The following is a 56,758-nucleotide window of genomic DNA, read 5'->3' as shown; positions in this document are numbered from 1 at the left end:
TCATCATGACTTGCTTTAAACACAATTTCTTGCAGAACAGATCAGAATGGGTCAGCATTATTTTAGCTGTAAGACAGGGAAGCATGAGGTAAACACACGGGCGAGGTCTAAGGTCCGTATTGGTACTTTTTAGAATGAAAAGACAATTTCGCAGAACCAACAATAAAACCCTTAAGTGCAAGATGAATTATTATTATTAGCAGAATCTGAAGTAATACAATGTAAAGTGTACAAGACATGTAGCTAAAACAATTATTATTATTTATTATTATTATAATCAAGTATTAGTGTGAGTTAGATATCTTAATTAGCTTTGAGTACATCTGTACCTTTTAACTTAACAGTAATTCATATAAAAAAAACAAAACAAATATGTTGAAATAGTTCCAAATGTTGAAATATTAAAAAGAGGAAGGAAAACACTTAGTTAGGCTCTCAGCTAATGCAACTGTCTGAAAATGCATTAAGTGGGGAAACATTTTACACTTCTCTTCTGGACTTCTTGACGACAAGGTATGGATGCATTATTTAACTCCACAATGATTTTTCTCATTCTATTTGAAATATAATTTACTGTTGGATGTGCCTGTCAAGTATATTAAGCAAATTTGTGCAATTATCAGTTTCATAAAACAAAACAGTAATGACAACTTGAAATTTAAACATTTTTAGTACTTTCTTAGTTCATTGCACAGAGTGCACAAGCTAGGAGCCCGTCCCCTGTGTAAAGATGACCATGAAGATCACTATCATACTGGCACTTCTGTGGGGATCACTAACCAAGGTTATTCTTTTTATTCACCATTTCACCATATTCAACATTTTTTTAACCATTTATTTATAACCATTATAAATATGGAGCTAAAAATGTGACTTGGTAGGTGATTAATGCTGCAAAAATGGTTACAGGACAAATGCATGGCAAAAGACGATGTCCTCGAAGACATCGAACACCTGGCAGACACCTTGATAAATGTGATTGAAGTGTTAAACTCTACTAGATCAGAGTTGAAAAGTGTCAAGGTAGAAAATACAGGTAAAACATAGTTTCCTGACCATGGGTTATATATTCAATATTCATACCCCTTGAACTTTTCCACATTCATTCATGACGCCCACTATTGTAAATGTATTTTATTTGGATTTTATGTAATTTTGAAGTGAAAAGAAAATACATTTTGATTTTTTACAAATCAAAATCTGGAAAGTGTGTTGTGCATTTGTGTTCAGACCCTTGAGTGAATACTTTAGTATGACCACCTTTCACTGCAGGTCTTTTGGGGTGTGTCTCTACCAGCTTCGAACATCTGGAGGCTGAAATATTCACCCATTTTGCTTTGCAAAGCTCGGTTAGATTGGATGGAGTGTTGGTGAACACTAATTTTCAAGGCTTGCCACAGATTCTCAATGGGATTTAGGTCTTTGTCTTGGCTATTCTAACACATGAATATGCTTTGATTTAAACCATTCCATTGTAGCTCTGGTTGCACATTTAGGGTTGTTGTCCTGCTGTAAGGTGAACCTCCCCAGTCTCTCGTGTTTAGGGTTGTCAGGTAAAAACGTGTAGGCAGTTCTGTATTGACTAGACACATCTGCCCACACTGCAACACCACCACCACCAAAAGTTCGTCTGGTGACAACAGTGGCTGATTAGTGATCTCCTTGACGTCTCCAACATCATAGTCGGCCACCAATTTTGACTATCATGAGTGAACAGGTCCCTCGTTCAGTGTAAATGAGGAGGACTATTGAAATATCAGTTGTAGTTTAACCAATAATTGGTCAATTCATGGATCAAACACTTGTTGTGAATTTTGCTGTTTGCTGTTATAGGGGAAGAGCAAGTTCTGCAAAAAGTACTGAAACATTGATCAGTTGAACAGCTGCATTCAAAAGTTTAGAGTCACATTAAGATCACCTGTAAAGGTTAGAGGGCATTTAGGTTCATCCTGAAATTTCACCTGAATGCCTGAAGATTTTGGTAATAGAAGAAAAAATGTTCTGGATGACATGTCTTTTCTAGTCTAATATGTTTATGCTTATATTGGAGTCTAAAAAGATCTGTGGGATGAGGCTGTCAGTGAACTTTTCTATCTTGTTCCTCACCACTAAGCCTTGAAGAATGCCCTACAGTTTGTTGCCCAAAAGGTACGCACCATCCATATACCGGTACATACAGAAGGTAGGTAGATGTGTAGAAACAGTATAATATACATATTACTCTTCTATATTTAGCAGCAGAATACAATACAATACATTGTTTTTAATTGTTGGTTATATGGAATCATTTATTTCATTTATTATTTAGATAAAATGTTTTGTTTGAAATATAATAAGTTATATTATGAGATCAGTGGTGTTTTTTGTGGATTTATTCATGTTAGATTTCCTAAATCAGGGGTGCTCATTACGTCGATCGCGATCGACCGGTCGATCGCGAAGGAAGTGGTCGGTCGATCGCGAAGGAATGTGCGTAGATCGCGTCACATAAAATAGTAGTAGATGAATCGCACATCTGCACTGACGGTTGTATTTTGATTGACATTCACGGTAGCCAATCTGCAATCCACTCAACAAATTACGTTCGCCCACCCCCCCCCCCCCCCCCCCCCCCCCCCCCCCGCTCAACATATTACGTTCGCCACCCCCCCCAACCCCCCCCCCCCCCCCCCCCGCTTATCATATTACGTTCGCCACCCCCCCCCCCCGCTCAACAAATTACGTTCGCCGCCACCCCCGGTAGATCTTTCTGACTGGGTCATCTTATAAGTAGCTCGCAAGCTGAAAACTGTGGGCACCCCTGTCCTAAATAGTTCATTCTTAACTGTTATCATTATGGTTTTATTTAACTATTTGCAATACCTGTCACTTCATATATATGACCAGTATACAAGTCATATACTGTATTAATCAGTTTTTGTTTTCTCCTAGACTTGACATTAAAATATCTCATCATAGCATTTTCTGTTTTTTTCCTAGAAGTCACAAAAGTTGCATTCTCTGCAACATTATCTACACTAACTACTGATTTTAGATTCATGGGACCATATTACGCTCCAAAAATTTTGGCATACCAGAATGCTTTCACAAACATTGGCAATGCATATAATCCTAATACAGGTACTATAACCATGTCCCATTACATCTGTAAAAACACCTGTTTGTTTGAGCTTACCAGAATGTCTCAGGCCTGTGCCTTTTTTCTGTTTGTTTGAAATATCTTTGAATGATGTCTTCATATACCAACAAAATATGAAATGTGTTTTCTGCAGGCATTTTCACTGCACCTGTGAAAGGTGTCTATCACTTTAGCTTTATGGTCTTCAACCTAATTTCGAGTTTGGCAAAACAGTTTGGAACTGGTGTGACCCTGCTGAAAAACGGCCAGCCTGTGGTGAGTGCGACTGATAATGCCCCGGGAGTAGATACAGATGACACTTCAGGTAATTCAGCAGCCATCCTTCTGAACAAGGGAGACAAGGTGTGCTTGCAACTCTTGGAAAAGCGGATCATCTATACCGATGGATACAAAACGCAATACCTTCACTGGTCATCTGCTTTTTGAAATGTGAACTTCCCTCTAACTTTCTTTTTGATGTTGGCATTGACAATTCCTTATCTAATGTCCAATATCTAATGTCCAATATCTAATGCCATCTGCTGTTATTATTTTTTTGTTCTCATACTCTGTTGCAACAGTTGATGTGACTTGTACAGAGAATTTAACCTATAATAAAATGCTGTCTTGACAAAACTTTAATTCTGTAACAGATGAGGGGAGGGGATGTGGCAGGGAAGGGGTGGGGCAGGGGTGGGGCAGTTGGGAGGGGGGTGGGGCAGGAGTGGGGCAGTTGGGAGGGGGGGTGGGGCAGGAGTGGGGCAGTTGGGGAGGGGGAGTGGGGCAGGGGTGGGGCAGTTGGGAGGGGGGTGGGGCAGGAGTGGGGCAGTTGGGAGGGGAGTGGGGCAGGGGTGGGGCAGTTGGGAGGGGAGTGGGGCAGTTTGGAGGGGAGTGGGGCAGGGGTGGGACAGTTGGGAGGGGAGTGGGGCAGTTGGGGAGGGGGGGTGGGGCAGTTGGGAGGGGGGTGGGGCAGGAGTGGGGCAGTTGGGAGGGGAGTGGGGCAGTTGGGAGGGGAGTGGGGCAGGGGTGGGGCAGTTGGGAGGGGAGTGGGGCAGTTGGGAGGGGAGTGGGGCAGGGGTGGGGCAGTTGGGAGGGGGAGTGGGGACGGGAGGGGGGCAATCGGGAGGGTGGAGGGGAGTGGGGGTGGGTGTGAGTGGTGGGGAGGGTGGAGAGAAGACTGAACACCAAAAAGGTAAAAGTTTTACAATTACCTCAGTCCCTTTGAGAATCCGTGACACTGTCCAACAAACCTGAACAACCTGGAGAAAATCTGCTAAAACGTACAGGCTGAAATCTTTAGCAAAGAGTGTGTAAAGCTTGTAGCACGTTTCCTCAACAGACCTCCCAAAAGACCTCTCCACACTCCGCTCTCTTTGGTGTCAATAGCAGACTAAAAGCGGTCTTTATCTTAGCAATAATAGCTTAGCTGTAAAAAGGCTAGATGCTTTTAAATTACTAGATGACTATAGCAACAACTGAAACTGATATGCATATATTGCGTATATAAGCATATATTGATTCCCAGACCTGAGGTCATGACTGAGGTGACCTTGAGCAAGACACCTAACCCCAACTGTTCCCTGGGCGCCAGGCTAGGGCTGCCCACCGCTCTGGGCACGTGTGATCCACAGCCCCCTAGTAATCACTGGTGTGTGTGTGTGTGTGTGTGTGTGTGTGTGTGTGTGTGTGTGTGTGTGTGTGTGTGTGTGTGTGTGTGTGTGTGCGTGCGTGCGTGCGTGCGTGTGTGTGTGTGTGTGTGTTCTAACTGCACATATGGGTTAAAAGTGGAGAACAAATTACGATTGCAGTGAAAAAATCACAACTGACATGGAAAACAAACAACAAACAAACAAACAAAAATCATATTGTTTTCTTAATAAAGTCTCAAAACAATGTTGACATGCCCGTTATTTAGATCACAGTCAGATGGCTGATACTGCAATACAGTCCTTGCATTATGGACAGTAATAGTCTTTCTGATTTATAGTGACAGCTAACTGGATAGTTGTTATTTATTATACATCAGTGAACAGACTTGTTTAATTTAACGCAACGTTAGATTATTTATTTATTTGATGATCTGTAACCACTCGTACACGCATTGCAGGCACCGATATGATACTCTGCATTTTCATTTAGGTTACGTGTGGTGAGGTCACGTCTCGTATTTCATGTTGATGATGACGTATCACCCAAGGGCGTCCACGCGTCTGTTTGACACGTGCGCTAAGTCCCATAAACAAAAACTAGTACATATGGGTTGCCAGATGTGACAAAAAACAAAACCTATCTTTATTAATGTATCTATGAACGTTTTGCTTATTTTTGTACCTCACAAGATGCACAACTCCTTATTTTCCTATCACTATTATTTGCATAACCTCTCAAGTTGATAGGTTACTGTACTCTCTGTTACAACTAGACTAGACCTACATGATCAACAGTATGAATACAATCTACGTGAGTACTAGAAATACGCAGCCATAAAAGATTAATAATTAGTCCGGAGGTGGTGACATGCGCCGTCACACTGAACTGGCAACGCCGACTACGTGCAGCACCTGCCCCCCCTCAGCCGCGCGAGACGGGCTGATCACGTGACAACGTCTGGAACAGTGGGCGGTACAATCTCCGCCCCAACAGCCGAGTTGGCCAACCGCATGCCGAATCTTTCCCAAAGTAGGCTCTGGAGACGGCTGATTGGATATGCTGCATCAGATGGGCGGGGTTTGGGGAGAGATGTTATATATTGTACGAGGCTGCAGCAGCGACAACAACAGTAACGTTGGTTTAGTAACGCGGTGGATGAGACCACTGACCCGCTACAGCCGCACCTGCACGGCCCGGTAACGGGGTAAGACTTCACCGTTCTCAGGTGTTCAGCAAATTGGCAGTTGTTGCAACTTTTTAATAACTGGAAATCTCATATAGCTTGGAAATGTTAGCTAGGTGGATGATCTTAGGGTCGTGCAGTTAACGTGGAGTCCAGCCGCTCTGCTGTAGTTGGGACTAACGCATTTATTAAAAAACCATTTTGCCTATCGTTCACGAGATATTGTAACGTCGCAGAAATGGTTGGTAATGTTGCAAAACATCACGTGGGAGTGTTACAGCTTGAAATAATGTTTACATTTTTTTGTAAGGTTTTAAACTGCTTTGCACGGTAAAATTGCAATTTCACCAGAATTCACAATGAATAGCATTTTTGTCCTCCCATAAACAAGCTGGGGACACACTCTCGTCGGCTAAAAATGTACAATTATCTATGCAATTGTCTTTCTGTGGTTAGAGCATTATATAAATGGCATTCGTCGTATATTACAGGATTTGTGAGGGATTAGCTGGAGTCTGAACTCGAGTGTGAACTTCTCTGAATCTTTGTGCAGGACTTTTATTTTGACGGGGCACCTTGGTGACTCACCGCTGAATCTGAGCTACTGGTCAAGCAGCCGAGCAGCAACACTAATTTAATATGGTGCAAAACAAAATAACAGAACTCATGCGATTCCACAACGCCCTTAAGGTTGGTTATTTTAGTTTTAATTTTACATTTCTCAGCAGAATTTACAGAATCAAAATATCTATTTGGCAAGTACCAGATGTATAAAATATAGGAATATAGGAAATATCATGTTGTGTTCACCTCTTTCAGAGTGAAGACCGGTGTGAGATGGATAAATTCAAAAGGGAGTCCTATCAGCAGATATCATCATTTGATTTAAATTGCCCACCCAAGACCTGGTGAGATTGTGTTGTTATTGCTGGAGTTGTGTGTCAAACATTAGCCTGTACTTTTATGACTCCTGTTGTGCCAGTCTCCACCAGACACCCTAAAGTAGCCTTTCCCTTATCGTTGTGTTGGGGGCAAAGTTCAGAGTTCATCAGCCCAGTAGACTTGGCACTCTCTACTTTGTGACTGTGGATGTTTTTGCATCTTCTGCTTGTGTGGCTCAGACCCCTTTCTCTCCTGCTGTGTTAAGACGTGCCTTCCAGTCAGCCCATAGACATCCCGAACGCCAAGAGGAGGAACAAGAAGAAGAAAAGGTGCCGAGGCACGGACAGCTTCACCGGACGCTTCGAAGGCACGACGTCTCCCTTTTAATTTGCTTGTGGTTGTGCTCGCAGGATTGGGGTTAGGGTCACGAGACGACCAGTCTGGTCAGGGAGTTTCAACATGTACTGGGAAAAGATTGATTATGTTGTTAATGAGTTTGAAAGTTTATCTAAACAAAATGCACTTGAATTATTGGAGTAATTTGAGTGATGCTGTTCTATCTGTTGGCTGTTGGGGAGATCTGTGTGCCTGATGTAAACCAAACATCCTAAAAAAACCTTCTGATGTTTTCAGATGTTTACAGGATACACGATGAGATTCTTGGAGAAGGAGCGTACGCAGTTGTGCAAGCATGCACCAATCTGCTCACTGGCAGGGAATATGCAGTTAAGGTGAGCTCCATCTGTTCACGTGTGTGCTGTAGCTTTTCCAGCTCCCGCTGTGGAGCGTTTTCCCTTAGCTTCTTGGAGAAGGGCCTGGTCATGTTGGTGCATTTCATAACTCCTCATTGGCAATTGTACAGTCATGTTACTCTGAACTTGGATTATAACATTAATCCAGAGGCCTCCTGTTGCACTCCTGTGACCATTTCCTCAAAAGTCAAGTGAGTTTAGTAGGTTAGGACCCTTGCTGCATTAATTTCTGTTAGCGTTGGATAGGGAGTTGAGTTTCTTTGGCTACTCTTGGCTACTCTACTCTTGTTGATTGCATAATTCTGGGTGGGCTCTGATGAAGGAATGTGCGACTGTTATAATTACACACATTACAGCATTTGCTGGTTGGTTTAATTAAGATGGCTTGATTGTGTTTTCTGTTCTGTTGTAGTCGGTTTTGTTATCCCCACTCTTCAATAGTCTACTCTGCCGAGCTTCATCTTCATCTGGTGTCTGGGAGCAAATGTTTAATAACTCCTTCCCAAAAGGGGCATAGAGTTGAAAACTGCTGCTCAATGTTCTTGAAGCTGAAGTGGTGGTGGGGGGCCCGGGGGGGGTAGTAGAGTGTTTGGTTAAGGATTGAGGGTGGTGGGGGGCCGGGGGGGGGTAGTAGAGTGTTTGGTTAAGGATTGAGGGTGGTGGGGGCCGGGGGGGGTAGTAGAGTGTTTGGTTAAGGATTGAGGGTGGTGGGGGGCCGGGGGGTAGTAGAGTGTTTGGTTAAGGATTGAGGGTGGTGGGGGCCGGGGGGTAGTAGTGTTTGGTTAAGCATTGAGGGTGGTGGGGGCCGGGGGGGTAGTAGAGTGTTTGGTTAAGGATTGAGGGTGGTGGGGGCCGGGGGGTAGTAGAGTGTTTGGTTAAGGATTGAGGGTGGTGGGGGCCCGGGGGGGTAGTAGAGTGTTTGGTTAAGCATTGAGGGTGGTGGGGGGCCGGGGGGTAGTAGAGTGTTTGGTTAAGCATTGAGGGTGGTGGGGGCCGGGGGGTAGTAGAGTGTTTGGTTAAGGATTGAGGGGTGGTGGGGGCCGGGGGGTAGTAGAGTGTTTGGTTAAGGATTGAGGGTGGTGGGGGCCCGGGGGGTAGTAGAGTGTTTGGTTAAGGATTGAGGGTGGTGGGGGCCCGGGGGGTAGTAGAGTGTTTGGTTAAGGATTGAGGGTGGTGGGGGGCCGGGGGGTAGTAGAGTGTTTGGTTAAGGATTGAGGGTGGTGGGGGCCGGGGGGTAGTAGAGTGTTTGGTTAAGCATTGAGGGTGGTGGGGGCCCGGGGGGTAGTAGAGTGTTTGGTTAAGCATTGAGGGTGGTGGGGGCCGGGGGGTAGTAGAGTGTTTGGTTAAGCATTGAGGGTGGTGGGGGCCGGGGGGGTAGTAGAGTGTTTGGTTAAGGATTGAGCTCTTTGTGTTTAATGGCCCTTAACAGCCTTAAAAACTGCAATGTTTCATTTTTGAATGATTTGAGCGAAGTGCTGACCCTGTAATGGGATATGCAAATGCCTGTTTTATAACGGCTCATTTGTGCTCTAGGTACCTCCTGTCCTTCAGGTTCTCCTTCTGTATCTCACCCATGTTCTAGCTGGCCTCCACTGCCATTAGCCAGGAGAAACGTATCTTGTCTAAGTGGATAAGGCAGGTTCGTAGGAAGCTGTGCACCTCTGGGCTCCCCCACCGGGTGAATAGACAGGAAGCCCGTGACATGATTCGTATGACCAGGATGAGCTCCGTGAGACTGGATCTGCGCGTGGTCCCCGCTGCGTTAATTGTGCAGTACACAGTGTTTGACGTGCTGGCTGACACAGACTTTGTGTTTATGTGGGTGTGTGGTGACTTGCTGACTCTGTGGTCTGTCCACTTGGGTTATGGGTGACTGGGTACTGTCTGAGTGCCTGAACCTCCACGCTCGTGTTGTGTGGGCAGGCCACAATGAGAGGGTGGCTGTACATTTGTCTCTTACTGTCTGTGTCTCCCTCACGCACAGAACTATGGGCAATGTAGTTCTACTGTGTTGGGCTAGTCTGAGAACCATGGCCCTGGTGGTGGAGTTCAATATAACTCAAATTATAATTATAAAAAGTATAGAAGGAAACCTGGAGCTTAATGGCCCTTTCAAATGAGAAAATGTGCTTGTTTTTACTATGAAGCTGTTTTTGAAACCCTTTCTGACCATGATAATGGAAGCAGTATGTTCTGACCTTGAACGGAGGAACGTGGCGATTTAAATTTTCCCGTTTGTTTGTGGTCTGTTTTCCAGATCATAGAGAAGAGGCCGGGACACAGCCGTAGCCGCGTGTTTAGAGAAGTGGAGATGCTCTATCAGTGTCAAGGCCATAGGTACGGCAGCCCTGCATGGCCAAATGAGGCAGTGGTCACCTGACAGGATTACTGGCTTAATTTAATCTCCGCAACCGGCTATAAAGTATGACAGACCAACTTCTCCTTTCACGTAGAAATATCCTGGAGCTGGTAGAGTTCTTCGAAGAAGACGAGAAATTCTACTTGGTCTTTGAGAAATTGAGAGGAGGTTAGTCTGTCTTCATTTCATTTTAGCCGACAGCTGAAAGTTCTTCTGTAATAGTTCTCGTTTCAGGTCTCATAAAAATTTACCACAAATATTGCTGGAGTAGATTTTTGTTTACCCTTCAGTTTAACCTGAACTGCACACTGTTTCGACTGAACATGTGCAATCATGGCGTGACATTCTTGAGTCAGAATCATCAAACTGGTTTGCGTTGTCTTAAAATACAGCCCGTTCTGTAAATGAATTGTGTTGCATCAGCTCATCCTTTTATACTTTAATTTTCATGCGCTATATGTTCTCTGTGGCAGGTTCTGTGTTGACACACATTCACAGGAGACAGCACTTCAGCGAACAGGAAGCCAGCATTGTGGTACAGGACATCGCAAGTGCTCTGGACTTCCTACACAGCAAAGGTTGACCACCCCTGTCCTGTTTCACACCAGAGGCCTCGTCCCAATTCACCCCCTCCCACTTGAACAACCTGAGATCACTTACAGGAATGGTGTACAATCTACTCATTCAAATCATACACATGTTGAAAGAATCAAGTAAATAATGAAATGGACATATTTAAGACTTCTACACATGGTTCTTTGAAAGAGAATATGACTCATCTGTATGAAAGGATGTTTGAAGTGGAGGTGGCATGTTGAAGGGCGGAGGATGAATTGGGACGGGACCCGTGTGAACAGGTTCTTCTAGCCTGTAACAATGTGGGATTTGTTGCCTATTGTAATGGAGACCCATCTCGTTGCAATCTAGGAATGGCGCATCGCGACCTTAAGCCTGAAAACATTCTCTGTGAGCACAGTGACCGGGTGAGTGTGTGGGTGTGGTGCCCACCGAGGCATAGATGCTGTCTACATTACCCACCACGCTCAAATTGGCTCAAATAACATTTTCATCAGTCAGTGAAATATGTGCACTGACCTTTTTCTGAAATTAAAGCAGATTGATTTATTGACGCTGAAGGTTCTCTTGTGTGTCTGTCCAGATTTCTCCAGTGAAGATCTGCGACTTTGACCTGGGCAGCGGGATCAAACTGAACGATGATAGCTCTCCCATCTCCACTCCTGGTCTCCTGACTCCGGTGAGGGCTGCGTGGAGAGACCCATGGTCTGCGTGCTCCTTCTGGGTGTTGCTGTTCGCTTGAGGTGCCACTGAAGCAAAGCCAGTCAATCCTCATGGTCATTCCTTATTAATATACACTCGTGAATAAAGAAATCTAGTTTCTCCAGAACACAGTGCTACATTTGATGTGAGATAACGGCAACAATACAGATACAGCAAATTTACGCCGTACAAGCTATGCCACTATATACTTCAACAATCATTAGATCCAGGACTTAGACTAGACCCTGGGCTCTAAGTAAAAGTTGATGGAATGTAGACAGAAGCAGCTGCTCCTCAAGGAACCTCCCAGAGTGTCCCGTCTCGGTCCTATCTGTGGTGAGATCAGGGAGACATTAGTGTCTGTCAGGGTTTATGGTTGATTTACAGCTCTGTTGCTGTGAAATGCTGCAGACACACGGATGAGGGTTGAACCCTCACTAATGAGTAGCCAGCGTGTTTTTGTGCAGCCTTTTTTGGTGGGGAAGGATCTTTGTTGTTGATTATCTTGTTGACCTGTTAGTAAATGTTTAAAGTGGATTGAGTTGGATAATGGAGTCTGCAAACGTTCATGCCATAAACCCTTCTGTCCTGTGATTGAAGTGCTCCTGGATCTGCAGTTATATCCCTTTCATTAGAACGTTAGTCATTGAGACTCCGCTAGGAACCACCACCCGCACCGACCACATCTTGGCTTTTAATTTCTCCTCTGTGCTCCAAGTACATGGGCGATCTTCACATTCGTTACGTAACGTAGACGCTAGGAAAGTCCCTGCTCTGCCAGCCATCCAGGAGGCAGCCGCAGGGCGAGACACCCATTTCAGCCGGTAGTAGCCGTGACCTTTTACAGGATGCAAGGATTCAAGATGTGTTTCATATGCACCATTAGCGCCTTCGTACAAGGTACAACACTTGCAGATGAGCTACAGGTGACGTTGGTCTGCAGGTCAGGTCTGGGCTCTTGGTGTCGTGGCTCTTGGCGCGTGTTTCATGGTGCGGTCCACTTGTTCTGCTTACTGCAGCATTTTGCATTTAAAATACCAAAATACTTGCTGAACACTAATGATTGACTAGTTGGGACTGGAAAAAGCTAAATGCTAGCCGTGTTGGATTTAGCCAGATCTGTTTAGCTTGTCTGTTCAGATCCATTCAGAGTCCCTTGTTCAGTTGTCCACCTAAAGGAACGGTTTGGCTTTTGGGTTTCCATCCAGAACGTGCGTGCCGGTCATTGTTTGTGTCTGCTGGTCAGGGGTGGTGTGATCCAGTTTCCATAATTAGCAGCTGCTTTCTTTAGCAGTGCATTCCTAGTGCTGACATCTGTCTCTGTCACCCTCTGACCCTGTCACCCTCTGACCCTGGGGGGGGGGGGGGGGGGGGGGCTTGCACTTTAGCGGTCACCACACCTTCTTGGCGCCGCTCACATCTTTGAACCCAATCTGGAGGAACGCTCTGGATACTCTGCCAGTTCAGTGCGTGTTCTCCTGGGCTACTTGGTGGAGGCTGCTTGTGTTGAGAAGCTCTGCACCTGTTGGCCCAATCTGTGCGGCACCGAGCAGCCCCAAGGCCAGCTGGAGGTGCGCTGGTGTCTCATGGAGAACTCATTCCACCCAGCCCACTGCTGGATTGGACTGGGTGGGTACTGGGAGGGTACTGGGTGGGTACTGGGAGGGTACTGGTTGTTTGTGCGCTCACTGGCCTGCTGAACTGAACGGCCTCCTGCCCCTCTGCCCCCATTGCCTAGTTTGTCCATTTAAGCATTAACACTCTCATCCAAAAAGGACGAATACGTGCGTGTTCGTGTTACGCAACCCGCTGTGTCAGGACCGTGGCTTGTTTATCTCCTCGGTGAGGCTCAAGTTCCCCCCCCACCCCTCCCCAGTCCGGCCGTCTTTTGGCCCAATCTCCTCATGACTCGCGTAGGGGTCGGACCAGCCTGGACGGGAACAGATCTTTTGGCTGTTGGAGAGTGAACCGGATCCGAGCACCCAGCGTAGTTGGCAGTAAAGGTGCTAGTGCTGTTGGACGGGGTGTGTGGGGCGTAGTGGGGCACAGAGGTGCTGATTGGCTGAATAATAAATATTCAGAAAACCTGCAGAGTAGGTTAGATCTTTGCCAAGTACTACAGCTTCTGGGTTTTTTTTGGCTTCCGAGCAGGTTCAGAGCACGAGTGTCCCGCTTAAAACACGCTGTGCCGAAACGCGAGCGCCGTCATCACGATACCCTGCCACCTGGCCCGAGTGGCGGATCGGATCTCGAGTGCGTGTTTATCTTGGATGTAAACAAATGTGCCACGTTCTACAGGCACGTTTTATCTAGACAGAACAGATAACCAAAGTTCTACGCAGGATCAGTGAACACTGCTCTGTTGGACTTCTTTGTCTTGTGAGAACTTGCAAAGGGTTGGATATCCATAATGGTACATTTTTAATAGACATAACGAGACTATAAATCCTAAACTCTGTTATTCAGGTGTACCCCCCCCCCCCCCCCCCCCCCCCCCCCCCAAAAAAAAATATATATATATATATATATATATATATTTTATATATAAAAATAACCTGAACATAATCTGTGATCAGTTTGATAGTTGTTTTCAAGTGTTTAATTTAGGTCAATTAGTCACTCTGGGGTGAGGTAGCGTGCAGGTTTAACCTCTAGTGTGGTTTTCCGTTCGCACTGGAATTCTGGTAGGAAACCTCCAACAATGGCGAACCTGATGACATGTCGAGTTCTGGGGTGAACGCTGCACGGCCCAGGCCCGTGGAGATCCACACGGTGCCCTGAGGGTTCTGATGTTCAGCACCATCACCCGTCCAGCACTGCGCTACTGTGGCACCACGGGCCGTCGGGGAGTGTTTTAACACGCTGCCCGCCTTGTGCGTCCGCAGTGCGGCTCGGCCGAGTACATGGCCCCTGAGGTGGTGGGGGCCTTCAGTGAGGAGGCCAGCATCTACGACAAGCGCTGCGACCTCTGGAGCCTGGGGGTCATCCTCTACATCCTGCTGAGCGGGTACCCGCCCTTCGTGGGCCGCTGTGGGACCGACTGCGGCTGGGACTGGGGCGAGCCGTGCTGCGCCTGTCAGGTGTGTGAACACACACACACACGTACACACACACACGTCTGTTTTTCACACACTTTAGATTAGGGCTGCACATCTCTGGTCAGTGCACAACACTCCCTGCTCTGCTCCAACATGTACAGCATCTTTTAACTTGGAAGTCGTCGGTTCATGCTGAAGTCTGGTGCCCTTGTCCTTATCCGTTTGAGTTCATGTTTATTTTGCACTTCTGGGTATCCGCATTGGTTGCTATATTTCAGCGATATTCTAGTTCAACAGTATCTTGAAATTTAACCTACTGTACTGGCTAGAATACATCCTATGAGTAGATGACGAAGCACTTTTGTAAGTCGCTCTGGATGAGGGCTTCCGCGAAATGCTGAAAGAGGAAATGTCCTGACCAGTAGCTATAGATCCTACATGTAGAACTACTCTCAGGAATTCTCAGCTCCGTGTAGCTTGTGGTATTTCCCTCAACAAGCTTCATTCAGCTTATTTAAGGGCTTAATTCCAACAACATGTTCCGTTCCTCCTCTAAGAATGGACCAGCGAACCCAACCGCACAGTCTGCCTGCAGCTCCTGGCTTCTGAACACTTGAACAGCACCTGATACTTTAAAGAAGCATCTTATTTCAGAGCAGCGACTTGAGCTTGTGCCGTTGTTTAGACACCTCCTTTAACCCCGAGAGATACTGGAGATTATAATTACCAGATTATCTACTAGCTCCACAATTAATACAGAAACCAAGTATCCAAAGAGCCTAATCGCTTTCTTTTTTGTTTGTTTTATCTTCATCCACACAGAACATGTTGTTTGATAGCATTCAGGAAGGAAAATACGAGTTCCCGGAAAAAGACTGGGCACACATCTCCCCTGCGGCCAAAGATCTGATCTCCAAGCTGTTGGTGCGAGATGCCAAGAGCCGACTGAGTGCCGCGCAGGTGCTGGAGCACCCGTGGGTGCAGGGGGTACGTGTCCGTCTGCACAGCCGTCTGCGTGTCCGTCTGCACCGCCCCGAGCTGGCTGCTCTCGCCTGGCCGCGTGTTCCAGCTCGAGGACAGGATGTTCTTCGATGGCACCATTGTTTATTTATTAGATTAACGTTGAATTAGATTGTTTGTTATTTAATAGATTAACGTTGAATTAGATTCTTTGTTATTTATTAGATTAACGTTGAATTGCTATAGTAACAAACTGCCGATCGATGGTTTTGTTCCCCAGCAGCCCGCCTCGAGTGCGGTGACGACGTCCATCCTGCACCAACGGTGAGAACGGTTGCGTATTACCAACAGCTTCTATGCTTTTTAATAGCAGAGCCTTGCAGTAGGACTTCACCTACTAATGGTAGTTTTAGTTAGCAATGGGGCACGAAGACGTGTTCACTAACCTTCACTCTGTCTGCCCCCCCCCCCCCCCCCCCTCCGATAGCTATTTCTGGTTGGCGTTTGTGCGACCTTGTGTGCGGTGCTATTACCTTGTTTCTGTCTGCCCTTCTGACTGCCCCCCCCCCCCCCCCCCCTCTCTCAGGGGCGGTACTGCCCAGGACCTGACGTTCTTCGCCGGTCAGGCGGTGGCCATGAGCCGGCAGCTGGCCGCGCAGGACGAGAGCGCCGAGCAGGAAGAGCGCGCCGGCCTGTCCCCTTCGTCGTCGTCCTCCTCCTCCTCCTCCCCACCCCTCCTCCCCGGGAGCCTGGGCTCCGTCCCTCTGCTGGTGCTCTCCGGGTCCCGTCTAGCCCAGCGGCGCCGGACAACCAGCTCGCCCCGGGGTCGCGTGTGCGCCGCCGAACTCAGGCAGCTCCTCGCCCCGCTGGTCGTCGTGGGAGACTGTGCGTGACCTCCGCACCCCGCAAACGCGCGCGCACACACACGGCCAGAGGGACCCAGATAGTTTAACTCGTACCCAGAAGACGTGAATCTCGGACTGCCTTGATGGGTCCAGTCTGGAAATGGGACAGGGAAACACACCTGCTGGGTGACCGAGTCCAGGATCTTGGAGTCTGTTAAAGACGAAAAGCTTTAGAAAAATGCTGAGAAACCAAAGGACCACGTGTGGTATTGCTTCCTCTGACTCCACCCCACGGTGAAGATTCTTTACCAGTATGTTCAGAGCAGCAGGGAGGACACGCCTTATGCATTTCTGTTGTCTTTCTGTACTCGTAGGCGTCTGCCCAGGAGCCTCTGAAACGCGTGTTTGTTCGTCCCTAGACTGGGATGCAGGCGGACCACGTTGGTCAAGTTAGCCGCTTCTGTGTGTCCTCCCCTGAAGCTGAAAGCCGTTAGCGTAGTGAATGTTTATCCACGGAAGATAAAGCAACAAACTGTACCCTGATCATTTCAGCATCTAGGTGTCTGTTTATGTGGCACAGGATGGCAGCAGATGCCCGTTTATATGTGGCACAGGATGGCAGCAGATGCCCGTTTATATGTGGCACAGGATGGCAGCAGATGCCCGTTTATATGTGGCACAGGATGGCAGCAGATGCCCTCGTCTTCGCTTGCTGCCTCTGAGAGGATCCAAACGAAAGGCGCAGGGCCACGACATTTGGAGCACAACGACCCGATTACGTCCGTGCGGCTTCTTTGGATTTCAAAGTCCAGTCTGCTGTCCAAAAGGCGGGGCTAAAAAGGTCCAGACTTCTGGTGACTAGACGCCACACCCCCGTGGACACCGGCTGGATCTTTACCGTCCTCGCCGTCTCCTGCCTGACTGAAGTCACACTCGGAATGACGTAAATGCATTTAAACACTCCATAGTGAACTACAGGTCTCGACCAGTTTAAGTCCTCATCAGCCATTTTACATGGACCTTCTCTTCTGTATCTGATGTCACCGAAGTCATTAAGCGTTCAGTGATTCAGACGCACATGCATGAATGAGCCGAGTGCTCCAGCAATAATGCACATTGACTCCCTTTTAAAATGGGCTGCAGCTTGTGCCAAGCAACGCCGTTGGCACTCTAGCAGTACGTGTGCATGTCACTGACGTTTAACTGAGGTGAACGCTGCATTAATTCAGACCTGCATGGGAGTTCACTCTGGACACCAGCACCAGGTTGCATTTGAGCGCTTTGATTACCGTTTTGAGAAAGTTGGTTTTAAAGCCAAAGCTCTTAACGTTTTATGCAGTGGACACCCATTTTGTGCCATAGTGTGTTGATTTTGTTTTTTTTTGTTTTTTTTTCCCTCCTGTCTGCACCATCTAATCTTTTATTTATTATCATGCTTAATTGATTAATCTTTTATTTGTTTTTAAATGGTTCCATTTAGTGGATGTGGGGACATGTAAGTTAAAAGGTATGTTTTTGATATTTTGCCATTGTCATCAGAGTGCAAGTACTTTTGAGCTTTTTGTTTTTTGTTTATTCATTTGCACAGTTGAGATGTCTGCATGTATCTTAACGTTTTAAACTGCTTTTACACTTCATGTTTGATGATTCTGATCCCATACACACTGAGCATCAGTAACGTGACCCAGCAGGATGCTGGCTGACTGCCCTGATGAAAATGCCACCAGCACTTGATCTTGGGGGCCCTGTAGAGCCCAAGGCACCCTGCCTATAGGGGGCGACGTCGTCACTGCACTTACTGCTGCCACACACGTTCCCTTTGTCAGACATTTGTCTTATAATAAGACTCTCTTGATTATGCATTAAATGGTGGTCCTCAGCTTTTTTGAGGAACTGCCCCGGGGGGAGTCCAAACCACAGACATGGATTTGGGGATATGGGGTGTTTGTTTATTTGGGGGGGGGGGGGGGGTGTAACCTCTTATTCTCTCTGGAGTTGAACCTGTTCATGCTCACTTTGGTTACCACACTCGTACGTTTCAGGGACCACCACCTTTTGAACTGTTGTGTTTTTCTTTTAAACCTGGTTGTTTTTTTCTTTTAAACCTGGTTGTTTTGCTTTTGAGATGTGGATCCCCAAATAAAGAGCATGAAAGATGTTTACAGTTTAGCTGCAATTATTTTCAGTAGTAAAATTTATCACTTCTAAAATTCAAGGCCACTGAGAATCAGTGCATCATTTGTCAGAGTTCACTGGGAGAACTGTGGACCCCTGGCAGTGTGATCCTACTGTTCTAATGTAAGATGTGTGTCGTTCATATCTCATAACACCAAGTCTTTACAGATAGTCCTGCAGAACTTTACGAATTCAAAACTCTCCATTACCAGGTCTGAGTAATCTGCTTTAAACCTCAAATATGCCAAAGGCTGTTTCGGTGTTCTGTGCTAAATGGAGGGGGAATGGGTAACTCCTAATTACATTAATTAGAAACCACACTCTCGTCAATAATGGAAGCTGAGGTGAGGCTTTCACTATATGTAATATGTACATGCAAGTATATATTTTTTTACATTTAAGGCAATAACCAAAAAGCACATCTCTAGTCACTTGTTTATCAGTCAGGCAATAGAAAGCTGTTTATAGTCTGACGATAGAAAGCTGTGTCTGGACAACATTCCAGCTCTCTGTCGATTTTATTGCAACCATTTTTTATGTACAAGTTAACTGAGTCTAGGTCCCATGTAAGTTTGCATTTAGAATGTCTGACTGGAAATGAATAATGTAGCAATAAGGTGTTTTGCATTTCCATTCACAGGGATTGATGTTCTATGACGAACATCAATCCCTGTGAATGGAAATGCAAACGCTGCTGAGTGCCTTTCGATCCTGACTTATGTTTGAAAATGCTGTAATGCTGTATCGGAACCATTTCAATGGGGGTGGAATTCAGCGGTTGTGTTGGTGTTTGGAACACGTGATTCATAAATGAGATCTCGAGACTCCCTCTAGTGTTAATGCACGATATTGCAGTCTCTTCCTGTTTCCACTCTTGCTGCCTTTTTAGCACCTGTAACCACTTCCTGCTGACCTGCAGAAATGTTTCCTGCAAGACCACGCAGGAAGATCCCAAACCAGATTGTTAAATTGTTGTAAGATTACAAATAGCATTTTGTAAGTGACTATCATGTATTGTGTGAGTAAAAACTGAGGTGAATGTTTATTATATAAGATGGCTAATGCTCCACAGATCTTGTACTATTTGTTGTGACACTATGTGTAACAGAAAAGAAAAGTTTATTATACCTTAATCTACAAGAGAAAATACACACCAGAAACTGTAAAACTGTGTATTTGTTTATTAGGATAAAGCATTTTCCAACTAAAGCATCAATCAGTGACCATCTGAGCCTAAATCACGGCCCTAATGAGATTGCCAGGACGCATCGGTTCGAGAAGATGGACAGAAAACAGCATTCACAGCTACAGACTGGTGATTTTTAAGACTGCGCACACAGAGCTTATGAGGAATACTCCCGTTTTGCACAACAAATACCACATTGGAATATTCTCCAAGAACCCTAAAAAGACAAAAAATGTGTTCACTTTATTTTTAAAGTATGGTGTAAAACAAGAAAAAGAAATTGACTACATTTTTAAATATGTGTGTTACATTAATTTTCCATACTGGATTTTTCTTCAGTATCTTGGATTATTTTGTGTAGATTTATGTCACATAATTCCACTTGCGTTAATTTCAATTCAAGATTGCAACAGCAAAATGTGAAAACTGGCATACATACATACATATATGCAAGATAGTGAATTTACAATGGAGAAATGCAAAGAGTATATAACAATAGTCATGGATCACTCTCGGATGAAGTAATAAAAATCTATTGTTTGATGAAATCATTCTATCCAGGACAATTTACACATTCATCAACTGGACAGTTCATGAGTTCTTTGGGAACTGAACTGAACCCATAACCTTGGTATTATTGGAACCATGAAGCTGCCTGCCTACCAGGTAAGCTACAGACGCACATGTATATAGTGCATTATTTTCATTACATAAGAGATGATTTAACTGTAATGATTTTGCAGTTTTCCTGTCTGCACTATGTATGAACATTATTTATGTATTCTACTGATGAAAATCAGATGAAAACTGCTCACATGATGAGGGCAACTTCTGTGATGTCTGCTGGACTGAAGAAGTGAATTGGGTAACTGAGGAACCAGAGCAGTCTGTACAAAAGAACAGATTAAATGAAGATTAAACAGGATTACCACCAACGGTCAGCCTAGGCTACAATAAAGTTTGGTCAGTTCCAATGTTCTTGGTTTTTACCCAAAGCATGCAATACACACCATTTCTTTGAATCAAAATATTGGTACTAGGTATATGTGAGTATTTACCTTTCACAGTTACATTTGTTACAAGAGAAATATGAAACGGTGGGTTACTCTGGCACGTGTACAACCCTGAGTCCTCCTCTGTAGCTGAATGAACATTCATGGTCAGATTCTCAGGGTGCGTGCTTGCCAAATAGATCTCAAATAACACCACCTTATTTTTAAGCACCTGAATGCTGTGAATTGCACGTTTAAGGCACGTGAACCTCCAAGACAAACTGAATTTGCTCCCAGAGCAAATCACAGAATCCTCATTTTGCCTATAAATGCTGCAGTTGCCTAAAGAGATAATTTTAGAGATGATTTTAAACACAGAATTCATATATGCTGAAGAAAAACATTATTACCACATAACAGTTTTTACATTTTCAGTTGATACTCACTCTCTACATTGCTGGTAGACTGGGGTAGCAAAATCAAAACCAAAATCCACTTGACTTGCTTGCTGCTCATAACATAAGTTGACTTCATAGTTCTTCAAAAGAACTCATGAAAACTGTAAAGCACAGCTCGTGCAAACATCGGATATGACCTGTAGATGATTAATGCGTCATCAATTCAAAGCCAGTGAGATAATGAATGAAGCAAAAAAAAACCTTAATCTCAATGTTTAGTGTGTGTGCTAACTCAATAATCTCATGTTATTTCCTAGTATAGCTGATATATACTATAATACATAAACATATATGTAGGTATATATGTATGCATAGATATTTAAAATTGTAGTGAAGTACACAAAGTTTCCAGAGAAACAGAACATTTCGTGTCTTGTGATGGCCATGACCACTATTACCGCAATTCTTCAGATTTTTTCAGATAATCTGTTCATGCTCACTTTGGTTACCACACTCGTACGTTTCCACTTTCTTCTTTTGAACTGTTGTGTTTTTCTTTTCTTTTAAACCTAGTTGTTTTGCTTTTGAGATGTGGATCCCCAAATAAAGAGCATGAAAGATGTTTACAGTTTAGCTGCATTTATTTTCAGTAGTAAAATTTATGACTTCTAAAATTCAAGGCCACTGAGATTCAGTGCATCATTTGTCAGAGTTCACTGGGAGAACCGTGGATCCCTGGTACCAGGGGCAGACTGGCATACATTAGTACCGGGGATTTCCCCGGTGGGCCGATGGGTCAGTGGGCCGCCGGTCGTTTAACTCGGCCCGTGGAGGAGCTATTGCAGCCCCGGCCCGTAGTCACGCTGCTGTTTAACTGTGTTATTACCTCCCCCACTCCAGTCAGACTAACCTGCGCGGCCGCGGACTGATCCTGTAAACACATGAACGAGTTGGACCGGGCCGCGGACTGGGCCTGTAAACACATGAACGAGTTGGACCGCAGCCGCAGACTGGGCCAGCTGATGCGGGCTGACGGTATGTAGCGGAGATCAGGAAAAAAACCAACTCGTCCCAGAAAATCCGGGCCAGACTACGAAAACATACAGCAGCTGTGTCACTTATTAATACAAGTAGTCAAGAACTGGACAATTCTGTAGTGAGAGTAGGGAGCAGGTGGAGGTGAGCTTGGAAAGATGGAGATATGCTTTGGAGAGCAGGGGAATGAAAGTGAGCAGGAGTAAAACAGAGTACTCCTGCTCTGTTGTGTGTGAATTAGAGAGGAGACGGTGGACAGGTCCAGTTACAAGGAGTTGATTTGGTGAAGGTTGACGAGTTTACCTACTTAGGGTCGAGGGTACAGAGCAGTGTTGGGAACGTTACTTTAAAAAAGTAATTAGTTATAGTTACTCACTACTTGTTCAAAAAAGTAACTGAGTTAGTAACTGAATTACTCTATAATAAAAGTAACTTGTTACCAGGGAAAGTAACTATTTGCGTTACAGTTAAAAAAAGGTTATATGCCAATTAATTAAGTTTTTTTTTAAGCAGTTTTCACAGTCAGTTGAAATGAGTAGATCAGAAAATTGTTTAACTTTTGATTAGGCCTGTGTTGAAAAAATCGATTTTCCGATTCAGAATCGATTCGCATATGATGATCTGATTATCGATTCGTACGTCCAAAGATCGATTTTTTAGTGAACTTTTACCCCCGCCTCGTCACTGAATTCACGCAGGCATGCTCGGTCTAACTAACTGTAAAACGACTTGGCGTCGGACAGTGCCGGTGTTACACCGAGAACTGTGACCTATCGGGATCTGTTACTCCTCACTAGCCTGGGCAGCGGTCCGCTCGCATTAGTATATCAATATGTAGTAACGCACCGCTTTTAATGACCAGTAACGTCAACGGCGTTGTAACGACAGGAAAAGTAACTAATTATATTATCCCGTTACTGACAAAATGACTACGTTACCTAACGCCGTTTTAACGGCGTTATTCGCAACACTGGTACAGAGTAATGGAGGAAGTGAAAGAGAGGTAATGAAGAGAGTGCAGGCAGGGTGGTGTGGATGGCATAAAGTGTCTGGGGTGATCTGTGATAGAAGGGTGTTGGCTAGAATGAAAGGAAAGAACTATAGGACAGTAGTGAGACCTGCTATGTTGTATGGACTGGAGACAGTGGTACTGACAAAGAGACAGGTGAGGGAGATGGAGGTGTCTGAGATGAAGATGTTGCGATTCTCATTTGGAGTGACGAGGAAGGATAGGATCAGAAATTAGTTCATTAGAGGATCAGTACATGCAGCATGTTTTGGAGATAAAGTTAGAGAAGCGAGATTGAGATGGTTTGGACATGTACAGAGGAGGGAGGAGAGGTATATTTGTAGGAGGGTCTTGAGGATGGAACTTCCAGGCAAGAGGAGGAGAGGTAGACCTAAGAGGAGGTTTATGGATGCAGTGGTAGAGGATATGAGAGTGGCTGGTGTGTCAGTGGAGGACACTCAGGACAGGGCCAGATGGAGGAGTTTGATCCGCTGTGGCGACCCTTAAATGGCAATTGCAGAAAGAAGAAGAATACTTTTTTATTAAGCAAATATTGTCTTTGTTGCTTATTAAGGACATGTTAATGCATTTATATGCAGAAAATAGATGTATGTTGGTGCAATAAACATACAGATCTGAATTCATTTAAAATGTGTTCTTATTGAGAATAATTTGTAGTGTCTTTCATATCCAATTATTTGAAGTGCGTGGTCATGTGGCCCTCCAATGATAGTGCTGAAAAAATTTTGGCCCTCTTTATCATGGAAGTTGCCCATCCCTGGTCTAAACAAACTACGAAACTTAAAGGTGGCGCTGAAAAGCTGAGAGAGAGAAAAAGAAAAGCTGCAGAGGAACAATGTAGGTTTCAGTAGCTGTTGTTTTCCCCAGTATTTTGTCAGGGTCAAGTTTTGTCAGTGTCAAGTTGAAGTTGAAGTTAACAAGTTTGTTAGTTATTTTGTTATGCCACTATGTGGCTTTGTAAACATATTATTGCTGGAAGTAATATTGTTCATATGACAATAAAAGCTGACATATACACTATGTGCCATGCCATGTATAGATTCATATACAGTATACACACACACACACACATATATACAGTGTGAAATATATATATATATATATATATATATATATATATATATATATATATATATATATATATATATATATATATATATATTTCACACTGTATATAGTGGGCCAGTCTGTCAGGAACTCCCGGGCCACTTTCTCCCCAGTCCGCCCCTGCCTGGCGGTATGTGACCCTACTGTTTTGTCAGGAAACTTCAGGCAGGTTTTATTCGGGTTAGATTAAAAATTATACTGCCACTACTTATAAAGAAGCTTTTGGCGTTGTCTCATAATCATTAAAATACATTCACCTTCTAATTATTACGTATTTAACATAAGATGTTTAGATTTTAGATACGTTAAACAGTTTTATGTTTAAATCGTAATTAAATTCAATAGCTATCTCATTACCTTGAATAAAAGTGCGCATTTTTCCATAAGAGCGCGGAATTTTACATCACGCGATTCTCAAAACTAGAATGCGCAAGTTTTTGAACTTAAACCCTGTAACGTGATCGGACGCTAGCGCAGAAACTCGCTCGCTGGACGGCGAGGCTCAGAGAGGCTTCAGTGGGAAGGAGAGAAAAAATGGAAATGGTTTTTGAATTTGACGTTAAAACGGACAACCTGGGAGACGCTGCGAACTTATAACACACACTTTTAGGTAAATATGCCATCCCCTCTTTAATATCTCCAGTTAGTCGATGTGTTTTATATTCTGTTAAGATAATTTACATCGATCTCGAGTGCTGGGATTGAGGAGTTGCCCGGCTACACAGCCAGCTAGCTAACGAGCTAACGCTCCGCACCAAGTCAGTAAACACCCGATAATGTGTTTAGTTTACGCGGTTTACACACACACCACACCCGAGCGGAGCCACGTTCACCTCAGCTCCGTTTGCTCCTGTGTTGGGCTGACGCTAACAAACTTTAATTTGTCCGTCCCTGCTATGCTAGGATAGCTAAGCTAGCTAGCGGTGGCTAACTAAACAGCTAGCGAGGCCTAGGCCGCGTCCGAGTGCCCACACATCACCTCGGCTCGGCTGTCTGTATCCCGACCCGAGCTGCCCAGGACCCGCTAGCTGCTACTTTACCACCCGGTAGCTGGTGGATGGGCGGCCGGTGTCTGATTTAGTCACGTTAGCAAGCTAGCTAATTCAGATGTATTTAAATATCATTAGTTATAAAGAGAAGTGTAAGCCAAATTGAGGGTTGTTGGAGCCGACTAGCTACCCAGCTAAACCGCTAAGCTAACTAGTTAGCCGGCTAGCTGACACCTTCATTTGGTCCAGTCCTCTAACACTCACCTGTTTGGGCCATTTAACTACACAATAAAGCTCTACTGAGGAACAAGACTGTTATCGGTACATTGTGAAAATATGTATTTCAAAATACAGCAGGAAGGCCTTGTGCTACTTGTTGTTTAGCTTCCCAACACAACGTTAGGCTAACGGCTAGCTTCGTGTCGATTATGAGAGACTCAAGAACACAGCGCTATTTCACAGCACAATCTAGACTCTCTACTCTTTTAACACACAATTAAATAGTGATCTTTTTAACTGAACGAAGTTTATTTTGATATGAAAACACACAAAAATTATAGTTATAGGATCATTAGTCGGAAGTGGTTGTACAATTGTATTTCATACTTTTATTTAGATTATAACTAATTGTTTGAAAGTCTTAAAACGTGTTGCTTAGTTTCATTAAGCATTTTTATTGGGGACCCGAGTTATGGTTTCAATAGACTAATCTGATTCAATAGACTACTATCTACTAATTACTGCTATACCATTTGGAAACTAAAGAACATATTAAAACAAGAGAGATTAACTCTCTTTTGGAATTCACTGACCTGGCTTCCTTTCAGCAGAATAGGATCTTTTGGTCCTTTGTGTCAATTATCCACTCAGATGCACTTAATTCTGTGTTAATAAAAAGTCTCTCGACAGATCACAAGACTGTAATACCAAATTTAGACTACATCAAATTCAGCATTTAGAGTGTTCAGCATCTAGCCCAATTATGACCATTGGAAGCAAACAAGAAGTCTTGCAGTGTGGCATAATCCCACAACAGTGTCTAGGCATATATGATACGCCACCCCACCCCAACAAAGAGACTGGCATGTCAGAATTTATTGTATTTTCTTGTCAAGTCTGACGGATCCCACGATCTGTTTATTGACATTGACCAGTAGAATGACGGAGTGCTCTTTGTTGAAGAGAAAGAAGGATGGTGTTCAGTCATATAGATTGTGAAATCAACTGATATTAAAATATGTTTGTATCTTCGTTTATCGCAGTATATATGTCCTAAAACCTAATAATGTTTCCTCTGAGGCCTTTTATTTATCTACAGTGAACCTGGGCCTTGGCTCCATCTATGAAGTCCTTGATCTGTTAGCACAATTTGTTACCCCAGGTTCTTTTTGAAGATTCGACAACCCTGTCCTCCTCAGGAACAGCTCCGTAGTTGCATTTTTCTTTCTTTTCTGATCACAAAACCTCCAGCATCACACCCGTTCTCCCACACCCGTTCTGTAGCTGCAATTGACTATTTCTTCCCACCTAACTACAAACTCTGACAGGGATGTGAATGAAGCTCAGAGGCATCAAACATGTAATGCAGTCCTTCTCCCTACCTAGACACAGGAAGGGTTTTTGTCACTATGATTGTCTAATCTGACATAGTGACCATTGTGAAAGGCAGAAATATTGTGTACGGTACTCCGATCTTGGTATAACACTGACGAGAGATCCCATTTTTATTGTCAAGAAACAGTTTTGCTTAAGTTTTACTGACACTAGCTCATTTTCAGGGATACAGCAGGGTTGTTCAACTGGAGCTGGTTTTAGTGAGTGGGTGTGCCTTGTTTCTCTGTGTGTATTCATACTCTAAGCAGCTTGTAAGAGCCTACAATATATTATATACATGCTGGGATAAGTGGTGTGTTCTCATGCATCTAAAGCTTGACTGCAAACTAATTGAAGCCTGAACAAACGGAAATGGAGTCGAAAGGAGTGACAACCCAGAAATGTAGAATGATTAGCAGTGACTTAATCAGCTTAGAGAAACAGGGATTATCAAAACGGGTTGTCTCGGTGTTATGGGGACTGCTTGTCTCTTTCCACATCATAGAACCAGGAGCCATTGGCCACCTTTAGATTCTCTAAGTACTTGTATGTGTGTTCATGAGTTAATGGACACTTTTGTAGTGTAGAAGCATGTGTAGCTGTGTGCAAATTTTCCACCCTTGACCCCAGAGGTGGAAAAGGTTGCGTCCAGCGACCTCAGAATCCTGGTTATCTTGTCCAGCCCCTCACCCTGCCAAGACAGCTATCCCTCTTCACACGACCCCGAGTCACATCCAGAGCTGCAGAGAAATGTATTTTTAGAGCTGAAACTCAAACACTAGATAACGCTTCCTGTAGGAAGGCAGTTTCTGGTTTCATGTCCCTTAAGTCCTCCACCTCGAGTAAATTTCATTTAGATTGGAAGACCTAGATTGCTTTTTGCTTATTTCCTTATTAGACCCCTTTCTGTATCATTTTAATGTGATGGACATTTTCACCATCTCATTTTCACAATATACAGTGTTTTGTGTGCATGGTTTGCAGATGTCAGTGTTGGTCCTCTTTTTTCATTCTACGGCCAGTATAATGTGTTCTTATATTGTATGAGTTGTAAGTTCATGCAAGTAACCATATGGAAATTGTTTTTGCATATCTGGGTCCAGAAATTATTAGGAGTAATTGATCAGTTTTACCCTCATTGCCTAGTTTGTCGGTTTGATTTTGAAATATTTGTGAAGTTTTATCAATGTTTATACAATGATGATGGTAAATCTAATCTCATTTCTTGCAGATTAGTTTTGAAACATAAAACAGATCTTAGGCTACTTGATGGTATTTTTAAAAACCTTGTCCCAGTGACATATTTCTGAGATAGTGGATAGATAGTGGAAATAGTTTCATTGTATTATTTTGAAATGTATGTTTAAGATGATGCCTTTCACAAAGTCAGGGTTGTTCCAAATGGGGGCGTAATTAGTTGGCAAGATTGAGCAGTTTGTGAATTTCCACCAAGATAGTAGATTTTGACAAGTAATCTGAGATTATAGAACAATTTTGATTAGTCAGAATAAGGTCTGATATTGAGGATGATGGATGCTGTAATAAAAGAAGGATGTTGGCCACATATAAACTCATTTAGTGCCCCTACGTTTGGTGTCTGTTATTGCTGCACCTGGTAGGCATCCGTGTCCAGTTCCTCCATATAATGTAAACTCTCGTGATTTAAGCCCGTTAATATTGACTGTAGCTGCGGGTGAGGTATATCAAATATGAATCCAATTTATAAATTATTCTCCAAATCCAAATTTGCATGATGTGTTAAATGTAGAATCAACTGCTGCTTGTTGTTGATGTTTGTAGTGTATTATGTCAATGAATCTGTTAGTGGATGAGTTTCCTCTTCATTAAACCTGTTCGATAGGGCTGTATTACATATGGTATGGTTTCTATCCTTTTAGCTACAGTCTTACTTATGATTTTCGTATCTGTATTAATAAGTGATGGTCAATTAGCTGCAGGATCTTTATTGGGTTTATAGGCAGTTTCTTTAATTTCTTCTGCTAATCTAGTGAAGGGTGTTGCAAGTACAGACCAAACACGTAAAACTCGGGCACTGGTATTGGGCATCTGATTGGGGCATTCTAGTCTCTGTTTTTGTTTTCGGCTTAGTTTTGGTAGACTAATTTTATATGAAAATGTTTTTATATCTTCAGTTTTGTCCAGGCCTGATGTATATGGTCTAAATCCTAAAGGTGTTCTTTATTTCCTCTAGGTCCTTTGTTTCCTTCTTTTGTTTGATGAAGTTATTAATATGTTTCCTGATTTACTTTATTCAAGGTTTTTTGTGTTTGAGTCTTTGTAATTGCAATTTGGTTTTCTTGTTTATCAATTATCAATTAATTCATCTGGAATTAGTACTTTCTTAGCTCATCTTGTACATCATCTGTGGGATTGTTTACTAATGTGTCTTCTAGCTCAATAATTTGTTCTAATTTACACTCATTTTCTGTATCTTAGTTTTTCTTATATGTGGGAAACGATAAGATTTTTCCTCATAATATTGATTTTTCAGTCTGTTATAATATTATTGATAACCTTTCTAGAAAATCATTTAGGCTATTTCTTGGAAGGATGTTTCTGAATATAATGGTTAAATTCAGTAGTTGAAGCGCCACCTGAATGTTGTTTTTTGTTGCTGGCTTTTTGAAATCTGGTCACTAATAATAATGGGATGGATCTGTGCATGTGTAGATTTCAAGAAAGATTAAATTGTTGATCAGAAAGTAATCAATATGTGAGTATGCATAGTGGATCAGTGAATAAAGTGTAAATTCTTATCAATTGGGACTTTGTCAGGAAGAGTTGTCTGTATTTGGGCTATATACATTTTCTAGTCACTATCATTACTAATGGTGATATTGATTATAGTATACTGTCCTATGGAATCTGGAGTGGTATTATATTATTATTAGGATGGCTACACCTGTCTAGAATTGTAATGAACTGGTCTGATTTTTTTTGTACTAGTCTGCTTCTATTTGTATTAACATAAAAATAAGGTTCAGAGATAAGCAAAAGTTATTGTTTTTGATTGAGGATTATGGAAAAAGCAAGAAATAGTATTACAAACTGAGAATAGGCTAAATCCATGTACAGTGCAAGTTTAAGGAAGCATATTATTTGAGCATAATAGGACCGTTTCTGCAAGTCACACCAGCTCACTAAATATCAGAGAGTGTTCAGCTCAGTTTCGTGCTAGTGGAGATAACCACAAGAAGACAAAATCCTGGCAGTGATGCTATGTAAGATGGTGCTTCACAGTGACACTCTGTTAGCTGTCAGTTCTCTTTTCCTGTCTAGGTATTGAACAATGACTACTATCTACTTTCTGGGAATTGCTCTATAACTGCCATTCATCTTTATATTTACCTGATGTGAAATAATGGGTAAATGGATAAGTAAAATTTTAAAGAATTCAAGAGATTGATGTTGGGACATCTTTATCAGGACATTCAGGAACATAACCATCAGCTCAGGATTCAGGACATATTGAGTTCTACTACAGCTACATGCTGACTCTTTACATTATTGCAATATATGCTGATACTTGAAACTTGCCAGTTGGCAGGTGAGGTTTTTGTCGTTTCCTGTTATAGTGGAAATCTTGGAAGGAAGGAAGGATAGAACTGAAGTGTGCTATGCCTTAATGCCAAGAGAAATACCTCAGTTCTGAGGCTCCAAGCTAATATTCCTCCTAGAGTGCCCAAAAATTCACGTCCACTCTGTACTTCGTAGGTGTTATTGCTAATAATAAATGCTAAATATGACGTTTCTTGAATTTCTTGTTAATGTGCATTTCAACAATCCAGAGCTAGTACAAAAAAGACAATTGCTACCTAGGATTTCCCCAAAAGTGCTTGACTGTTTCTATGTTAAAATGTGACCTTATATGGTAACGGCTAGCTAACAAATATGCCTGTAGTATTTCTAATAGCAGTCCCAAGCAGCAAATGTTGAATATTTATTTATTGGGCAAGTGGAATGAGTCTGCTAGTTTAAGCATAGTTGCAGTATTATGCATGAGCATTTGCATCATTACAAACATCCCACATTACAAACTAAGTAAATTGTTGATCTAAACTCCAATCTCCAGCCACATGCTAACATCTCCCAGACGTGCCCTCTTCTTGGGACCTGAAAAATATGTCCAGGAATTGGCTTTCTTTTCATTTTGAGTTTTTCCCAGCTGCCACACACACACACACACACGCACACACACATACTATAATTCAATTCCCTAAACACAACCATAGAACAGACTATGTTTCTGTGTGCCAGTGTACGGGTAGTTGCTTTTGTTGTATGATGGTGGCCATTGTATGACCTTTTGTACAGAACCTTAACAAATCTTCAAATGCCCAGTCACAGATGGTTGTGTTCAGGAAGTATACTTGGATACCTCAGAAGTACTGCAAAATTTCTAGTGAATTGGTGCATATTTATGGCAATTTAAATTTATTCTGTGACCATTAATATATATATTTGTTTTCCTTTATACGTAAATTTTATTTGAAAAGAACGGCCAAATGGAGAGAAATAGTTATCTGGCTATATAGGCCGAACTCTGAAGGCGATGGTTGTTCCTGTAAGTCTAATAGTAGTGTTGGAGTTAAATAAAGGTGGTTATGTATGCATGTCTCCCCCTTTCTTGTGTGAACTGCTTAGTCAGATACCTAGTTAACTACTGCACAGGCATGTTTCAAAATTGGGACTCAATCAGTCAGTGAATGAAAATGACTCGTCTAGTTTGGTCTGCTTGGTGGTCCAAACAATTGAGATGCATCAGAAGCCTTGACACCTGCTTTATAGTTGCACCATAACCCTCTGAATGGTAGTGAGATTGAATCAGTCCCTACATGATCATCCTGAGCTATCACAGGTCAACTGCCTGTGCTTAGATAGCCATGGTATCTGCATATGTAACCTAACGGTTAATGTAATGTAGAAAGGAGCTAAAGCCCTGATCACACCTGCTTTTAACATGCATCTTGGGTAATCCGGTCGTAAGAGACTACCAGAAAACACGGATGTTTACTCCTGTAATTTTGATTGAGTATGAGATCAGAATTTCTACTGCTGTCATTTCTACCACACATTTACTACAGGATCTGTTCTGCTGTGTTTGTTTTAAGACAGAAATCTCCCACAAATCCTTGGACAAGTTTTAGTATGCAATAGAGCTGGGCGATTAATCGATATTATCTATTAATTCGAATTTACAGTTAAGGACGATGTGTTTTTAAGAAAATCGATTTTCTGAGATTTAATTTTCACCACCGACGCTGCACTGTGGGCTCCCGTAGTTCAGTGAGTTTAGCACCTCCCACCCATCCACCCTCAAAACACACACACACAAACATGACGGCGGAACTTGTGTCCAAGAAAAGAGCAACTAGCTCCGTGATCTGGAGTTGGTTCGGTTTTGCGGCGTCAGATGTAGACCAAACAAGTCCTCGCTGTAAGGTGTTTGAAACCGATAGAGGGAGAGAGCGAAGAGTGCTATTCAGTTGCGCTGTCAATAAAGTTTCCCTCCGCGGGATATTTTGGATTAAGCAGTTTCTGCCTCGGTCACCGAACCCGCTTCAATGGATTATACTTTCGCGAGTGACCGTAGCGCGCGGCTCCGGGCACCTCGCGAGTGTGTAAAATGGAGACAAATTAAGTATTATATCGCGATCCATTATTAGTGTTGACTTGTAACTCCTGCGGTAGCCCAACTCAAAAGTAGACCAAAAAACCGCACCCCGCGACCCCATAATTTTTACCCGCGGCTGGATTTTCCAAACAAGCCCAATTTGGCGTGAAAACGCGAACCTGGCAACTATTGTAGTATAAAGTATAAACTGTGGTAGTATAAAGAAACAGTGGAAGGAACATTTACCTGACGAATTTTAATGTTACATTGTGTTTCAGGTTTGAAAAGTGCTGGAATTTAGGCTAAAGTGAGGGGAGCCCTGTTCTTAATCAGAATGTAGACAGCGTGACTGTCAGTACAACATGCAAGAATTGTTCAATTGTATTTGTTTTCCATTTTATTAAAGGGCACCAAATTATTTATATCTATTTATTTTTTGAGGGTGTGTTTTATTTATTTATTTTAAGTTTGAGGTTGCATTGTGTCAATGCTTAAAGTATGTTGGAGAAAACCTTCTAAAAGTTACTGAATGTTCTCACTTGTTTACAATTTGTTTCTGCTTGCACTTTAACCCCAAAGGGGAAATTTAAGTGAAAAATAAATTAAAAATTTTTTTTACCATTCCTTTATCATCTGTAGTTTTTTAGTAGAGGAAAATAAATCTATTAAAATCGAAAATCGGATTTAAAAAAAATTAATCGAAGATTTTTTTGGAGGGCCATATCGCCCAGCTCTAGTATGCAATGTTGCAAATTGTTGTGTGGACTCGTGCCGGACTTTTGCAATCCATGTTTGTTTACTGACTTGCACTTACTGAAGGGTTTTGGAGATCAGTAACGTTTACTGGCTCAGGGCTGTGCTGTCACCTTGGGTGTCAATCATTCCTCGCTCTCAAATATACAATGAATATCTCACAATGTCACTCTCTAAAACGACACTACAATCATTTAAAAAGTTTGTAAGAATAAGTGTTGATGTAGAATTTTCTCTTTAATGCAGGTGTTCCAGGACAGCTGAATGTTTCCTCTTAAAACTGGTGGAGTACAACAATACTGCTGGAATACAACTCTCTATACTGGAGGAATGCCTGACGCAGTTCAGCGTAATAACCAGGAGGGGGCGACGAGGATGGAACCCACCGGCACGGTGCATCTTGGATCCAGAAGCTAGGACGGTGAAGATTTGTTTGTAAACATGTGTTTTTGAAGTAGGAATTCAAGGACGATGCAAAACCTGAGGAAGCCATTGGAGTCTCCATTTTGAACCTGGTATTTCCAACGTCCATCTCCGCTCGGTAAAGATCACACGTGGAGCGAAGTCCTCACGCGTTCGGCCCTCTTCTGGGGGCACCTCACCCCGCGTTGTCCCGGCCCCCCCCCCCCACCACCTCCCCCCCCCTCCCGCACCCCTGTTGATCGACATTTTAGTGATTCTGGTTTTTATGGCAGTGGAGTAACCGTGGAGAGGCCGGGGTATCACAAGCTTATGGATTTTGATAAGAGAGGAGGAGGAGGGGGGAAAGCGGAGGTGGAGGAGGCCAAGAGAATGTCCAAGACTGGGGGGGGCAGGACAGCTCATGGGGGCCGCAGCTCGGGCACCAACTCGGGGGTCCTCATGGTCGGCCCCAACTTCCGGGTGGGGAAGAAGATTGGATGTGGGAACTTTGGGGAGCTTCGGCTTGGGAAGAACCTCTATACTAATGAATATGTGGCCATAAAACTGGTAAGCATATATAACATTCTGTTTTAGCCTTTTTTTTTGTGTGCGTGTAGCTTATTTCCAACCCATGGTTTATTTGATTTTGTGCTTCCTTTTTAGTTCAGTTTGAGCATTAATTTATGGTTGGTAAGTTTTAGAACTTTTTGTTCTTTTGTTTGGATTTAGGCCTACTTACCTAACACAAACTGAGCAGCGAATTGTAGCGTTTAAATTTCATATGAGGTTGTGCTCAAGTACATTTTTATGTGACTGGTCGCATTACTTGTTTTTTTTTTATTTCTCTAAGTTTCTTTGTTTCTTTCTTTTATGTGTAATATTTTTGGTTAATCTGGGATTGCTGGAGGTTGCTGGCGTCATGAATGAGTCACATATTCAGTGGACATGTTTCATGTTCTTAGACCATTTGGATGCTGATCTTAGATAATATTAAATACTGATCACAACAAAATATTCTATAAATATTTTGTTTGTTTTAATCTGGCATTTGCCATTGCAGATAAACCATTTATGCAAGGTCCATGTTCAAACATGTTGAATTCAGTGGTTTCAAATGTTAGTTACTTTTGATATGGGTTACTTTTCTTCTGTTCAACCATAGATTTAATATACACATAAAAAATAAAGCTCTTGAGTAGGGCTTGGGACTTTTATCGTGTCTGTGCGTGGCATAGACTGAGGTGGGTAATTCACCCTTCTGCTTGTCGTTTGACTCAGTTTTGGCTCTTAGAAGCCTAAAGGTTTTGTAAGTCAGGCTTTTCCCTGGTGGAGATTCAGAACATCCTGGGCTCTTTGTGCTTTATTTATTTATTTGTTTGTGTGTGAGGTTTTTCCATTCTGCCCCCTGTTCCACCATTCTTCATCTTGGCACACTCATAGAGCTGCTGCTGGTGTCAGTGATGACTCGGGCTGTGAGGATGGTGTCTTTATATACACACACACACACCATTCTTCATCTTGGCACACTCATAGAGCTGCTGCTGGTGTCAGTGATGACTCTGGCTGTGAGGATGGTGTCTTTATATATATATATATACACACACACACACACACACACACACCATTCTTCATCTTGGCACACTCATAGAGCTGCTGCTGGTGTCAGTGATGACTCGGGCTGTGAGGATGGTGTCTTTATACACACACACACACACACACACACACACACCATTCTTCATCTTGGCACACTCATAGAGCTGCTGCTGGTGTCAGTGATGACTCGGGCTGTGAGGATGGTGTCTTTATACACACACACACACACACACACACACACACACCATTCTTCATCTTGGCACACTCATAGAGCTGCTGCTGGTGTCAGTGATGACTCGGGCTGTGAGGATGGTGTCTTTATACACACACACACACACACACACACACACCATTCTTCATCTTGGCACACTCATAGAGCTGCTGCTGGTGTCAGTGATGACTCGGGCTGTGAGGATGGTGTCTTTATACACACACACACACACACACACACACACACACACCATTCTTCATCTTGGCACACTCATAGAGCTGCTGCTGGTGTCAGTGATGACTCGGGCTGTGAGGATGGTGTCTTTATACACACACACACACACACACACACACACACACACACCATTCTTCATCTTGGCACACTCATAGAGCTGCTGCTGGTGTCAGTGATGACTCGGGCTGTGAGGATGGTGTCTTTATACACACACACACACACACACACACACCATTCTTCATCTTGGCACACTCATAGAGCTGCTGCTGGTGTCAGTGATGACTCTGGCTGTGAGGATGGTGTCTTTATATATACACACACACACACACACACACACCATTCTTCATCTTGGCACACTCATAGAGCTGCTGCTGGTGTCAGTGATGACTCGGGCTGTGAGGATGGTGTCTTTGTATATACACACACACACACACACCATTCTTCATCTTGGCACACTCATAGAGCTGCTGCTGGTGTCCGTGATGACTTGGGCTGTGAGGATGGTATCTTTATACACACACACACCATTCTTCATCTTGGCACGCTCATAGAGCTGCTGCTGGTGTCCGTGATGACTCGGGCTGTGAGGATGGTGTCTTTATATATACACACACACACACACACACACACACACACACACACTACGAGGACCATCTACTGCAGGCACAGACACAAGTGGCCATGTGCACCCATGGATTTGGCCCAAAGCATCCTGTGCTGCACGTGTCCCCACACACACACACACACACATACACACGTGTCCCCACACACACACACACACATACACACGTGTCCCCACACATACACACGTGTCCTCACACACGTCTACAGAGCTGTGCATAGCTGCACCCACACTGATGCATCACAACCATTGCTATAGTGTCTACAAAAAACTGCACACCAATATTTTTGGAGCATGGATCCCATAATAAAAATAAATATGAATTATGTAAGATCTTGAATAATGCCAGTACATAACTGTACTATATTGGGTTTCGCTATAGCACTGTGACACTAATGTAGCTTAAATAGAATTGTCAAATTAACTTTTGTTGCATTTATCAATATTAAACGGTGTATGCAATAGGACAAGTGTCTTGATTAGCAATGAAGAAACACGCTTCTGTGTTCTGTTTTCAATGCTCCTCCCCCCATCCCAAACCCCGCCCACAACAGGAGCCAATCAAATCCAGGGCACCCCAACTCCATCTTGAGTACAGGTTCTACAAACAGTTGGGAAACTCGGGTAAGTTATTATTTATGTAATTTTGAGAATTCAATCTACAGTTCATTATTTTCACTAGCTTGCACTCTTATACTCCCAGCCTCTCTCTGTGTATACTTATTTATTTAAAGTTATATATTTTGCATCCACAGTAGTTATTAATGTCCAATTAATCGTCCAGATTCATGTATTTCATTGTAAGATTGGGGCTCTTTATTTTCTACTGATTTGGGTTTGGCCTCTCCATATCTTCTGATCAGGGTTTAGCTAAATTAGCTGTGCTGTTCACACACGTGTTCTGATAGGTCTGATCCACAGCGAGAGATTTTGCATCTAAGGCGGATGTGTGTGGTAGCGTTTTTGTGCTTTTGCTTTTATACTTTCTGTTTAGTCAGTTTCCACCTGCAAACTGAAGTAAAAAAACAACAACAATCTCATGAGAAATGCTTCTGACCACGACTGGCTGTGACTGGGTCAGGATTTGAACTCCTAATCTCCTGATAATGGAACAGAACCTTAGACATCAGGGGTGGCATTAACTGCAGCTTAAGGAATAAGTTGCAATCAGAGTTTACCACAGAGACATGTTTTACCACACATGTAACTTTTAAAATAAAATGTAAACATTTACATTTATGGCATAAACAGACACAGAGAAACAAGAACAGGTTTCTAAAACCCTACAAATCTAAGAAACCATGTGTTTTTAGGCATTTATCGGCTCCTTTTACTATGCTACTAGGACAGAGACCTGTTGTAGAAACTAGATTAATCCTTTTTTTTTTTTTTTAAACCTCAAACACAACATGTTGTATATTTGCCCTAAGGGCCAGACTGGTTTCTGCCTCATTACAGTTTGAGGTGGATACATACGACATGGTACTACTGTACTACGTTTATTTTAATAACTTTCATAACTTGTTGAGACTAGCAGAAGGGACACTGACCTCACCAAACGATCATGGCCAGATGTCTGCTGACCGTCCCTCACCAAACGATCATGGCCGGATGTCTGCTGACCGTCCCTCACCAAACGATCATGGCCAGATGTCTGCTGACCGTCCCTCACCAAACGATCATGGCCAGATGTCTGCTGACCGTCCCTCACCAAACGCTCATGGCCAGATGTCTGCTGACCGTCCCTCACCAAACGCTCATGGCCAGATGTCTGCTGACCGTCCCTCACCAAACGCTCATGGCCAGATGTCTGCTGACCGTCCCTCAGCCAGTGCACCGGGTCCTCTGTGTCATGCTGTCTGTCTACCTCAGAGTAGCGCAGACAAAGGGCCGCACGCTGGCCGCACGCTTCCCCAGTCCCGCCACAACCCCCCCTGAACCCAAACCCATAAATTGATGTTTTGCAATTAACTTAAATGAATATGAATCAAAATTGCAGTTAATCGTGTTAATTAGGTATGTGGTGCTTGGGTATTTGTCAATTCTTGTATGTATTTCAAGCCATTTTCACCTGTATCTGTACTGTGTGTGTGCGTGTGTGTGACAGAGGGTGTTCCCCAGGTGTTCTACTTTGGCCCGTGTGGTAAATACAACGCCATGGTGCTGGAGCTGCTGGGCCCCAGTCTGGAGGATCTGTTTGACCTGTGTGAACGCACCTTCTCCCTCAAGACCGTCCTCATGATCGCCATCCAGCTGGTGAGGCCTCACTTTAACACGGGGAAGAAGAAAGAGCAAAGCGTGGCACCATGTGTTTCCATTGGCTCGTTTTAGCCGTACATTAAGAGTAGGTGGTTGTTTGACTGCTGAGCTCTGCGATCGGTCCTGTCCCCACCACAGATCACCCGGATGGAGTACGTCCACACCAGGAGTCTCATCTACAGGGACGTCAAGCCGGAGAACTTTCTGGTGGGCCGGCCCGGAAGCAAGAGGCAGCACACCATCCACATCATCGACTTCGGCCTGGCCAAGGAGTACATCGACCCCGAGACCAAAAAACACATCCCGTACCGGGAACACAAGAGCCTGACGGGCACGGCCCGCTACATGAGCATCAACACACACCTGGGCAAAGGTGAGAGATCGGACCTTCTGGAGCCTACAGAACCGCTCACCAAACTAAACAAAGCCTTAGTCTTTTATTGAGTCTTCATTTAGATGGTTTGCCTTTCTCCCGTCCTACAGAACAGAGCAGGCGAGATGATTTGGAGGCGTTGGGTCACATGTTCATGTATTTCTTACGAGGCAGTCTCCCCTGGCAAGGCCTGAAGGTAGGAGCAAGGGTCGCACAATACATCGTTTGATGAACATTATTGTGATACTGACATTTACAATACCGATTTCACTGAAGGCCAATAAATGCAAGTGAGTTTTCCAACCATCACATGTATGTGTTGACTAGCAGACAGTCCACATGTTTGCTGTAATCTAGCTGATAGCAGACCTGTTAACAGCTGTTCTGTGTTCCGAATGGCTTGGTTCAAGAGTGCAGTGAGACAGAATGGAGCAAAAACATGAAGGTTCAGAAACACTGCCTACAACCACCATAGAACATGTGCTGTGCACTGTCATCTATGAGTACAAGAACCATAAATCAGGTGTTTTTAATGGCTCATTTGCTTTAAGTACTGAAGTAATAGTGGGCAAATACATTTAGAGGTCTATATTCTTGATAACATGGACAAAAAAAGGAGGAATATAATATTCACATGCATGCCTCAGGCTTCTGAGCAGGTTTTGGTAATAACCAGAAATGGTGACATTAAATGTATAAATGCCGGGGGCAGTATTTCCCACATCGTCTCTCTCCAAGGCCTGAGAGCTCTGAACATTACTGCTCCATTAAACCTGGTACACTGGGCTCAGACGTTACTAAGATTCTTAATATACAATCTTACAATCCAGGTAAAATGTACATTTAGACATTTCCATTAAACAGGTCTAATATTTAATATGCAAAACCAAGTTCACTTTGGCATTTGACTGAAGGAGGTGTGGCCCACGAATACACAACTGGAGGTGAATACATGCACCTGTTTGTATATACACTCGGAAGTGACATGCAAACTGGCAACAATTTTGAGAATGTAAAATACTAGGGATGCACCGAAATGAAAATTCTTAGCCGAAACCGAAAACCGAAAATGAGGAAACCAAGGCCGAAAGCCGAAAAACCGAAATACATTATGCCAATTATTAGTAACATTGGATTTATGGCTAACCTCACTAAAATCAAAGCATTGCTATTCAAAGAATAAATCAACTACAAAATTTGATTTGAAAATATGTATTTAGCACTGACATTACAGTAATGCATATTATAAAATAAAATTAGTGGTGGGCCGTTAACGGCGATAACGCTGACAATGGTCGACCATTAATTAAATTTAACTCGCTTCCAGACCGTTTTTATCTGAGAGGATATATATATGTATTTTATTCGAGTTAAATTTAATTATAACTGACTGGCCTGAAAGATAAATATAAATTCTCTCATAAAAACGTGACGTGAGTTGCAACAACATTAAACAGCTCAGGTAAACACGCTTTTGAGAAATGTCGTCTGCTCGGCAAAACATAACGGGGCTCAATGTTCTCTATTAGCCTACGAAATCCCGCATCCTCTACGACAGAGAACGGCTGATCATCTAAGGCAACGAGTTCCATAATTTTTGGTGTAATGTCCTTTTCCTTGGCACCATCACTGGAAAACTTTTTTGCTAGCTTTATCCAAATAAACACGTGCAGGCGATTTTTGTTTGCGTCATCACAACACATTGTTTCGGCCGTGTTGTTTCGGTGATGAAAGTATTTCGGCCGAAAACCGAAAATGCAAATTTAAGCCATTTCGGCCGAAAATTTTCGGTGGCCGAATTTTCGGTGCATCCCTATAAAATACCTGTGTGAGACGGACTTCCCATTTCTCTTAGCGTGACGAACAGGGTGAGGGGGATATTGCACGTTTAACACAAGCCCGATCCCGCTGGTGACGCCATGCTGTCATGTGACTCGGCACAGAAACATATTCAGCTTTAACACTCAGGACTTCAGAAGTCTGCTGAATGCTAAAAAGCATTTTATTGGGGAGTACAGCTGAGCACGATAGAACTGTATGATGTTTGTTTCTGGTGTCCCCTGTTGTAACGTCATGATACACTGCGTACGTGCTCCAGACTGCCGGAACATACATGTAATATGTTCTGAAGGATTTGGGGAGAAGTTTCAAGGTCAGCGAGCAACAAGATGATTTGATAATAAACTGGCCTGATGCGGTAAAGACCGTGAGCCGGATTTGTTTTCAGTTAGTGGAGACTTTGAGAGCTCCCTTATCTCTAATGCCACAGAGATAGCCTCTATCTGCTGATGCAGACGCTAGGGAGGTAACCACAGGCCCGGCTGACCCATTTAAAAGGGCTCAGAACCAAAATATTCCAAATGGTTTGTTACGTAGCCTTTTGAAACATTTTGAAATGACTCTGTGACTCATGGAGAAAACGGTGTTTAAAACGTTACGATGCACACTGCTATTTCATGTAAGGACACGTACGCGGTCTCCCTCTCGCCTTCAATATCTTTCTCTCTTGTTTTCATATATATTTATCTTTTTACATAGGCAGACACGCTAAAGGAGCGCTATCAGAAGATAGGAGACACAAAAAGAGCGACTCCGATTGAAGTGCTCTGTGAGAGCTTCCCAGGTTTGTGTTGGGTTCTACTTCAGCAAACAAACAAACAAAAGAATAAATGCTAATAGTAGCCCTATTAGCGCATGACCTTATTATCCAATTTGCATAAAGGTAATTGGTTTGCAGCTGTTTTTTTAACCCCAGTGTTTGTGGGCATACTGCTTCGATCATCTTCCTACGCCTGACGTCGTTTCTGGCTTCACCCCACAGAAGAGATGGCCACTTACCTGCGTTACGTCCGGAGGCTGGACTTCTTTGAAAAACCTGATTATGACTACTTGCGTAAACTCTTCACAGACCTCTTTGACAGGAATGGCTACGTGTTCGACTACGAGTATGACTGGGTTGGCAAGCCCCTGGTACGTCCCGACAGGAGCCCGATACGAGCTGTAGAAATAAAAAAATGACACTTTGAAAAGAACGTTCTGTGTGTTGAGTCACTAGTGAATTTGTTTATCGCTTTTCTCGCTACTTGCTGCGTTCAGCCGACCCCAATAGGACCCATTCACACAGATACTCCACTGCAGCCCAGCAGCAGGGAAAAAGCACAGCAGCAGACCAAAAACCAGGTATACACACACACACACACACACACACACGCACACACATATTCATTTACAAGAATGCAAAAAGCAAGCGTGTGTTTAGATGACGATTCCATGATGAGGGCCTGGTGTTACACGGTTTCTTAAGGGTAATGGACGCGTCTCAGAAGTTCACCTCTGTAATGGAAACAGTGATTTTACTAGATGGGCTCAGTTGACGACCTTCTCATGCATGCTGTGGTCATATTTGCTTAAGCAAGAGGAAGACCCGACTACTTTAAAATGCACAGTTATGATTCCATGGAGGTAGGTGTGCAGTACTGTGCATCTGGTAACTAAAATAAGTACATGTGTGCGCCGTTATGGGAGTTAACCTCAGCGCTCACCGACACAGAGCCACTGTCTTGTGTGGCTACGAGTCTCAAACCTCCTGTTATTTCCTTGCTGTAAGTTGAGGCAACCCTGCCATATGTTGGTGGTTGTTGATACTGAAACTTTATTTGTATTTAGGCTGTGACCCCTGCGGCCACTTCAATAATCATTCCAAATGTCATTTTGTCTAAAGGCTAGGCTGGACTTTGGTGCGACACAAATAAGTGCATTTTAAAGAGTCTTCTGGAGTTTCTTGTTTTGGCATGGTAACTCTGTGTGTGACCGTAGGTGCATGCGTCCGTGTTGAAGACCTGCGGAGGTTTTCCACCCCAGTCGTACGAGGCCCGTCTCCTCTGCATGCCGCGTGCTCCTTCTCCGTCTCTCTCTCTCTCTCATGCACCGTCTCACCTCTCCTTCCGTTAGCTACAGTGGTCTGCTTCTGCGCGGGGAGTAATCCTCTTTAAAACTTTTCTGTTGTTTTTGTTTTTCTTTGTTTCCTTTTCACCCCCACCTTACTCCATCTCCACCTCTTGTGACCTTTGCCACCCCCACCCCCCCCACCCCACCCATTCCCTGCCCATTGCTGTCGTGCCAGTCGTCAGAACCCAAAGGAAGTGAATCCCAGCCAACTCCTCTAACCAACAGAGAGCTTCTGGGGTCGCACCTCACAGCCGATAGGCTGGGGGGCTCAGTCCAGGTACTGGGTGTGTGCGCTGTGCTGCTCGGGATTGATGTCTCTCTGTGGCTCGCATGCAAACACTCACACACACACACACACACTCGCACCTCTCTCACACTCCTGTACCTCCGTCTGTCTCCCTCAAAAATACCCGGTCTCTTTCCCCACCTCTCTCAGACTCGCACGCAAAAGCTTGCAGTGTGTATCTCTCTCGCACGAACACGCTGTCTAAAGCACTTTTTCACACACTCTCCACTCTAAATGTGCTGCCTCTCTTCCTCGTGCTCCTCCCTGGTCTACCTCACACACTGCATGCGTGTTAAAGTGAAAGGAGCATCTGGTGATTTCGCTGTATATCTTAGTGCTACGTAGAGACATGGGAATGTAACTTAGCTGCTGGGAAGCAAACCTTTTCCACAGGGTTCAGCTGTTCATCATTTCAACATGTTATTGTCTTAAACGTGTTGAGTGTGACACCCTGCCCTACCTAACGATCGTCTTTGTGTTATGACGCTTTTGGGAAACCTTGCCCAGATTTACTCTTTTTTTTGAGTTTCTGGTTTACACTGGTTTGTAGCTTAGTGATAGATTATTGATTCCCCTTTTAAAATATGCACCCTGAACAGCTAATCAGTTAAACTGCAACGCAAGTTGACGTATCTGCTGTCTGCGGGGCCCTTCGGTCAGTTGTACTCTCGTGGTTTTATCTCAGGTAATGAGTTCGACCAACGGTGAGGTGAACACGGACGACCCCACGGCGGGACACTCCAACGCCCCCATCACTGCCCCTGCTGAGGTGGAGGTCACCGACGATACAAAGTGAGCATCCGCTCGTCCTCGTCAGGATCATCTGAACCGCAGCGAGAGATGCTGTTGGTGTTGTGTGTGTGTGTGTGTGTGTGTGTGTGTGTGTGTGTGTGTGTGTGTGTGGCAGGTTTTGTTTTTCCCTGAACTGATTTATAAATAAATGGCTCTGCTCATCCATCAACCTAATGGAAAGGATGAAAGTTTGAAGACGGGCAGGTTTAAGTTGAAGGCTAAGCAGCAGCTAATGGCAAATCTGACATGAAACGCATGCAGTCGTGTTGGTGATATAAATGGTGTCCAATAAGATGGTCAACTAGTGAGTTTGGTTATTGGTCTCCACAGCTTCACTTAATAGTTTAGATATTTTTACAAGTAATTTGGTGCCAACACCAAATTTGCCGTTTATCCTCTAAACAAAACGAACATGGGAGCAGATGCAAAACTACTTTGCCATCTCCCACCATCTCTCACCATCTCTAACCATCTCTAACCTCCTGTTTCTTCATTTAAGGTGCTGTTGCTTCTTCAAGAGGAGGAAGAGGAAAATCCTCCAGAGACACAAATGAAGAGTAGAGGCTCGTCGAGACATGTTTCACTCACCGGTGTGATCTAAACTAGAAAAATAACACGAGAACGGAGGAAGGAGGGAAATGAACTGGAGCAGGGGTGCAGCGCACTCCTGTGTGTGTGTGTGTGTGTGTGTGTGTGTGTGTGTGTGTGTGTGTGTGTGTGTGTGTGTGTGTGTTCCAAACATCCTGCACTGCAGAACACTCACTGCCTCACCTGCAGCACCTGAGGATCCACTGTCTTTTAGAGGAAACAGTTCAGAGGTGTAATTGTGTTTGTATGTGTGAGACTGGTGAAGGGACTGACATGAGAAGCGAATGTGACTATGTGTTTCAGGGCCTGACCAGAGACGGAACAGTTTAAACTTGTATTTTAGATCACATGGAAGACATTTATCGAAAGACTGAAACAAACGTTGAAACCACACACAACTTCTGGACGAGCGAGATGTGCTACGTGGCATTTTAGCTCATGGGATCACAGTGGGACGTTGGAGGACTGCTGACTGATGCATTGAGTTTGGAGTTGGAGAGGGAGAAATGTCAAGAATGCCAGAAACAATCCACTTGTGTAAATGGTCTGTCCTTTTCTTTTTATAATTTAAAATGAAGTTGTTCGAGATCTGCTCTCCCCGCGTTGGACACTTTTAGATTTTTGTTTGTTTGTTTTTAAATTGCTCTTCTGTGTCCTGCCCCCCCCCCTCCTCCTCCCCCCAGTTTTGTGGACGGTGCAGCACAGTGGCTGATCTCAGGTACTGTGGAAGATGGAGAGAAATGCATAAAATCTCTCTTCTTTTGACTTGCACTTTTGAAAGCAGAGGAAAAAAATAAATAGGCATTTCCATTTGCGATGTATAAGCGCAGGGGTGGGGTGTTGAGCAGAACGCTGAACTTGATATGGGCTCATTTCTCCAGCAGGCTGGTCTCTCCAATAGGGACAAACGTGAAGCGTTTTTGGGGGCGGGGGGGATGTGTTGTGCTTTCTTTTCTTTTTTTTTTCCCCTCCCCCACAATAGATTTGCGTTACCTGGGATCCATAGTTTGTGCCTTTCTGAGTAAAGCGTTTTAACACTAATGTGTCCCTCTCTGAGATGCTTACCCAGTTCAGGAGCCCACAGCCCGTTCTCAGTTCCGTCTTTGTTCGGTCTCTACTGTGCAGTCCTGGGCCGGCGCGATGGAGTCAGTTGGCATTTCTTTTACTGTTGTAAATGGCATCATAGTTAGCGTCAAATGAAATGAATATATGGGTTTATAACCAGTAACAGAGGTTGCCTATCAGAGAGGATGTATGATGATTTACATACCTATTAAATGTTGCTTTTTTCTTCTATGCCTCATATGGTGTTGCGTTCTGTCTCCTATAAAGTCACTGGAAGTACCTGAGTTCACCTACCAGGTGAAGCAAATATTTGATTCACAGTGGCTGCATGTCAGTTGGCTAGTAAAGTCAAAACTGAAGCAAAGAAAGACCCTCGTTTAAATCTACACTCTGGTGGATTAAAAATACTGACCCACTCGAGACACTAATATGAGAACATGGATGTTTCTGTGCCAGTGTGTGAAGCCTGGCCCCCTCTAACTTTTGAATAGCTTGTAAAGGGGACATGATGTAAATTTAGCTGAGTGAGCTGTAGAAAAACAAATTAATAAAATTAAAATAATTTTTCCATGATTCTTCACATTTGAACCTGCCATCTGGTAGCCATGTTGTGTCTGTACTGAAAACGTTTTTAAATCATGGCCCGCCGTGTGTGTGGCGCATAAATTAGTTCATTTGAGGACTACGAAGCAATTTGACACTATCTGATGTGTGCTGAATGCTTTTTTGAAAAAAAAAAGGTAAAAACAAACCACTTTCATAAATTATTTGCTCATTTTAGTGGTAAAAACTAATGATTGCTCCTTTAAATCTGAAGAGGTGATAAAATTCTGGAAAACAAACACACTGACACATTGAAAATGTCCTGTACTTTTTCTTAAAAAAAGATCTAATGTCTAACGGGCTTGCATTGTGTAAGTATTATATGCTATTTTGCTTCCCATATAGTGACACAACAGTTTTTCGCAAAGTACGAACAACCTAGTATGAAAAAGACGAAAGGTCGTTCAGGAGATGATGGGCACACTCGCAGCTCGTGATTATTCAATCATTTCCAGGGCTGGGTACTTTCGCGCGTGACCGTAGCGCGCGACTCCGCGCGAAAGCGTCACATTCTTTGCAGTGTTGTCCGAAACGATTTGTGGTAGCAGAGCCGGAGTGGCTAATCTGGAGATTCGGGAGGATTCCCGATGGGCCGGCTCATGTCAGTCTCTAGTTTGGGCCGATTGGGAGGGAAAAATAATTTTGGGCCGGATTTGGGCATGAAACTCCCGGGCTGAAATAGTGTCCCACTCCGGCCCTGTGTGGTAGTATAAAGAAACACACCTCAAAAACAGGGGAAGGAACATTTACCTGATGAACTTTAATGTTGCACTGTGTTCCAGGTTTGAAAAGTGCTGGTATTTAGGCTAAAGTACTTGAAAATGCTTGATATTGTAACTACTTCGTTTCACAACAAATATCTGTCTGACTGAACAGATATTACGTTCTCTTGTATTACGTTAACAAATACGAGCCTCTTGTAATTCCAGGACGAAACATGAGAGAACGTGAAGTTAAGATTGGACGTTTTGAAAATAAACCACCATTAAATAATGTGATTAAAAGCGAATTATTTCGAATCATTTCGAGTATATGTATAAATATTTAACTTAATTAAGTTTAACGTGCTGGGAAATATTGAAATGGACTTGAAAGTGACGTTCAAGTGCTTTAATTCCACCTTGTAAAGGTGTATGAACCCGGCAAACATGACGCGCGCGAAGTTACAAAATTCGAGACGTGCACGAGCTCGCGAAGCGACAGCGCGCGGGGCCCTCGCGCAGGGGCGGAGCCACCGCGGTTTCGTCATTTTCGCGACGCGTCATCAAGTACACCCTAGTCACGAGCGAAAAGTCTCCGCGCGCCATCCGCACTTCCTGCCTCATATAACCCGGAAGCGGGATTTGCTGCTGCTAAAATATGCGGCCCTGTGGGGTTTCAGACATGTATAAACTATTAACTATCTATGTCGGCAGTGTTTAGAAGGATTTTAGGTTGAAGGAATGTATGTATGGTGGATCTTGTATGTACTTTGCAGCGTAGTAAAAGTCCTGAGGGGTTTGGTATTTAGGCCCCGCCCACTCGCTCTTCCAGTCAGCTGATCGACTCCAGACCGGGACGAGAGTGTAACTCCAGCCTAACGCGGCATGGGCGGTTTGGTCTCGCCGTGACCGCCTTAAAACGGCCGAGCGCCGCCGCCCAGGACCACATGCCGAACAGGACCTAGAGAGAGAGGTGCGGTGGGGGTGGTTGGTCATGTCTGGGTCACCCCCGAGCGGGCTGCCCTGCTCCAAGCGGCTCGGGTACGCGGTGGGTCACTTCCTGAACGACCTGTGCGCGTCCATGTGGTTCACCTACCTGCTGGTCTTCTACCACTCCGTCCTGGGCTTTCAGAACACGTACGCCGGCGTGCTGCTCTTAGTGGGTCAGATAGCGGACGGGGTGTGCACGCCTCTCATCGGCTACGAGTCTGACAGGACACCTGGCTTCGGATCCTACGGGAAAAGGAAGTCTTGGCATTTGATAGGTGAGAGGCACCGGTACCGGTACCGACACATGCACGCATGTGTACCGCCGTGTTTCTACATTCAAGAGTCCATACATGTTAAAATGCATCTGATGTGTTGAAGTCAAGTGGCTCTTGGTGCCACACGTTTGGATGTGTCAAGATTTTAACATGTTTTTCTTTTTTTCCTCCTTGCAGGGACTGTTTGTGTGTTGCTGTCCTTCCCGTTCATATTTAACAAGTGTATCGGGTGTGAGCAGTTCACCCCACAGTGGGCTAGTCTCGTCTACTTCATACCCTTCATCGTCATCTTCCAGTTTGGCTGGGCTGCCACACAAATCTCTCATCTGTCCCTAATCCCCGAACTTGTGTCGTCTGAACATGCCAAAGTGGAGCTGACCGCATACAGGTATCGCCTGATCTCTTACTGTAATTCTCGGCCAATCATTTACTTACGAACGTGTGGAAAGTTCTTGGTCACATACGGGGGTTTTATTGGTTACACCTCATGCTCTGCTGTAAGCATGACTCTGGTCCAACAGGTATGCGTTCACAGTCATCGCCAACATCACCGTGTATGCGGTGGCATGGGTTCTGTTCCACTTCCAGTCTGGGCAGGACCCGTCGCTCGTGGACGGTCTCGGCCCCGTTGACATCCCTGTTTTCAGGGTAAGTGTAACCAGTGTCTGTTGAACAAGCTCAGTGAGATGTGGTTTAATGCTTCATTTCAATAAACCCTTTGAATTTGTTGACATATAAGCCCTTAAAGAGCAGCGTTAATCTGTTAAAGAAAATTTTATACATAAACTCCCTTGTTCTCCAGCCCTTGAAGAATTACCACAAAACACACTGTGAAGTAGGCTGTTCTGTAAAGTAGGCTATTTAAAGGTGGCATTTTCACTTCCTCTTCTTTGCATGCATTCCACTACTTTCTGTTTTGCTTACAGGTTAAAAAGCAGTCAACTGTTTTTATGTTGAACACATCTAGCATTAGTTTTTATTATCATTCACCCAGAATGTATTGAGACCACGGCTAGTCCACACTACGTGTAACTTGTCATTGTATTCAGAAGGTGAGGTCTTGTGTCTTGTTGGGGTAATGATCCTTTTCACGGAGAACTTATGATTCTACACGTTTGGATTTGGTGTGCCTCTGTCTGTCTTAATGACCTTTTGAGGTCCTGTTTTTTTTTCCTGGTTTAATAAAGTTAATAATAATTTCTGGCAAGTGTTTTTTTCCTTCTCTGTTTCTGCAACCTGCCAACACAGCAATACCTTCTCAATACGATGTTCTTTCAGAATCTGAGTCTGATAGTGCTGGCCATTGGAGCACTGTTTTCCCTGATCTTCCACCTGGGTACACGAGAGACGAAGGCCAGGGGCAGCGAGGATGAGGAAGATGGCTCCAGTGAAGGAGAGTGCCAGCCTCTTCTCGTTCGCTCCGCGGTGACGTCGCCCGCCCTGCAGTGGCAGCACTGGCTCAGGGAGCCGTCCTTCTACCAGGTGACACTACCGGGTTCTACCGGGTGACACTACCGGGTTCTACCGGGTGACACTCTACCGGGTGACACTCTACCGGGTGACACTCTACCGGGTGACACTACCGGGTGACACTACCGGGTGACACTACCGGGTTCTACCGGGTGACACTCTACCGGGTGACACTACCGGGTTCTACCGGGTGACACTACCGGGTGACACTCTACCGGGTGACACTACCGTGTTCTACCGGGTGACACTACCGTGTTCTACCGGGTGACACTACCGTGTTCTACCGGGTGACACTCTTGCCCAATAAGCTTTCAGGTTTTCGTAGAATCTTTACAATGAAGAGCTTCTCAGAAACTACGTTCCAGTAAAACAAACTCATGACGATATTATAAGCAGTTATTGTGTTACTTAAATTGCTAGCATGTTGTAGTCATAACTAGAGCTTTTCCCTGCATCAGTGTGAGCTTGGCCCTTCCTGGGTGTGGTGGGTGTGGTGGTGATTCTGTTAATTGTGGAGCAGTTCATGAAGACGGCTGTCAGGCCGTCCAAGGGTTATTACAGGAACAGATGCAAATGCCCTCGAACAGGGAGCTGCTTTGTTGTGCTGGTTGTACAAACTGAAGTTTGTATTCTTCTCTCTGCTCACCAGGTGGCTGTTGTTTACATGTGTACGCGCCTGATCGTAAACCTGTCTCAGACTTATATATCCATGTACCTCACCAACACCCTCCTGCTACCAAAGGTAAGACCACGAGAAAGCTCACTTCAGTGAACTCCATTTGATCGGCTCATTTAGCTCAACCACAGCTAAATGAACAGACCACCTTTGCGAATGCCTTCGCCACTCACCTGTCGTAGAGCCTCAACCGTGGCCCTCCGCCATGTCTTGTTGTTCCTGCAGAATTACATCGCCACCATCCCGCTGGTGATGTATGTGAGCGGCTTCATCTCGTCCTTCATCATGAAGCCCTTCAGCAAACTGATAGGGAAATGCGTGAGTTATATTTTTTTTACAGTCTCTTAAAAAAAGTCTCTAATGTAATTTAGTCTATAAATGCTACTGGTATGGTATATAATATGTACTGTGTATCTGTTTCAAGTACGACTCTGTTGCCCTTTGTTGATGTTTGATAACATTTTCAGTTGTGGTGTTTTTAGTGGTGTTTAATGCGGTGGTGTTTTTAGTGGTGTTAATGTGGTGGTGTTTTTAGTGGTGTTTAATGTGGTGGTGTTTTTAGTGGTGTTTAATGTGGTGGTGTTTTTAGTGGTGTTAATGTGGTGGTGTTTTTAGTGGTGTTTAATGTGGTGGTGTTTTTAGTGGTGTTTAATGTGGTGGTGTTTTTAGTGGTGTTTAATGTGGTGGTGTTTTTAGTGGTGTTTAATGTGGTGGTGTTTTTAGTGGTGTTTAATGTGGTGGTGTTTTTAGTGGTGTTTAATGTGCGCTGTTCTGCTTGGTACAGATGACCTATTTTGTGGGTCTCTTGCTGATCCTGGGGTTCTCCTACTGGGTTCTGCTGGACACTCACATGGGGGACGGCGTGTACGGAGCGGCCGTGCTGCTGGGGACCGGGTCAGCCACCATCCTGGTCATGTCTCTCTCTATGACAGCAGATCTGATCTCGGATCAGACGGTATGCACGTCCAGTGCTTAGTTACATATTGGGGAACCTGAGCAAAACGCAAGAGCAGTTGGCAGCTCTAAGTTATCAGGCCTGAGGGCTCGAGGCTGCCTCTGTGCTTTAAATCCTGTACTGTATGGAAAGTTTGTGAGGCATTTTCCTTCAACATAAATGTCTTCATGATTTGACAATGTGCCAAGAGCAACTTTAAACAGTTGGTGCACCATGTAACATGTGAAAATTTTATTTCTACTGTGTGTTTGTGTGTTCTGAAATGCTGCCTGTTCACTGACAGCAAAGCAGTGCGTTTGTATATGGAGCGATGAGTTTCACGGACAAGGTAGCCAACGGGCTGGGGGTCATCATCATCCAGACGCTACACCCATGCCAGTAAGTGTAATGTGGGGGTGTTTACGAGGATGCTGACAGGCATGGGTTTTGCTGTAGGTGTCTAACTGAGTGTGTTTTACTGCACAGCACACAGGCGTGTTGCCCTGCATGTGTGTGGTATTACCACTATGTGATGGTGGGCGTGACGGGTGGAGTGGCGGTTGGAGCCGGGCTAGCACTCTGCACTATTCTCATCTGGCCCATCAAGCTTATGCGCCGTAAGAAACTCGTTTGCCTTTGAGTGTTACACACACGCGCACACACACACACACACACACACACACACACACACCCACGGATGTTGGAGAGCATTAGGATCGTAACTAATGCTGTGCCTGACGTGTTGGCTGTGTTGTATTGCAGCATGTGTGGAGAGGCAGGTAAATGGGTCAGTTAGTAATCATACTGATGGTGAGAACTTGGTCAACCTCATATCACACTGATGAATCAGTAATCGAGCTTACACGTGTTCATCCAGAATGAAGTGACATCTCTCTATTAAAATTAATGTTTCCAATCTATTAATGTGGCATAAAAAATCATTAAACTTTTGCAGCACTTTCTGGCCTATTTTAGTGAAATCAAAAACATGATTGAACAGGCCTTTCTGCCGACAGTCTCAGATACGCAGCCCTGATAACAGCATTCATGCCAGTTATTGCAGTCAGCTTTGAATCATGGGTTGTGTGTGATTGGATCTGCATCTTCTGTTGGGTTTGTCTGCAGGCCTGACCATAATTCCTGGCCTGGTGGCGTCAGATAAGGACGACTCTGAGAACAGCAGCGGGCCGGGCCTCGTCAACTGAGCTCCTCTGGGGAGCCTGGAGTTCTGCTCAGACTCGGTCTGCATTTGCATTCACGCACATTTGTTGCCGATTATCTCCATGGTTCTGTGGTTTCATGGTAGTAAACACGGCACCTAACCAGTAGTCATCTCTGAGCACTTCAGTGTCAGATGGTATATAGACCCAGAGGTGTACATTTAGGTTCAAAATGTCCTGCCATGGGTTTGCATCACCCTGTTGGTTTAACTTTGCTTGCATCTTGAGCTAATTAAGAAAGTCAGGCAGTTGGAACAAAACTGTGTTTGGGTTTCTACTGTCTGAACCTGAACTTTAGCTCATTGCATAATGCAGGAAGGACTTATTGTCTGGGAGCCATTTTATCATTAAGGAATAATATTAGAAGTATGAATTCTAATGGGCCAATGATTTTCTATATTTGTTTCTTAAGTAAATGTTTTGAATGTATTTATCTGGTATGTAAACTGATGGTCACCAAGTGCATCAGATACAATATGGTGTACATTGTTACCCACAGTGCAGTGCACGTGAAAAAGGTCAATACGACACATTCAGTCACTACTCTTGGAAACACTCATGAGGGATCAACAGCTGAATACAGGTCTAAGGGTGAGCATCCTTACTACTGAGAGGATCTAAATCAACTTTGAGTAAGGAAACACTATTCATTGTGTTGTTTAGAAGTCAGCAATTGTACATAATTCAAATAAAGTGTTCATATTTGTTCGATGCTTTAAACACAAGTTTGTGAAAAGGAAGATCTTTCTTTTCATTAGACTGGAAATAATTTTTGCACATTAAATTTTTAGATTTTTTTTTTACTCTTCACAAGGAGCAATATTTGGATGACATGTTAATTAACTTTTTTAGATGAAGGAACATGGAGTGTTTAAAGGATGTCAGGGAAAACGAAACGATGCCAGACAGGCATCTGTGTATAGTGTGTTTACTCTTCACTGTGTTATATTGCTACATTGTACTGAGATTCAAATGATGAATTATGACCATTTTATGGGTTTAATAACGTGTGGAAATCAAGTAGAACCAGTTAAAGGGGGTATTTTATGCATGATTCCCTACACGTTTGATGAACTGTTCATTAAGTTTTATCAACGCAGTAAATAAACCTTTCTGTTTTCTTGCTTGTTGTACAAATCATACAGTGGCATGGTATATATTTACAAAACAGTTCCAAAAACTAAAAACCTCTTTGGTTAGTTTATCCAAAGATATTCTAGATATGATCTTTTAATGAAACACTTAACTGAAGTGCTCTTGCTCATCTGTTGAATGCAGGAAAGATCTCCTTTGAAGTTTGTATTGTGGAGTGCCTACACACCAGTAAACATGTCAAATTGTAGAACTCCATAAGCTGATTTTAAGGCTCATCAGTGACATCTTGTGATTGTTCTGAAAGATCTGCTGAAGTCTAGTAAAGTCATCTTTTACCTTTACTTGGATGGTCTGTATTGCTTATTGTGATAACAAAAAAAATAAACAAAACTTTGTTCACACATTGATATTAAAGTGTTTACATATTGGCAATATAATTGTGTTGTTAAAATGTCACTAACATGGTTTTTTTCATCGTTATGACCCATTCCTCGGCTGTCCTGTTTTAACACAGAATACAGCAAACTTTGAAAAAGAGACTTTAGAATAAATCCAAAAGATTACATACTCTACTTTATCCAGTAAAACAACCCAGTAATAATACTGCAATCACTCTGGATAACCACCTGAAAACAACCACCACGTTTATACCAGTCCAACCTTGTTGAACTCCATTTGATCGGCTCATTTAGCTCAACCACAGCTAAATGAACCGACCACCTTTGCGAATGCGTTCACCACTCACCTGTCGTAGAGCCTCAACCGTGGCCCTCCGCCATGTCTTGTTGTTCCTGCAGAATTACATCGCCACCATCCCGCTGGTGATGTATGTGAGCAACTTCATCTCATCCTTCATCATGAAGCCCTTCAGCAAACTGATAGGGAAATGCGTGATATTTTTTAGTCTCTTAAAAAAAGTCTCTAAAATGTAATTTAGTCTACATTTTTTTTGTTAACTGATTACTGGCGAAGATGCGTGCTGTATATTCAGTTGGTTCAAAGTGCATCTTTCAGAGAAAAGACGTAATTCAGGGCAAGATAAAGTGGTGTCTAAATACAGTTTTTCTCAGTCGATTTGGTTCATTTCTCAGATCAGAACTGAAATTCTCAAAACTATTCATTCAATCTCCACATCTCCTTGTCACTTGTGCTCATCATAATTGCATTTCTCATTGTGTTTAACATTTTGTAAATGCTTTTGTGCATTTTGCAAATGGACATGGACAATTGTCTGTTGATTTTTACATTATCAGTTGCTTATGTCATGTTTATCAAAATGTGTTGTGTGGATTGTCTGTTGAATTGTCTTACCCTCCCAAACATTTAGTCTTTAGGTCATCGCCTAGGTCATTATATGCAAAAGTGCTGAACATGTTGTCATAATCTCTAAGGCATCATTTTACATTTATTTATTTAGTTTATTTTATTATTATTATTATTATTTTAATTGTTTGCAAGTGAACATTCAGTTACAGTAAGAAAGGGAATTGGTGAAGGTTTAGATCAACCAATGGTCTCAACCATAGGTCAGAGGTGCATCTCATGAACCTTTATTATAATTGGCAAACATTGATAGACGCTAAACACTGCAGTATCATAAAGTCTCATAATGGAAAGACAAGGCCATGTACAGGGTGAACAGCCAAGAAGAGGAGTAAGACTGTGTGGGGTAGAGGGGTAAGTCTGGTGTAGAGGGGTAAGACTCTAGTGTAGAGTGGTAAGACTGGAGTAGAGGGGTAAGACTGTGTGGTGTAGAGGTTAGACTGTGTGGTATAGAGGGGTAAGACTGGTGTAGAGGGGTAAGATTGTGTGTTGTAGAAGGGTAAGACTGGGGTAGAGGGGTAAGACTGTGGGGTAGAGGGGTAAGACTGTGGTGTGGTGGGGTAAGACTGTGGTGTAGAGGAGTAAGGCTGTGGTGTAGAGGGGTAAGACTGGTGTAGAGGGGTAAGACTGTGGTGTAGAGGGGTAAGACTGGTGTAGAGGGGTAAGACTGAGGTGTAGAGGAATAAGACTGTGGTGTAGAGGGGTAAGACTGTGGTGTAGAGGGGTAAGACTGAGGTGTAGAGGGGTAAGACTGTGTGGTGTAAGGCTGGGGGACAAAACAGTGAAATAATTGGGCAACAATTGTGTACCATGTTTTACATGTAAGTCATGGTCTCACAATGGCTGAAGCTGGTTGCTGGGTGCAGCTGAATATTGGAAGAACAACTGTGTCTTCAATCGTTCAAACATTTCATAGAGAAAACGTATATACCAGAGGTGGGGACTCGAGTCACATGACTTGGACTCGAGTCAGACTCGAGTCATTAAGACTTTTGACTTGACTTGAAAAAATATTCAGAGACTTAGACTTGACGTGGACTTTTACACCAATAACTTGGGACTTGAATTGGACTTGAACCTGTTTACTTGCAAAGACTTGATTTTTTTTAACCCCAAATCTAAATTTTAAAACGCATATTAATATTTATAAAGTGCGCCCCATTAATTTCTTTTCCGTCCTTCTGACGCAGACCGGCGTTACACCAGATTCTGTGACCGTCGAGTTTTGTGACCACAGGGGGCGCTATTTCACAGTTTCTGTTCAGAGGCACAAACGCTTTACGAATGCTACGTAAACTACGCTGATGCACTTTCTTTACTCGTTTTGTTGGTGTCCACGAGCCAAAATATGACAGATGTTTATATTTACATTTATCGTCTCTTAATTACATAAATGTACTTAAACAAGATTTACCATCCCCTCACCATTGCAGCCAACAAAGAAATCATGAATGGGATGTACAGGTGAGCCTTTTTAACTGGGGTCACCAATTCTGACGGCAGCCATCAGAATATGTGACCCCACTGAATCTCCAGGTAACAATAGTAGCCTACACCGTGACCCCACAATAACAGAAAACAATGAAAAAATAACCCTAACCTTTTATTAGTCTATAATTAAACATTTTATCCAAATGTTTAGAATAACCATTCGTAATGACAGCATCTTGCTTACGATGAAGCTTGCTATTTTCGTGTAAAATGATGTAACGAAACATTCTTGTTTAAGTACATTTATGTAATTAAGAGAAGATAAAATGTAAATGATCTGTCATCTTTTGGCTGGCGAACACCAACAAAACGAGTAAAGAAACGCATCAGCGTAGCATTCGTAAAGCGTTGGTGCCTGTAAAAAAAAAAGACTCGAATGGACTTGAAATTCCAAGTTTCAGACTTGGGACTTGACTTGACGGTTGCCTGTCTTGACTCGAGACTTGACTTGAGTTGACTGTCTTTGCTTGAGACTTGACTCGGGACTTCAGGATAAAGACTTGGACTTACTTGCATCGGCGCAGATGGAAATTCTGAAGTGAGGGGGACCAAGCTGTACCATATATACGTTTATGCTTGTAGATGCTAGATTTCGGATGGGGTCAATATAAATCTGGAGGGGACATGTCCCCCCCGTCCCCAGTGCCAT

General features: G+C 43.6%; 3 protein-coding genes and 2 long non-coding RNA genes across 9 annotated transcripts; 4 read left to right on the top strand and 1 right to left on the bottom strand.

Moving 5' to 3' along the window:
- Positions 1-5,850: 5,850 nt before the first annotated feature.
- LOC143478257 (uncharacterized) lies at positions 5,851-6,853 on the top strand. Its single transcript, XR_013121720.1, has 3 exons — positions 5,851-5,972; positions 6,505-6,641; positions 6,771-6,853. It is a non-coding gene; the product is annotated as an uncharacterized LOC143478257 (long non-coding RNA).
- A 2-nt stretch (positions 6,854-6,855) lies between these two features.
- On the top strand, positions 6,856-18,223 carry mknk2a (MAPK interacting serine/threonine kinase 2a; the record flags this gene model as incomplete). The annotated part of the gene is made up of 12 exons (XM_076977229.1): positions 6,856-6,859; positions 7,099-7,200; positions 7,467-7,564; positions 9,843-9,922; positions 10,039-10,112; positions 10,418-10,522; positions 10,872-10,927; positions 11,104-11,199; positions 14,108-14,302; positions 15,083-15,247; positions 15,501-15,544; positions 15,807-18,223. Coding segments are annotated over 12 exons (1,326 nt in total), but the record flags the coding sequence as incomplete, so codon positions are not given.
- Positions 18,224-19,406: 1,183 nt separating this feature from the next.
- On the bottom strand, positions 19,407-26,127 carry LOC143478258 (uncharacterized). 2 transcript variants are annotated; one of them, XR_013121721.1, is made up of 5 exons: positions 25,790-26,127; positions 20,865-21,013; positions 20,485-20,760; positions 20,242-20,313; positions 19,407-19,643 (listed from the first exon to the last, which is right to left on the bottom strand). It is a non-coding gene; the product is annotated as an uncharacterized LOC143478258 (long non-coding RNA). The 2 variants fall into 2 exon arrangements; XR_013121722.1 differs by lacking the exon at positions 25,790-26,127 and adding an exon at positions 25,242-25,443.
- On the top strand, positions 24,432-45,562 carry csnk1g2a (casein kinase 1, gamma 2a). Of its 2 annotated transcripts, XM_076977227.1 has the most exons (12): positions 24,432-24,598; positions 33,205-33,927; positions 36,575-36,644; positions 38,128-38,276; positions 38,418-38,652; positions 38,763-38,848; positions 41,191-41,275; positions 41,474-41,622; positions 41,749-41,832; positions 42,776-42,877; positions 43,572-43,678; positions 44,178-45,562. In XM_076977227.1, the coding sequence occupies exons 2-12, from the start codon at positions 33,691-33,693 to the stop codon at positions 44,230-44,232; spliced, it is 1,359 nt and encodes a 452-aa protein (XP_076833342.1). In that variant the 5' UTR covers positions 24,432-24,598; positions 33,205-33,690; the 3' UTR covers positions 44,233-45,562. The 2 variants fall into 2 exon arrangements, with proteins under 2 accessions (XP_076833342.1, XP_076833343.1); XM_076977228.1 differs by lacking the exon at positions 42,776-42,877 and having other exon boundaries at positions 24,435-24,598.
- A 1,669-nt stretch (positions 45,563-47,231) lies between these two features.
- Positions 47,232-53,698, top strand: mfsd12a (major facilitator superfamily domain containing 12a). Of its 3 annotated transcripts, XM_076976691.1 has the most exons (11): positions 47,233-47,900; positions 48,078-48,288; positions 48,422-48,548; positions 49,179-49,382; positions 50,020-50,112; positions 50,272-50,364; positions 50,831-51,001; positions 51,285-51,379; positions 51,467-51,597; positions 52,106-52,221; positions 52,700-53,698. In XM_076976691.1, exons 1-10 carry the CDS (start codon positions 47,630-47,632, stop codon positions 52,183-52,185), a joined length of 1,476 nt encoding a protein of 491 aa, XP_076832806.1. In that variant the 5' UTR covers positions 47,233-47,629; the 3' UTR covers positions 52,186-52,221; positions 52,700-53,698. The 3 variants fall into 3 exon arrangements, with proteins under 3 accessions (XP_076832807.1, XP_076832806.1, XP_076832805.1); XM_076976690.1 differs by having other exon boundaries at positions 47,234-47,900; positions 52,106-53,698; XM_076976692.1 differs by lacking the exon at positions 50,831-51,001 and having other exon boundaries at positions 47,232-47,900; positions 52,106-53,698.
- Positions 53,699-56,758: the final 3,060 nt, after the last annotated feature.

This window comes from Brachyhypopomus gauderio, chromosome 16 (genome assembly GCF_052324685.1).
Source record: "Brachyhypopomus gauderio isolate BG-103 chromosome 16, BGAUD_0.2, whole genome shotgun sequence".
Classification (NCBI taxonomy): domain Eukaryota; kingdom Metazoa; phylum Chordata; class Actinopteri; order Gymnotiformes; family Hypopomidae; genus Brachyhypopomus; species Brachyhypopomus gauderio.
The sequence above is the reverse complement of the archived record's forward strand: the minus strand, read 5'-3'. Positions and strand labels throughout refer to the sequence as shown.

Excerpts from the sequence above, each read along its gene's own strand:
- csnk1g2a (XM_076977227.1), top strand. The coding sequence starts at position 33,691 with ATGGATTTTGATAAGAGAGGAGGAGGAGGGGGGAAAGCGGAGGTGGAG. Across the intron at positions 36,645-38,127 it reads CAAACAGTTGGGAAACTCGG|AGGGTGTTCCCCAGGTGTTC; the intron begins GTAAGTTATTAT and ends TGTGTGTGACAG. Across the intron at positions 43,679-44,177 it reads GAGGTCACCGACGATACAAA|GTGCTGTTGCTTCTTCAAGA; the intron begins GTGAGCATCCGC and ends TCTTCATTTAAG.
- mfsd12a (XM_076976691.1), top strand. The coding sequence starts at position 47,630 with ATGTCTGGGTCACCCCCGAGCGGGCTGCCCTGCTCCAAGCGGCTCGGG. Across the intron at positions 51,380-51,466 it reads CAGACGCTACACCCATGCCA|CACACAGGCGTGTTGCCCTG; the intron begins GTAAGTGTAATG and ends TTTACTGCACAG. Across the intron at positions 51,598-52,105 it reads GCCCATCAAGCTTATGCGCC|GCCTGACCATAATTCCTGGC; the intron begins GTAAGAAACTCG and ends GTTTGTCTGCAG.